Consider the following 53,740-nt stretch of genomic DNA (forward strand, 5'->3'; position numbering starts at 1 on the left):
TGACACCAGAAAGAAATGGACAAGTGGCCAGTCAGCGCTGAAATGGTTTCAACTCGTCAACGTCCGAGTGACAAGCGACTCATTCTGTGGTGACGGGTGAGATATACCGAGGTAAATTTCCATGACCGGAAACTACCCATCTGCCTTGCTACGAAAATCTTCACCCATAAATGCCAAATGGTAAATCAATAAGACAAGGCAAGGCGCTACTTCTATGGAATTTCAATAAAACAAAGAGATGGTAGGGGGTTATGAGAGTTTCCTTTTATTGATAGAACACCGGTGTCACAGTGATAGAAGTCCTAGGGATATAGGTCCCACGTACAATAGCTTCGCTTTGTTATGAGGTTTGGTTTGGGTTAGAAACGGACTTACATCCCTGGGGGACTTGGATCGCTGTCACACCGGGCTTAATTTTGATAAACGATTGTTACCAAATTGATGACAGCTGGACAATGTATCTTATTTTTGCTGGAGCTGGAATTCTTCCCAATTCTTTTCAAAGTGGGTTAACCATTGTTCGATGCTGCAGCAGTAGGCCTACTTTTTTCACATCCAACACACCCACTAAACTATACCAGAAATGAGGTCAATTACTCTTGGTAAAGATGGTCTAGAAGAAACAGTATTCGACATGCATTGCTCACAAATGTTTAGAAATCGCGTGGTGTTCAAGTGACCAAACTTCTGAATCATGTTGACAACATATCCCAATGAATAGATATCGCTTGCAATGGAAAATGTCGCGCTTCCATCAATTATCTCATTTGCGACCCATGGGTATCTTTTTCTGTAACTTTGTCTCTCTTCTATAGATATTACTTTACGTGTTGCCTTGCGTATTAGACAGCTTTTACCGAAGTCAATAATGACAATATTAACTCCCGACCCTTCATATTCGATGAGAATGTTATCTGTTTTTAAGTCATTGTGGAGGTAACCACTGTTATGAATGTCGCCAAGCCCAACACAAATTTGTTTCACAACAACTATCCAGTCAATAGGATTACATCGAATATCAGTTTTTCGCGACATTACCGAATGTAAGGTACTTGACTTGAAGCTTATTCCATGAAATGAAGTTACTAAAACGAATGGAGGATCTTCTACTGATATGCCTATCAGGTATGGTACGTGTTGTGAGGCATTAAGGTTCAATAGAACCTTTGCCTCCTTGACGACCTCATAACGAACACGCCGTTTATGCAGATCAAGATGTTTGAATTGTTTGACGGACACGACCATTCCTCTGAATGTTTGTAGCAGGCATTCACCGAAGGACCCACTTCCGAGTATTCCTCTCGTATGAGGACTGTCTATGAGTTGTTTTTTTTTAATGAACAGTGATGATGGTAATTTTGCAGTATTGCTATACTGCACCTTTTCAAGTTCCGCCATGACACGTTCTTTTTCAAGCCTTTCACGGCGGTACATGTTCAAAGCTGATCGACATTTCTTCTTTGCCTTCTGTAAACACACTGAGACGTTCATTTTGCCGTCTTCCGTCTCCTTAACATCTCCGTCGATTTGGCGTAAACCATAATACCAGGATTTACCATCTCGTCCGGTATTTCTTCTAACACTTCGGCCCGGAAACGCTTTTTTTATAAGTCTACCTAACAGTACCTGGCTTATGCTGCGAACCGCAATTTCGTGCATTTCGTGCATCTGTTGACAGCGTATTTTAGACGTCTCGCATGAAATAAATGTTGTCTTCAGCCTGGAATGTTGAAATATTCTAATCAGTCATGAACATAGACTGTGCAATGCCCGTTTATGCAATTGACAAAGCAAACTGTGCAACGCCCATTTATGAATGCATCATAGTAAACTAGAAAAAAGCTTTAAAAATGGAATGAAGCACAGCGCACATGATTTTTCCAATGCATTGCCAGATATCGAGGGCCTTCCACAAAAACCTTTCCTGTCAGATCACCTTACTCCTTTCCTCTAAAAGGCGGCCATGTCAATCAATTATTTGACCCCCGCCAGAAATAGTTCGTACCTTGTCTATTAATAGAGAACTTGGAAACATATCTTAAAATGGTTCTTCCACGGAATTTGGCGGGAAAGATATTGCTAAGTAGGCCTATACACTTTATTCATGTAGTGGTGTACGCAAGATTAAGGCGTCAAATAATTATTCGTAATGAATAATCTCGTAGTTCAATTTCATGCGAGAACCACTTAAAGAGGATAGCAATTATGCCATGCAAATGATGGGATCTCCTAGTGAGTTTTCTTTGGCGACAAGGGTAGTATCTAAAACTTGAAACCATGAAACCACCTTGAAACCATGAAACTACCTTGAAACCACCCATTATTTTCGTTATAGTCATTGGAAACATGTTTTGTTCCCTATTTTTGTCCGTCTAGATTGTTATAACTGTTATTCTGACTGTTGCAAGAACTTCCGTCCTGGTTTAATTGATTAAAATGCAATTAAACTACCATTAATCGCTCAACACGCCGGACATTCCATATTTTATACCCAACACTGCAACCTCGCATCCAGTTTCCTACCAACAACGACAACATTTTTCTCACGGCCGAAGTGGAAAGGACCAAATGAAATAAAAAACAACGGGCCATGCCGATGAGTGTGCCCATAACCGAGCCTGCTGCCCGGGGGTCACCTGCCTCCCATCCACTACAGCCTGGACTGTGGATTTGGGGTGAATGGGGATAATTTGGGGGGGGGGGGTCCGGAGAGGGATTATAATTAACGGATAGGCAAATTTGGTAGGTGGGGGTTGGAAGTTCCCTCTGGATGGATACTGTATTATAGTGTATACCGGGTACCCAGTCAGGGTCTCTTCGAGGCAATGTTGAACATCTTGGTGACAGAACTACGACTTCACTGGTCATACAGTAACAGTGCTGCTGAACGTGTGTGAGTGTGGGATCACATGGCATGGATGGAGCTAGGTAGGACTGATGACCTGTCTGCTGGGCCAGGGTTTGGTTTAAGTGGAAATGGGAAACGGGGACCATGGCTGAAGGGGTAGGGAAAGGGAAGCCCAATCAACCTTAATGGGAGGGGGGTCGTCCCATCCTGGGCAATGGCATGGGACGGCACAATGTAGTATCAGTTTGTCACTGGGGTGAATGCTAATGGTGGGCCCGGGTGAGGGATATTAAAATTAAGTCAAATCGGGTAATGTGGGGGGAGTACTTGTATGAAAGGTGAGTTCCCAGGGAGTTGTCTCCTCTGGATACTGTATATATAGTGTATACTCAGGGTCTCTTCGGGGCAATGTTGAACATCTTGCAGCCTGCTTGGTGACAGAATTACGACTTGACTGGTCATACACAGTACTGCTGAACGTGTGTGAGTGTGCAAATTTTCACCGGCGAACACATGGCATGGCATGGATGGCATGGCATGGATGGATGGAGCTAGGTAGGACTGATGACCTGTCTGCTGGGCCAGGGTTTGGTTTAAGTGGAAATGGGAAACGGGGACCATGGCTGAAGGGGTAGGGAAAGGGAAGCCCAATCAACCTTAATGGGAGGGGGGTCGTTCCATCCTGGGCAACGGCATGGGACGGCACAATGTAGTATCAGTTTAATTGTCACTGGGGTGAATGCTAATGGTGGGCCCGGGTGAGGGATATTAAAATTAAGTCAAATCGGGTAATGTGGGGGGAGTACTTGTATGAAAGGTGAGTTCCCAGGTGGTGGAAACACTACTTGGTTGAGCCCCCTTACAGGGCAACCACGTTCCCCTCGGAGAGCATGGTTTGCGGGTCCTCGCGGCTCGTGCGCCCTGTCTGGGCAATCCGCGGCTGCTACGGAATTGGTCTGTAGTTCGCTTACCATAAATGTAAAAAAAAAAAGAAAAAAAAAAGCCGTCTATCCATCTGCATGATCTGTCATGGGCTAGGTCCACAATTAAATCTGTAATACATTCTATGTACATTGACTGTACATACGTTTTGTTAAAAAAAAATTAAACTGTACATAGAATTTTCTTAATTTTTTTATATGTTGTTAAACTACTTCTTATCAGATAATTGTGCGAGTTTTATTAAATTCTAATGATTCTGGACCTATTTATTGGGGATTTTGTGACAACATATCAAATTCATATCAAAATGACGCTATGTTAACACCCTCAGAAACTGTAACCATACACCCTTGCCAAGCTTGGCAGATAAGAGATATTGAAATACGGGCCTAATATGTGTTAGATATATCTAACGTGAAAAGAAACAGTCAACTTTCAGAACTTTGCCCCAAACTATTTTCATTAGGCCCTTATCGAAACATCACACGGTCGTCTAAGTACGCACTACCAGCTTGTCCCATGGTCACACTAAACAGTTAATCCTGGACCTAGCACTCATGTCTGTCATGTCTGTCATCAGATATATTCCATGTGCCATCAATTTTCTAATCGTGTAATCACTGGTAATAGGTAGAATAATGTGAGTATCGTGGATGTATCCGTTATCGATGACGATGAATGTAGGCCTACAGTACATGCAGTACACGTCATGTCACCTGCCATGCCTGCCTGTGTGCTGTGCTGTGCTGCTGTGTATAGCCTAAACCCAGCGACGAGGTTGAATGCAGCTGTATCTCTAAAAACTGGAATAGGAAAATGGCCTGACATTTTAAGCAGCAGCAAAGTACTGTTTTCTTCGTGTTACGAAGGCCAAATATTATTCGGCAATGCGAGAAAATACATCAAGATTAATTTAGACTAGTTTATGATGGTTATTTTTGGCTAGTTTCATGGTGGTTTCATGGTTTCAAGGTGGTTTCATGGTTTCAAGTTTTAGATACTACCGGCGACAAGTACTCCGGAGACGTGCCCGGGATGTACTCACTACGTATCCGTAAATAACACGACGAAAGAAAACAAAATGGTCCAGGGACCATGTGCCCACCTCGGGAATGAAATGGCAAGCATTTTTCAAATTTTCAATATAGCTGCTATATATTGGATATCAAATCGGGCAGTAATAGAGAGAACTTAGATAAATGCTCACACAAGCCCTGGACATTTGAAATTTTATCATAAGTATAACTAAAAGGACAAAGTCAAAAATTCAAGATGGCCACCTGGCAGCCATATTGGAAACCCGATTAGGCCAAGACTGAGGGGGAATAGAGGATACTTCATGAGGGCACCACTCGTAGTTTGCGTAGTTTACTGCTAAGTTCTATCTGCACTACCAGTCGTGTTCAGGTGCGGTCAAATGTATTATAATGTAGCTACATGTATGCTGTGTTGGTAAGGATACTGCCACAACTTGCACGCCCTCATGTAGATACATGCTGTCCAGAACTTTAAAGTGAGCTATTGGACAAAGTCAGAAGTTTCAAGATGGCCATCTGGCAGCCATATTTAAGTCAAAATGCGAGAGATTGTCGGCCTAATAGCCCCCCACCCCCACCCCACACAGCTTTTTAAAGACAATGACCCGTATTCTAGAACCCTCCTTTAAATAGACCTAAAGTAAGCCTTAATAAAGGCTACCTTAATCTAGGAGTTCCTTTAATAACGGCTCCCTAAAGAAATGGTATTCAAGAACCACACTTTAACCTCCCTTACGTTAAGGTCGACCTTTACCTCATGGTTTGTAAAGGGTGCCTTTAAATAAGGGACACTTTCCACAAGGCTCGCTTTATCCTATTTAGGTTACAGTGTGCGGTAACAGTGCGTTCCCCAGTGTTTCATACAATGGGAGGGAGTATTTTTTCCCTCTATAATTTGAGATGGGAGAAATCCCCCCCCCCCCCCCATTAAAGTACAGAGTAACTTTTTTAAAAAGGACTTTATTGAAAAATCCCAACAACTTTAGCAGTTAATATAGGGCACTTAGAAGCACAATATGGCATTTTAGAGGCCAGAAAACATTTTAGGATGGGTCAATTAACAATCTTTTGTAGGGGGTTGGGGCCCCTACGGCGAAATCCTGGGGGAAACCCTGGTCCCGTGTAATAATCAATTAGTACACTGCTGTTAATTTCTGCTGCCATTGTTATATTATGCAGTTGTCTTATGAAGTATAGTATGCAGTTCATTGGGTAGAGTGACTGTGGTTTAATGACAAAATACACTGAAGGAAGCGTCATTAGTTAGTGAACCAGACTACATTTATCTGTACCATGAGGTAATTAGGCCCAGTACAGATAGCACCACTAATTACATGCTATGATGCACTATGGGCATCACTTCTCCTGAAGAATAAATTAGAACATCTAAATGCGTTTATCGAGATCTGCAAAAGTGTTCATGAGAAGGCGTTCTCCAGGCGTGGTGTTGAAAGACTTGAAAAGGGCCTAAATATTTCACATCAAGAAATATAACCTAGTCTTTACTTGGATATCTGTACATTGCAACATTATCCCCCCCCCCAAAAAGCAATGTCCGCCATGCGTGGCATTCACCCATCGCTAAGATATCAGAAGATATCCATGCACACTGGCTGCTCAAGGGAGACTAAAGGTTACTCTGGACCAACCTTTATTTCAAAGGCCTCCTTACAGCAAAATGATAAAGGAAGGTTCTTGAAATGGCAAAGGATTCCTTTAGTCAGAGATAAAGGTTGCTTCCTGAAATTAAATTCAGCTAAAGGTTGACTTAAAGTCTATCTCAGTGCTAAAGGAGGGCTCTAGAATACGGGCCATATTATGCGAACCGAATAAATGATCTGTGGCTCTTACGCTGTTGTGTTTTTTTTTTCATGTAGCTGCATAGCTCAGGGCGCGGTATACGGACGAGGCACGTTACCATCATTATCTAGTTTTCGGTCTTCACTATACCGACTAGCACATTTGCAGTATCGCAACAAGAATGCTTTAAAATGTCTCAATATCATACCTGATAATAAGCAAATTATAAAATCGGGGGGGGGGGTCAATCTTCATAATCGACTTACATCACTGGAGAGAGAACTTTCAGCACTTTTACAACATTGCCAAACCTTATCAAAACCAGCATAATGACTGCGGCGAAATCGCCGTGAGTATTAAAGAAATAAAAGTACTTTTAACTTACCATCGAACTGATGCTTTCTGTTGGTCCGAAAGGTATAAATGAGGTCTTGTTTTAATCGAGGGATCCATAATCACAGATGACAGAGAAATCAAGAAAATCCCATGTTATCCAATTCTTTTAGGAAGTTGTGTAGTTCAAATTTAGGTTAATGGGTTTTTGCCGTATGATACGATGTGTTATGATACGCCTAGCATTAACCATTTCGATTTTCTTCGCACATTCCATAGAAACAAAGTAATGTTCGCCGTTTTCAGGGCAAACGGCGCAACGAAGCAAATTTTCACCAACTCAATAGTACAACTACTTGAATAATTTGACTGATTCCCAAACATTAATAACAGCTCACCAATTGTACATATCGACAGGGCTGTCTTCTTCGGATTGAAAGCCAGGACCAGACAATTGCACCAAATTGGTACAAAAACTGGCCCTGCAATGGTGGGTGTTGGTAGAAGGGGGGGGGGGGGGCTTATCTTCTGTGACATGATTTTGTGAGATTCAAATAGCGTTAGTGAATAATGAGAGTTTCTGACAGCTTTCAAATGAGTTTAGCCAATACTTCAATATGTCTCACATCCTAGCATTGCACTGGTAGTGCCACTATCGTCACTAGTCGCACTACCGGTAATTACAGGGTCAACATTTTTGGATTCAGAACAAAGACCAGTTTCAAGTAGAAATGATTTCTTTTTTTGTATCTTTGGCATGTCATTATCAGTAGGCCTACTGTTGAGGCACAACCATTCTCTCGCACCTTGAAAAATGACAAAGCGTGCATTGTTCAAAATGTACCAGCGACATTTTCATCGTGTTGTGTATGCTTTACCCTATATATGTATATCATTTTTTTCTGAACCCGTTTCTGTACAGATTTCCTTCAGGATGAAAATAAAATTGACAAGCCAATCTGCATCTTAGGAACAAGCAGTAGGTATTTGCGGAGGTGTTGGAACCGAAGTACTATACTGAAAAGATAATCTACTCTTGAGTAATGTGCACTAGCTTCATTAAAGGTCGGTCCACACTGGTAAACCTCTGTTTGCAAACATGACCAACACCAAACAGCACTTAACAGGTCTGCGATGTTTTTGACATGTTCATTCTTCATGTATGCTTCATGTATGCTGAAATTTGCCAACAATCAGCCAATCAGAGAATATCTTTAGTAATCATGAGATTTACTAATTGTAATTGGACAAACATCATGCAGCGTAAAAAAAGGAAAGAGTCCGGGGATTTGAAGAGACTGTAAATTTGGAATAAGAGCAGCATGACAATTACGAGAAACATGAGAAACCCACCATATGGTGACATTCAAACCCTATGGCTTGCAGATAACCGGTAAAAAAATCACTGCTTGGCCTCACAACAGTTGAAGACCATTTAAACTTGGTATTTTAAGGCCTATTTTTATTGACAATTGTGGCCCTTCCATAATATTTGGTTGAAACTACTAGGCGAACTCGCATAAGTTTTTGAGGACATTTTGAGGTTAGAATTGCCCTAGTCATGAAACAAGTATATATGCGTGGCTGATTTCTTTATTAGGCCCCATGGAAAGATTATATTTTATCATTCCCGCCTGCATAATCTTTTCTGCTCTCACCAAAAAAATAAATGTAAATTTTCCTGATCAAATTTGTACCTTCATGCACAAAGACATCGCTGTAATTTATGTTACTACTAGCCATGCTCCTGGCACCTTCCATTTTTTAGTGTAGCCTATATATGTAATGACGATCTGAAGTGCAACTTTGGTTAAATTCAGTGTGTTTCGTCTGAAGAGAAAAATACTGAATAACATACTGGAGGTGAAAAGGATGATTAACTAATGTTTTTTATAGGGCTTCAATGTAGAATTATCGCAAATAGGGGAAATGGGTGAACATGTATCGGTCATTGTCAATAAACCTTTTGATTATTCAAAATGTAACTCTGTTACTGGATAGTTATTATTATTAGTTTTTGGTCTGGGGATTGGATGACATGCCCCTTTTTCTGTCAGAGTGTAAAGAGTGCTAGGCCTTGATTTATATCTCAACCCTTCAGATGTAAACTGATGGACCTATAGGCTATAAGCAAGTGTAGGCTATAATGTGGACACATAAAGCGTTGACATTTCACTCATCGATGTGACAGTGATCATAGTCCCCCCTGGAGCTATAGACCGCTTTCTATTGCAACAACAGATAAGGCGCGGCGCTCTTTGGTCAGTGATTATGAGACTATCCCTAACCACGGCCCTTGACAATACACTGGCATTGTTTTGGGACTCGGCCTACTATCCCTAGTAGGACTAATATCTCGACCACATCGGTTTCCCCAGTTCCGTTTATCTATGGTATATATGTATACTTTTTTGCACGGCTGAAAAGGAGGTTGTCCACTTTGTTGACACTTGCAATGTCTCCCTTCTTGATTGTGATGGTTTAGAATGTCTTGGTCCATGCATAATTTTATGGCTTGTGCTGTGATCTTATAGACCTGCGCGGTGAATTGGGGACCCACCCCTGAAAATGGACTGCACTTTTCCCTGCCCTGGTCTGCTCCCTGCCTTGACGCCCTGCTTTGCTCCCTGCCACCGCATTCCCGGTTAAATACGACCCTGTGATTCAGACTACCACTGGGGGTTGCCCTCCAGCTCCCTAATTGTACAACCATAGCTTCTATTTACTGTTCCATGGGAAACGGCTGAGGTGTACAAGTAGGAGTATTATGAGAAAATTTCCCAACAAGGGATGGGATTTCCTTCCTGTGTATAGACTCCGTGACAAAATACGAATATCAGTTGCATGGAAAGCTGGAATCGAGTAGTAGTGATGAGAAACATTAAAACAGAGATGACCTAACTTTAGGTGGACAGTGTTTGACAACACCCAAATTTGAATGCAGACATGACGGCACCATGCAGCTCTCAGATGACAAAACTCTGATATACATTGTATTTTTCAACATAATATTTCGTACTTATCATTGCATCACTAAGAATCAGCGATGGATCCCTTTGAAATATTTACAATCAATATAATACCAAAAATAGATCTATTTTTTATAATACTTAGTGCAAAATTTACTTGAATTTAATGCAAAGAAAGCGAAGTAGGCCTATAAATAGTCCAAAAGTGTGGCGTTTTTTTGGGACACCCAATATGTGATTTACTGGATAAATCTTAGATCGTGTTTGAGCTGTATAAATTTTCCTGGGAGAACCACTTTAAACAAGAATCCCTGCATTTGAAAAGGGGATGACCGAGTCTGTAAAAAATGTTTTCTCGTCGTCTCCTCGGTGCACGTGTTTAGTTAGCCTTGCTTTATAGTCTATTATGATAAAGAACCTATTTTACCGCATATCTCCAGGTCTGGAATGAAACTTAACTTCATTCATTATACTCGACACTGTGCGGACAAGCTCGTCTGGAGTGAAATTTCCCATAATGCAACTTAACCACATGACAACCGTATGACATTATAATACCCGGCACTGTGTGGACGAGCTGAGTGGACACCGAAAGCTAGGGAGGCGATTACTGCAGGCTGATTTGATGAAGCTGGACTGATAGATTTACGTCCAGTCTTGAAGACGTTGGTGTTCCATGAATCTGATGGGAACATGGTAAATCTGAAAGCATGGCAGATCAATGTGGAAGCATGGACCATTTTGCGGGGTTGTGGAGATGTGTGCTGGAGGGGGAGGAGTGATGAGAATTGCGATCGAATAACCGGGTTCCACATTGTTGGTGTAAAGACGAGGTATATACGGTCATTTTAGCATGAAACCAAAGAGCTTTGAACAAGATGGCATACGCAATAATCTTTTATTGTAATATTCTGGACGGAAGGGAAAGAAAAATCAATATGTTTCGGATGAAATTGTGTTCAATAATCCATTACATGACAAACCTATGCAACTTGTAGTGAATGAAGACAGCACTATGGTCGTTATTTCTAACATGAAAGGAGGCATAAAGGTTTCTTCTTTTCAATTGCTGAATGCTCGCGAGAGGGGGTTCACGGCTTTGAAATATGACCCTTTAAATATTTTGTTTACTCGACAAATAATCATAGACCTACATGGTGTTTGCGCTTAGCAAATTTTTTGATTGGCTGAGGTCATGGCTTGGGGTTTAAAAACGGTTGGGTGTGTTGGTGTTCCGCTTTTACCATGGTAACACAATGATTTGTCCACCCTGCAAGATGTTGAATAATTCGTAACACAAGACTTGAGGGAGAGGGAACCCCCACTCCGGTGAATTACCCCTCTTTTATTCCTCATATATATTTGTGAACAATAGTAAACGCCATTGATTGTGAGATGAAGCTTTTCGCCGATGATGCAATCAGTGCCAATTCATACTTTGATCCAACCCACTGATGGTTTTAGAACCCTTAATCTAGACCTCCAAAAACTTGATGCCGGGTCTAAATCATGGAGATTACAATTTAACATTCCGAAAACTGTGTACTCTGTTATCTCAAAACGTAAAACTAGGCAGGCTCATCCTGACCTCTTGTTGAATGAACATGCACTTGAGGAGGTTACCTCTCACTAATAATATCAAATTTTTATGTTCGGTCAATTTCAACTAAGGCTATGAAACGTGTGAGTGCGTTGAAACCTCAACACAAGCTTCCAAGGTCTACACTGGAATGCATTTACTTCAGTTTTATTAGACCGATTCTTGAGTACGGCTCCGTAGTTTTCGATGGTATATATGAGTCAAGCCGCATCTGATCAGCTAGAAAGAGTCCAGAGAGAGGCAGCAATCATCTGTTCTGAGGCATATCGACACACCTCCCACAGTAGGCCCTCTTACAAGAGTTAGGGCGGGACCAATTATTATGTGAAAGACGAAACGTTGCAAAACTGAAAATAATGTACAAAATCGTGAACAATAATGCACCAAATTACCTCACAACACAGGCACTACAACCTTCGCAATAGAAATGATATTGGTGTACCATACACTCGATTGAGGTATTTTCAAAATTCCTTTGTTCCGTCTACCATAAAGGTTTGGAACTCACTTCCACCAGATATTGGAGCCAGCCCCTCTCTTGACTCTTTCTCGGCAAAGACTCAGGCCATTTACAAACGGAATAAACTATTTTCTGCGCCCACTGGCTCCGTAATCGGAGCAAGACTGCTTTCAAGGTTGCGTATGGGCCTAACTCCCATAGGAATAAGTACAACTTCATCAACCATAGTCGTTGTCCAAGGTGTGATTTTTACAATGAAACACTTGAACATTTCTTTTTAACGTGTCCAGCTTATGCTGCCCCCAGAATCAAACTATTCCAGGACATAGCCAAAGTTATCAGTCCAGATGTCCATTTTTCTTTTATAATCCCTACTTCACAAATTGATTAGAAAGGACTTTCTAAACCTAATTTTATACGGTTCAATAGACGAAAAGTTTGAAAAAAATGAATGGTACTCAAAATTATCTCATTAGACTGATTGTCCCCAATGAATTCTCATACACCCTGCACTCTAAAAAATCAGGGGTGAAAGTAGTTATTTTTCCCACTATTTTCAGCAGTAAACCCGGAAATTACTACTAAATGATAATCAAGGCTCTGTTTTACTATTTTACAATTGTTTCAGCATGTTCAATTAACTATTCTGATGTAGTTAACTGATTTGACCAATCAAAGTTGTCTATTTCTAAAATAACTATTTTTTAGTAAGGGTGTCAACCAATCAGAGCCCTCCTCACAGTTAATTAATTCAGAAAAAATTATTGCGAGTCGTCGCCATCTTTTTCTCCGAGTCGGACGCGTTTTCCCCTGTACATCTCACACCAGTAAAGGATGGAAAAGCACCTAAAATCATGGGTATGGATGATTTTTGTTACCGTTTTTTTTTGGTAATACTAGTAGTAGCACCCGCTGCTAATCGAGGACCCCCTGTCCCCCGCTCCCCGCCGCCGCCCAAACCACTAATTAGGAATAGTAACTTTGACAGACAACTATCTAAAAGTAGTAAAAAATTACTATTTATGTGGTTACAGGAGAGGAGGAAGATTCAACGATTACCACGAGGAAATAGTAAACTTTGAAAAACAACTATCAAAAGTAGTGGGTCACTTATACCAATACGCATCATTTCCTGCCAATTTAAGTCACAGAAAGGTGATTTTCTAAAAAATACAACATTCATCAATATTGGATGGGGCATGGAACACAAGGGGTTGACTAGGTTTTGCCCGGCAATTGTGCCGAATAGTGCCGAATGCTGTGTTTTCATCAAATTATCCCATTAATTGATGAATACCAATCAACAAGGTCAGAGATAACCACTTTTCTTCTGTATTCTGGTGTTCATGAAATAGCCCCAATATAGGGTCTGCGGACGTGCCTGTATTTTTTCACACGGTTCCAAACAAATCAATGATTTTGGTCTTTTATAACCTCACGCATCTTTCCTGCCAATTTAAGTCTGGCTCAGTATTCACTGTCGCAGGGCGAGTTCCCAAATTACTGGAGAACAAATTTCTTAACTCCAGTCCATCAAAAGGGGGATGCCCAGGAACCATAATTATAGATAGGGATTATGCTGTTGGCAGCCATCTTGGGAAACTATTCTGTATCTTGCACAAACGCCTGGTAGAATTTTCCAGTAAGCATAACCTCATACCAAATAACCAGATTGGATTCAAAAAGAGATCACGTACTGCAGACCACACATCCTCACCCTCTAAACTCTTATGCTACTCAGTGGGCCAAAAAATATCTTTTCTGCTGTTTTGTGGATTTCAAAGCTGCCTTTGATGTATCAAGAGAGGCTATACATCATCTACAAATATTGTTGACAGCTGATATTGGTGGTAATTTCTTAAATACAATAGAGCCTATATAATAATGTAAATCTGTCTATCAATACTAAAAATAGCCCTTTCAAACAAAAGTGGGTGTAAGGTTGCATATTGAGTCCCCTACTCTTTAACCTCTTTACTAGCGACATCCCAGAAATCTTTGATGACTGATAGTTGTACGCAATAATATAAACCTTGCTTAATTATCTAATCCGCCCTGTCCTACTGTATGGTTCAGAAGTGTGGGGCCCCTACTATACCCAGAAGGAATGAGTGAAGACAACTTTATATCCAAATGTGACTCTCTACCAGCAGAAAAAATACTACGGTAGTGAAATTTTGTAGATATCTCCTTGGTGTCTGCCAGAATTCTTCTACTTTAGCCGTGTGAGGTGAACTTGGTCAGCACGGACTCCTAACTACTGTTTAACCTCACTCTGTGAAATCATGGAAATACTGGTTCTTAATCTGTGATTCTGACCCGTCTTCTCTCGTTAGTCAAGCTTATCAAACTTCTTTAAGACTGCCCAGCATAGGCTGGGCTAGTCACATCAAACATATGAATGTGTTCAACTTTAGTGAAACTTGGGGGAACCAAGGGTCACTTTATAAAACCAGAGATATACTTTTCATGAAGAAAATTACTCAAAAGAAATTCGAAAATAATTGGTGAACACTTATCAATCCCAGAACAAACTAAGGTCTTACAAATTATTTAAACATAATTTTATGATTGAAAATTATCTAATCTACTCCGACATTAATAAAAGAAAATAATTCACTAAATTGAGAACTAGTTCACATAAATTGAAAATTGAGACGGGAGGCACTCCAAGCCCAAGACACGACTAGAAAATAGACTCTATCCCAACTGTAATTTGGGGAAGATTGAAGATGAATACCACTTCCTGCTACACTGTAGGCCTACTTAAAACCATCAACAACGGCTGTCACTATTATCGAAACTTGAAGAATTTACCACATTCAGAAAATGTCTGATGATGTTTGTTTTCCTTATGGGATATAATAAAGGTGACCACAAAATATTTAAATTCATTGATTTTGTGAATGACAGTTTCTTATTACGGGTTAACCGTCTTAGTTTGAGGATCTGATATAGGCCTATTGATTGTCTACCGGTATGTCCTGTAATTATGCCTGTCTCGTTTCATCTTATACAAGTGCTCTTATCTTTTTATTGTTACAATTCCATGCACACATATTGGAAAGCAATAAAATAATTTGAATTTGTTTCTTTGGTGAGGTGAGCCGAGGGTGGCGCTGTTGTGCAGTTCGTACCAAGCCCCGGGTTTAAGGTTGCCGCGCCGTGGTTGACGCGAGACTGCCGATTTAAAAGCTGAAGGTGCCCGCCCCGCCCCCCCCCCCCCCTGGAAAAAGTGTCCGGGCCTATTGTATTCTGACAGATTAAGGCATATGATATAATATATAGTTCTATTGAGGAGGCGATGACCGTCAATTGCACAGCGCATAATATAGAATCCTTTCTTCTCGGACATTTTATTCTAGTTCATTTTAAACATCTACACCGATGAATAGGGAAAAAATGTCCTCCATGATGTCTGTTCAAACATCATAGCCAGGTCATCCAGAGACTCTGATGACGGTGTACAGGGGAAACACTGTCCTCTATGAGCTCTGTCCACAAACGTAACAGCCAGGTCATCCAGAGGCTCGGATGACGGTGCACAGGGGAACCATATCCTATACGAGGCCTGTCCAACGTCACAGCCAAGTCGGCCGCCCAGAGGATGACGGTGTTTAGGGGAATAGTCCTCCATGCACTCTTAGAAATAAAGGTTTTTCAGCTCTTGAAAAACCTTTAATGGTTTTTCAGCCAACACAAATATGGACCCCGTAGAGGTTTTTCAAGGAAGTGAAAAACCCTTAAAGGTTTTTAACGATCTCAAAAACCATTTAGGGTTTTTCATTTTACCAAAAAACCTCTACGGGGTCCATATTTGTGTTGGCCAAAAACCCTTAAATGGTTTTTCAGAAGCTCAACAACCTTTATTTTTAAGAGTGTGCGGCATCCGAATATCATAGCCAATTAGACATCCAGCGATACGGATTTCGGTGTAGAGGGGAAACATTGGGCGATATGAATAAAGACTAGCAAATGCTTTTACTCCGGTTTTGTACAGAAAGGCCTAGTGTAAATGTACATGAAGATTTAGATAAAAGCATTTGCTAGTCTTTATTCATATCACCCATTGTCTTTTATGAATCATGTATGTCAAAAGGTCACAGCTTCGTCATCCAGAGACTTGGACGAGAGTGTATAAAGGAAATATATATTAAATATAAAAAAGGCCGGTTTAAAGTCACAGCCACGATGACGGTGTTTACGCAATGAGGTCTGTCCAAACGTCACAGCCAAGTCAACAAGAGACATGGATACAGTTTATGCGGGAAACATAGTCCTCTATGAGGTTTGTCCAAACGCCACAATGCCAATATAAGTCATTCCGCAGAGACTTGGAGGACGGTGCATAGGGGAAACATGAGTTCTGTCAAATTAACGCCATCAAGAGACTTGGACGAGGGTGTATGAGGAGAAATATGATATTCTATGTGAGGCCGGTCCAAACGTCACAGCTAAGTCGCCCAGGAGCTAGGATGACGTCACTAGTCCAAACGTCACAGCCACGTCATTCGGCAGAGAAATGAATGACTGTTTATAAGGGAAATATTGTCCTCTATGAAGTCATTCTAAACGTCACAGCCTTGCAAGTCCTTCTGCAGCGAGACATGAATGACTGTATCAAGGGGAAACATTGTTCTCTATGAGATCAGTCCAAACGTCACAGCCAAGTCATTGCTGAGACATGAATGACTACATTATTATTTGTCCTCTATGAGGTCTGTCCAAACGTCAAAGCCAATATGCATGGGAGAATTGTCATCTTTGAGGTCAGTCCAAACGTCACAACCAAGTCATTCTGCAAAGACATAAATGACTGTATCAAGGGGAAACATTGTCCTCTATGAGATCAGTCCAAACGTCACAACCAAGTCAATGCTGAGACATAATGACTGCGTATAAAGGGGAAACATTGTCCTCTATGTGATCAGTCAAAACGTCACAACCAAGTCATTGCTGATACATAAATGACTGTGTATAGGGGAAACATTGTCCTCTATGAGGTCAGTCAAACGTCACAACCAAGTCATTGCTGAGACATAATGACTGTAGGGGAAATATTGTCCTCTATGAGGTCCAAACGTCACAACCAAGCCATTATGCAGAGACATAAATGACTGCGTATAGGGGAAACGTTGTCCTCTATGAGATCAGTCCAAACGTCAAGTCATTGCTGACACATAAATTACTGCGTATTGGGGAACATTGTCCTCTATGAGATATCAGTCAAAACGTCACAACCAAGTCAATGCTGAGACATAATGACTGTGTATAGGAGAAACTTTGTCCTCCATGAGGTCAGTCCAAACGCACAACCAAGTCATTCTGCAGAGACATAGTGTATAGGGGAAACATTGTCATCTACGAGGTCAGTCCAAACGTCACAACCAAGTCATTCTGCAGAGACATAAATTACTGTACGTGTATAGGGGAAACATCTCTGTAAAACGTTGCATATAGAAATCAAATATCATAGATCATAGTCTCCTCGGTTAAGTACAACAGTATCCAAAGTTTTCCCATAAATGAGGTTGACTGAATTTTTTCAGGATTTGAGATAGCCCACCTTCAATTATTGTCCTCGATGACGTCTGTCTAAATGCTAAGCGCTATAGCATGACGGGGGGCATCCTGAGGAAATCAGGGGTTGTAATGTTCGCTTCTCCGACCATGCACGGTGGGCCGGAGAAGCGAACATTAACCCCTGATTTCCTCAGGATGGACGGGGGGGAGCTTTGTGGTCCTGCTCTGAGGTCTAGGCCAAGAGCTGAGCACAATGATCAAAGGCACATTGCTGTGTTGCATCATGGAGGTATATAACCTCCATGGTTGCATGTGCCATGTGTAATGTCATGTGTGCGTGACTGCAAGGGGGTGGGAATTTAGAAGCCATCCACACCCCTGTCTGGGCTGCCTGGACACCGGCGACGCACGAACATCGTGAACTCTATGTCGATCTACCAGTTGGATGCGTTCGGCTACGATCGGTAATTTCCGTAACTGACGTCACCTCATTGATCACCCTGATTAGTAAACGCTCGCAGCAACAAGATTTCAAATGCAATAGGCCTACTTTATTATGGCGTCTAGTATCACCCCCGATATTTTGTCCTATTCTGAGCAAAAAGGGCATGATGAGCCCGCTGAAGAATCAGGAGAGAGTAGCCAAGGCAGTGAACATCGTGTTAAAGGAGAGCCCATAAGGCCAATACCACGAAGAGCCTCGGCATGGCGTGCTATGAATGCCGAGGATCTGGGAATTTTCTGGTGTAGAGAAATGTATGGATACGATGAAATATTCGAAAAAGCCCGTGTTCAGCATGTTGATGATGGATGTGGCATTGCTGGTTGGGAAAACCTGGACAAGTTGGTCTCCCTCTACTCAAAATACATGGATAACGTTTTTCGTTGCTCGCCAGCTGAAATTAAGGAAGTAAACTTGATTATGACACGTTCTGAATGCGCGAAAGAAGCTGATCTGATGCTGGTTCGTGATGTTTGTGATAAACTGAAAGAAAATATCAGCCGGCTTACTCTTCCTGAAACTTCGAGGATATGTGCAACACAGATGATGATGGCTCAACCATCGCCTTCGACAGATTTCAATGCCTGTAAACTCTTGGTGGACACTCGCTTGTAAGTTTTTCCACAGGCCAAGGGGGTCATCCTAAAATGCGTCCACCAGCGTCCACCAGGTTTAAAATCAAGTTTAGAGTTATCAAAATAAAATCTAATGGCAATAAATGAAATGAGCAGGACATTTTTCGTGTTTCAAGGAGATTTCGTGACATTTGTGTGTAAAATGAGTAAGTTATTGCCTAAAATGTACCAGCGTCCACCACCCTGTCGGCGGCCATCTTGGATTCAACTTGGAGGCAATGACAGGGCTTCATAGCACTAAAGGAGGCTTGTGATTTTAGATAGTAACTCCTTATCTTACACCCCAATGTCATGAAGTTTTCAAGAAATACGATTTATGGTGTATTTATTTCGTTTATGATTACTAAATTTAATTTTGATGACTTTATATCTGACTTTAAACCTGGTGGACGCAGGTGGACGCTGGTGGACGCAGTTTAGGATGACCGGGCCAAGGCGAGGCCAGCAGAATGAAATTCATACCGCCTAGTGTCCGAATGGTATCTGGTCGTTTCGCTCCATAACTTTTTCGCCCCCAGTCATTTCGCCCCAAATAGCATGCAGTAGGTTTGCCTCTGGTTGGGTAATTTCGCCTCCTGGGACGTGGTTTTGCGTCAGGAAAAAAAAACAATCACGGGCCAAGAGGTGAATTTTATGATGTACATGTAATATTATCGTGTCTTGTCATTTTTGAAACTTCTGAACGCCCTCTGAAGTGCATCTTCATGAATCATGTTCTTTGAACTCAAGAAATGCAAATTGCTATCCCAGGCGCAGCATCAGAACGACACGACGACTGGGGGCGAAAAAGTCATCGAGCGAAATGAAAAATCATTAGGAATTTCATTATTAGGGGCAACGAGGTCTTATGATTTATAAAGGAGACACATCAGGTGGTACTTCAAACATGTCAAAGGTACCGTCTAAATCACCGCGACCCGCTGTCGCCAGCTTTAATCCCTTGATTTTGGCTTGAACAATACCACGTCATGGGTGCCGTTTCATCGGTGATTGGCTTGCCGTCACGTTTTGAGCCTTCCGGAACTTCCTGAAGGCTCCGGCAGTCTGAAGCTCTAAAAATTAGCATACGTAGTTCAGGAAATAGCTTAGCAACCAACAAAAATTATATGCCGCACACAGACATGACAGAATTTTATGAATTTCAAACCAAAAGTGCATCATTGCTCATGCATGCGATCTACTTTAATACCTTGCGAATAAGAACCAGCGGCCATTTTTGTCTGGGCAGATCCACCAATGTCATAATGCATACGACAGCCGCCCTTGCCATTCATATGCATATAGGCGAGACCAGGCCTTGCACCAGTTATTGCGTGACACAATCTGTGGTTTCTTCTGTGGTGCAATGAGACATGTTAGTTACTGAAATGCTGAAATGGTTATGTGGACCAGGATGAGAATAAAAGGAAGGGTAATTCTGGGATTGTCTGTCTGCACTATGGCTGAACATCCTAGAAGACGCAGGCGCTACACTCTGCGCGAAAAAGTAAAGCTTCTCGCTGACTTCCATGCCGGTAATGAAACCGTGGGAGCGTTTGCCATCACAAACCGTTTGCCAAAATCTACAATGATGAAATGGTTAATGAGTGAGGATGACATTCATCATCATAGAGCATCGTCAAAAGCCAAGGGTTCAGAATTAGCGTGGAGAGAACGTGGCACTGGTAAGTCTAGGGAACCATGGCAAAGCCCCCTGAACATTAAGGGTACAGCTAAAGTGAAGGGAAACTGAAGGATGCATTTTTGCATGGAATGTGGCAAAGAACAAATTTAGTGATTTGCTGACAGAGTAAAATGAACTGTTATCTTTTAGGCCTATACGAAGAGATGGAGGCAGACCTAGCTGATTGGCTCGATGAGAGGCGTGCCCTGGGAATGGCGATATCACATCACAACATCAAAGATGCATCGAGGGAACTGTATCAACAGTGGTGGGTTGGATTGGCTATTGCAGAACAGACCCGTATATTGAACGATTACCCACGGAAATCTCACTTTACAGCATCAAATGGCTGGTTATCAGGGTTTAAGAAAAGGTACAGCATCTCCCTTAGAAGGAAGACCAAGGACAGCCGACAGGTGCCAGATAATGCTGACGCCCTAGTAGCTGCATTTAGGGAAAGCGTGCATGAACAGCATGAACATTATGAAGATTATCAAGTGGCAAATGTAGACGAGGTTTTCACCCTTTTTAGCTCACCTCTTAGCAGAGGTGAGCTTATCCCATACCGTGGCGTCCGTCGTCCGTCGTCGTCGTCGTCGTCGTCGTCGTCGTCGTCGTCGTCGTCGTCGTCGTCGTCGTCCGTCGTCCGTTAGCAGGGCACGTTTCGTAACTGTTAGAGCTATTGAGTTGAAACTTGGTACACATGTACCCTTATGTAATGACACCTTGGAGACCAAGTTTCGGTCCAATTCGTTTCATGGTTTGGCCACCAGGGGGCCAAACGTTAAAAGTGAAAATATGCAATATCTCCCTTAATAGTAGTCGGGAAATTTTGAAAAAAATATGGTAGGTACTTCTAGCAAAGGTGCATCATATATCCTCCGGGTTTTTGATTTGACCTCCTTTTCAAGGTCACAGAGGTCAAATGGTGTAAATTGGCCGTTAGGATGAAACGATGGCACGTTTCTAAACTGCAATGACTATTGATACCAAATTTGGTACACATTTACCCCTTAGTCAGGTGATCTCAGGGACCGAAGTTTGGTCCAATATGATTCACCACTTGACCACCAGGGGGCAAAATCCAAAAACCTTAAAAATGTGATTATTCCTTAACTTCTTGCCCGATTGCCACCAATTTGATATCATGGGTATATCTAACCACCATACAGTATATGTCACACAGGTTTTTAATTTGACCTTCTTGTCAAGGTCACAGAGGTCAAATGGCGTAAATTTGCCGTCAGGCCGTAACTATGGCACGTTTCTTAACTGCAATGACTATTGATCACAAATTAAGTACACATGTACCCGTCAGGTGATCTCAGGTACTGAAGTTTGGTGCGATCTGATTTGCCGTTTGGCCTCCAGGGAGGGGGCCAAATCCTAAATTCTTCAAAATGCCATTATTCCTAGTAATGACTTGTCCGATTGGCACCAATTTTATATCATAGGTACATCTAATTCTAACAACCATTCAATGTGTCACCCGGGTCTTCTTTGATTTGACCTACTTTTCAAGGTCACAGAGGTCGAATGTACTGTAAATTGGCCATTTTGGGGAAATTGTAATTGCTTGGACCTACATCAAACCTAACACTACATGACACAATACCATGCTCTTTATCCATCTTTCCTCCACATGAGGTGAGCACAATGGCCCTGGCCATTTCATTGACAACCATGGCAGTTATACCTACAACCGAACAGGGGCAACGCAGATTGATATCAAATCTTCGTGGGGCAATCCTAGGCTGGGATGTACCGTCACTTTAGCAGTCACAATGGCAGGGGGAAAATTACCCCCGCACATCACCTTCAGACGTCCAACTGCAGCCGCATGGCAAGAGCTTCAAGACAATCTGCCTGAAGATGTAGTCGTGGCACAATCACCAACGGGGTGGATGAGAGCAAATGTTATGTTAGATTACCTCGGAGAGGTGTTCATCCCCTTCATGCATCAGGACCAGGACGACCAGGAAGACGGGTATCTACCTTTCCTTCTCATATGGGATCGCTGCCGTGTGCATCTTACAGAAGAAGTTGCCCTTCTCATCATTGAGAATGGCGGTGTTATTGAGTTTATTCCACCAGGTTGTACCCCCATTGCGCAGCCCTTGGATGTTTCTGTCATCCACAGCTTCAAAGTCCGTCTTCGTCTGCTATGGAGATTGTGGAAACAGGAACACACGACGCCGGATGGAAATTGTCCAAGGATTTCAATTTTAGAAGTGACACGCCTTGTCCGAGACGCATGGCAGGAAGTACCCGAACAGGTGGTGCAAAATTCATTTCATGCTGCTGGTATTGGGCATGGGGTTCCACTGGTTGGGGCAGAAGATCTCGAACAACCTGCTGGGGACGTCGATGAGGGACTAGAATTTTTTAACCTGCCAGAGGAAGACCTTGTCGAGGACCCTGATGAATAACAGGACCTGCAGGCTTCTTGAAGCCGTCTCATGCCATTACCTTTTTTGGGCTACCCTCTAGAAGTGTTCATTTTGCCATTAAATGACCACATCAAATCTTGTTTCTTGCAGGCATCCGCAAAACTTGCTTTTTTCTTAGAGGTTAAAATGCATTCAAAATTCCTTCACCGACGTCACCCTGCCGAGCATAAAATTGAAACAGTGTGTAACCATCTTTCCCATTATGGTATACTAAGGGTTAACATGGTGGGATTTGACCACAAGTCAACGACATCGATAAAGAATTCCCCTTTATGTCAATTCCCGAAGCCTATTCATGTAGTCAAATCAAGCACGCCTACTCACATGTCGTGGGCGGGACAAGTTAGGCCTCACTGGTGGCCAGGATCGGTTCTTATTCGCAAGGAATTAAAGTAGTACATTCTGAGTACATGTAGCACGCACTGTCGCAGTCCACTGTCGACATTGAGATATCAAACTTTGAATTTGACTAACTTGGTATTTTAAAAACGGAGTTTGAAAAAAAGAGATAAATGTCAGCAGGGTTACATGTAGGTTCATGTCCATCATGTCCATTCCATGCATGCCATGGTACACGTGTATCTTACAAATCTTACAAATTGTGGGGACTGGTATTAAAAACAAAAGAACATCTTTCCGATGTTGCCATTTTGATGTCAGCTATATTCAGGAAGGTTACAGGAAAATTCGTCCCCGGATAATTCGTCCCCGGAAAATTCGTCCCCGCAAATTTGTCCCCGGATAATTCGTCCCCGAGGATAATTCGTCCCCTAGGAAAATTCGTCCCCGGATAATTTGTCCCCGAGGATAATTCGTCCCCGGATAATTCGTCCCCAAGGAAAATTCGTCCCTGGATAATTCGTCCCCTAGGAAAATTTGTCCCCGAAAATAATTTGTCCCCAGAAAATTTTACAAAGTTAAAAGTTTCTGACTTTACTTTCTAAGACCCTTAAGTCTTGTCGAATGGACTGTAGTAATAACTACTACTTTCGATTTTTCTCATTCAGTGTAATATCTCTCTTTACTACCCTACTAGCTAGTTACCTACCCCACTATTTTTATAACAGGTAGGGTAGGCAGGCAAAATATTTTATGGAAGAATTTAGAGCTTTTCTTTCATTCTGACCAGTAAAAATACTTATTTGAAGAAAAAAAAATGTATTTTGCCTGCCTACCTCTACCTACTATGAAAAAAGTGGAGTAGGTAACTAGCTAGTAGGGTAGTAAATAGAGATATAACACTGAATGAGAAAAGTCGAAAGGAGAAGGTAGTAGTTATTACTAGAAAGTAATGTCGGAAACTTTCAACTTTTGTTAAATTTTCCGGGGACGAATTATCCTCGGGGACGTATATTCCGGGGACGAATTTTCCTCAGGGACGAATTTTCCAGGGACGAATTATCCACCGGGACGAATTATCTGGGGACGAATTTTCCTCGGGGACGAATTTTCCAGGGACGAATTTTCTCGGGGACGAATTTTCCGGGGACGAGTTTTCCGGGGACGAATTATCCGGGGACGAATTTTCCTAGAGCCATTCAGGAATACCCATTCCAGTCCAGTGCATTGTGGTGTATCGTTCTGTACTGTCGCTGTTGTTTGTACAGTAATTCCTGTTTTAGACTGTCAGTGGCAAATCTCTATGGCCTCAGGACTTTTTTTCCAATCCTTGTTGACCGTTTCATTAAAAATATTGTGGATGGTGAAACACTGAAAGGTGATAAAAATCCTTCTTTTTTTCAGAAATCCAGGTACACTTATATTTTTGCAACGATTTGAATCCATCCTGCTGCGCTTCCTCAAGGGCAAGAAACCATCGGAAATAAATTACCAAACACTATTTGCAGAATTTGCTAGTATCTTTATCATAACCTTCTGGTAAGTTACTTGTTTTGGCCTTCCGGCCCTTTTTTCGGATTGTAACCAAATTTAATGTGAATATCTCCATCTCCATTACTAACACCCTTAATTTACCGATCGTTTTGGGGGTTAAAAAATAAAGTGTTCCTAAATTATTTCCAATTTGGAACAATCTACAAAAATATTTTTTAAAATAAGTCTGAGTGACATTGTGTGTCACTCACAGGCTCCACAGCCTGCCAATTGCCAGAAAAAGAATTCAGTCACTGATGAAAGTTGTTACATACGGGTATGTTCTAAACGATAATCTTACGCTACCACTGAGCATACATGTACATAGTAATAATGATGCGCACAGTTAGCTCATCTTCACTGACTTCAGGTTATCATCGGGCCTGCCCTTTTCTAACCTTCACACAACCAGCAAGTATGACACGTTCTACTGGTCGTGTGCCAAATGTATCATTCTTACCGGGAGTTAATTGAACAACCAATTAAATCAGATTGGAGTAATCCGCTTGGAGCAAAAAGCGTCCCGCTAGTCTTGCATCACATGCTTCTGGTGCCGCGTGACCCGAGTTCGGCTAATCAGATTACAAATAAATGGCACGTTTCTATTTGTAACCATTTGTAACCGACTTTCAAAACTAAGTTTCTGATTGGACGTTACGATTTTGCCTCAACCCTTGGACAGCTAAATCCATTGGTTGTTGCAGAGCGTGGGGAGGATATAGCAGACAACGCACGTGAGGCATTATGGAGAATGAGTGAGCTTGATTTTACCTTTTTAACGGAAGATGTCAACGTTCATCATTGTCTGTATTTGTATCATATGAAGTTCTGGCTGTTGTTTTTAAAAAGTAATTCTATTTGAATTTTTTGTAGTCCTGGAGATATGCAGCAAATGGATATATTTGGGAAAAAAGTGACCTCGACACCAGATCTTCGCTATGTTAAATGCAAGGATCAAGATGTTTTAGTGGCGACAATAGCTGAGGTACTAGTAATTCTCAATTTCAACTTCTTTCCTGTCATGCCTGTTACCTCTTGATCACCGCCAACGCCAATAGCCCATTAAAATATCTTCGATGTGCTCAGCTCCGACTCCGCCATACATCGAGCGCATGTGTGAGCTCCAAATAGTGTGGGAATACACGCACCACGCATTTTTAAAGCTTACTGCTATTGGAAAACACCTTCGGTATCTAAAATAGTTTTACGTCACAACCCTAGCTGACCAATCAGGTCATTCTTTGGCAGCCAATCAGTTTCGCTTTGAGCGTCGCATTTGCTAGTGACGAATCCATTGGTCTAAACCCGCAGCTGCAGTAGTCAGTAGCTGTTCTACTTTGGCTACTCTATTCAGCTAGCCATTTCTGTCTGCAGTAGGTTTGTACTACAGGGTGTATAAAAAAAACCCAGAACAATTGCTATTTTTTCCCAATATCAACGAATTCTAAGACAAAGGACATGACACATAATATAAATAATTTTTTCAGTCTATGATGTGTTGCCATCTGGGCAAGACTTACTACCTCCTCTTAATTGAGGGCATTTTTAGTTTACCATGGTTTCGACTTCCCAGTCACTATTCTAAATTCTACTGTGCACGTGATAGTTTCCACCAAGACATTGCCTGTAAAATGGGAAAATTTGTCTGTAAGATTTGATTGAATCATCATTCTTCTCCAAGGCCAGTCCAGACCAACTCAAAAATATGACATGGATGAGGTGTGCTGCAACCTCGTATCATCAAGGATTCTCATGCTCTGAAAAATGAGGTACCTGGTACTCAATTGTACATTTTATTTTTAACCTTGATTTTCTGAGGTTTCTATTGTTGGAACCTTGTTTTTGTGGGGTTGTGTGCCTAGTTGTACCTCAATAAATTGAGGTTTCTTTCAACCTTGAAAAAGTGAGGTTGTCAGTTTTGTGAACCTCAGCCTTCTTGAGGTACAGCCCAAAAAAATCATTTCTAAGGCATGCCGATTTGAAATGGCCCATTACTGCTAGTGCTACCCCAGCAAAGAATTCATCTTCTTTCAAAAAATCAGTTTATTTATCTGCGATTTTCGCAAAATCTTACCATGAAAAGGTGAGGTTTGTGATGAAAAACAACCTCAGATTCAGAAAAGTGAGGTTACATGTACTAGCAAACCTCACTTCTTTTAGTTGCTGGCTCAGACAGGACCGGAGTTTAGCCCTTCACGCTGCAACCATCTTCATGCGGAGCCTTGTCTGGAGCCATGTCGATGCATGATGAGGTCATCATGTATCAATCGATTTCCCCCTCTACTACAACCATTGTACACTTGGGAAATGACGTTGTGTCTTAATTGAGGGGTAACATAAACTTTTGAACTCGGGATGCACTGACAGTGCTTGAATGGGTTTTTGTGCCATGGCTTGCGCTTCCTATTTCTAAAAATATCGAAGAACACGTTTTTCTACAATCTAAAATTGGAAAAGCGTCTTACTTTTAGAAAAATATGTCACCAAAGAAATAAGCAGAGAACTTCATTGAGGGAATTCTTTTGTCACTCTTCCTCCTAGATATTTTTCAAGGTCACATTAGGTCAAAATTCATTAAATCACGGTAAGGTGGCACATTTCTAAACTTGTGTGGACATGTATCTAGTGACCCTCTACTTTACCCCTAAAATTTGGCGTGCTCAAAATTGATTGATTGAATATGGCCGCCAGGTGGCCATATTGAAAATTGAACAAAGTCCTATGACTCGCAAAACGATGATTGGATTTAAACCAAATTTCATGTGGTTATGTAAATGTGTCTATGTAATGTACATGATGTATGTACTCTTTACCTTAGCCCAAATTTTCAGTCTAATAAAGTTTTGTCCAATGACCAAGTTGTTAAGAAATCTTGAAAATCGCTCTGATTTCCAAGATATCTGAACAATTTGGACAAAACCTACCTCAAATGAATCCTCACAGAAAGTCCCAGCATGTTCTTCCATTCCAAAGTGTTTTTAATTGACCACAACCACTCTCAAATTTGGCAAAATGTTGCAGCATAGGAAATTTTTTGTACACAAAAAAAATGTACAGGCTTTGAGACCCAGGACCTAATTACGTTGTACACAGAGGGTCATATCATACATTGTTGATGACGTCGCGTCATTCATGACTCAAGACTGCTGGCAGTGCATTTCATTGCATTTAGCACAGGAAAATGTATGTTGGTGCAAAGTCAACATTTCTGGTGCAGATGAAGTCGGAGCAAAGTTTGGAATGGAAGAACATGCTGGGACTTTCTGGGAGAATTCATTTGAGATTGTTCAGATATCTTGGAAATCAGACTCAGAGCGATTTTCAAGATTTCTTAACAACTTGGACAAAACTATAATATAATATGGCTGCCAGGCGGCCATCTTTAAAATCAATCAAAGTCCTAATTACATTGTACTTTGAAAGTGATAATTGGATTGCAACCAAATATCATTAAGTAATTACATATGTACTCTTTACATTATCCCAAACATTCAATGTAATCTATGACAAATATGGCAGCAAGGCCGCCATCTTGAAAATTCAACGAAACCCTGTTACTCCCTGGCTAAACTGTTGATCAGATGTCAATCCACATCCACTGCAAATGACATGCACTAACATTTTAGCTGAGGTGAGCACATGGTCCCTGGATCATTCATTCATCTCCCATTCCACAATGGTGGCACGTTTGCTCACCATTCACCATTGATGCTAGATACATGAAGTTGAAACTTGGTATGTGAATGTCTTACATTGTCTTAAATGACAACATGACGTGACATGAATGACTGACATACATTAATACAAAAACATCCCAATTCAATGCAAATTGAACTCGTACTTTCTGGGCTTAAGACAGTGACCTACATGTACCTTTTGAAGCCATATTCAAACTGGTCACAAGGCTCAAATTGCAATAATCTGTTCATTCTGCTATAAATTTCTGTTTTAAATCTAGTGAATTTTTAATTATTATTTGTCCAAGATCAATCTGGTGAGCACAATTCCCCTGGCTGCTTTTTATATTGCCTCTTGCGCTAATATATCCAAAATTTCATTCCTGACTCTAAGCATTTTATTATCATTTTTTTATTAGGTTAAAAAAATGCCAAAAATAGCAGGTGGCCCTCCAGAGAAGCGTCGGCGCTTAATTGATGAGGACATCAGTGATGATAGTGATGATGATGATGAGGAGGAGGATTCTTTCTTGAGTGATAAACTGCGTGGGCAGCATGCAGCTGAGCTCCTACTTGAAGTATCGGAATCAATCCTCCCCATACATGAGAAAAAAAGGCATGTCCTGGGATTGATTATACAAGGAACAAATGTAAGTACAGAACAGAACTTTTCTGACTCAGCTTATTATTTCAAGATCAGTAACAGTTCTTATTAAACTGGCACTTCTGGACTGGATGTTATCCAGGCTGATTGATTTTCTTACATGTATGTGGCTCTGGAATTCACCACTATCTTTGGTCGAATACTCTATCTAAAGGCCCATCTCCATCAGAGCATTTTTCTCGTCGTTCGACGTTGCATTTTAAAAACGTTTTGACGCGGCACTCCCGGAAGCGACTTATAAAAACCGTGCTGTAACATAAATTGTCTGCACATTTCACTGACAACCTTATTGTCGGTGAAATGGTGCAGACAATATACGTCTTAAAAGACGCTGTCGCTGCCGCGTCTTAACTTTTAACGCAACGTCGAACGACGAGCAGAAACACTATGATGGAGACGGGCCTTAACTCACAAGAATTCACATCTTTGAACTGAAGGGTACGCTGTTCGTATTAAAATAGTGGATCAGGAAAATAGAAATGCAGTTACTGATTCAATGCTGTAGTGCTTATTATGCATGCACATTTGAAACTTGGTAGCTGTAGTATACAGTGGATCCGGGTTTTCGATTAGACCTACTTTTCAAGGTCAGTAACAAAGGTCAAAATTCATCAAGTCGCCAATAGCTGTGGCATGTTTTGTTTCAATTTGAGCTAGTAGAAGATGCGTGTAGCAACCCTCTATTCTACCCTAAAATTTGGCTTGTTCGTCCTATACTCTGAAACTGGTTATTGTTTTGCATTTGCAACCAAAATTCATGTATCTCTTTATTTCTACATGGACGTATGTCATCGTCTCTGATTTTCATGCGATAACCAATACGGCTGCAAGGGGGCCATCTTGAAAGTTAAACCAAGTCTTACTAACTCTGATAAGTGAAACTATTGATGGAATTGCCTCTGTGATTATCCCAGATTTCAACGAATTTCCATGTGACATGTACATTCAGGGCAAATGACATGCATTATCATCATTATCCGAGGTGAGCACATGGTCCTGGACCAAGTGTAAAATGTGAAACAGTGAGCAGTAAAATTATACTTTTGTGCTTCAGGTCTGTTTGACGGGTTTGGAAATAGATGAGGACCATTTCAAGCAACTGCAGGAGCCTGTTTACAAAGAGCTTAAAGATGAAAAGGCAATGATATACCACACACGATCCTATGACATGTTCATCAAGGAAGATCGTCATCACCTTATCAAAATCTTGTTAACTTTGGTCAAATTAGCCGACAATAGGTATTTGATGCATCTCCTTTACCCACAGGATAAGCTATGAATAAAAATTTCGATGCTTGTTTTAGTTTTCTCTATAAAGTGCAAAGGTGGGAACAGTGCTGTATCGATTTTGAGTCTGATCCAGAACCCAATACGGCTGCCAGATGGCAATCTCGCTTTTAAATTTTTCTTTACTTACTATGAACATGTTAGTCTTGTTATGATCTAAACCTCTTCTTATAATGAACTGAAAATTTACACTGTTATAAATTTGTCTCTGAATTTGGTATTTTTACTAATCAATTATGTTTGATGTAATGAATGAGTCTGAATGAACTAACATAGTGGAAGGTGTATTTCAAGCCACACTTACTCTACATGTATTTCTTGGAGAACCAGCATTACAGTCTTTGTTGCAATCAATAATGATGTGGGAGAGGAGCAATTAGGATACCAAAACCTATTTCAGAAGGGGGGTCTTTGAGCCAAATTATTGGGACATGAATTTGTACAAACACAAACTATAAGGAAAACGTTTTGGTGAAAACGTGGCACAACAGTACAAAATCTTTTCGATTTTTTTCGATGGGAGTCTGACGAAAAGTTCGCTACTCTGAAATTAATGATGGCATTGCAACCAAATTTAATGTATCTATGTACTCGTAACAGTATCCCCAGTTTTCAATGTAATCCGGTGACAAATATGGCCACTGCCATCTTGAATATTACACTCCCTAGACTGTTGAACATACTGCATTGACATTTATTACGCGAGGTGAGCACAAGGTCCCTGGACCATTCATTTTTCCAGAACAGGTCACATTTTCTGGTGCGGTTTTTTTTGTTAATACAGAATGACACAAAATAATTACAATCAAGGATGCCTATAATTGCATCAATACTTATAGAGGAAACTATTTTTCTCTTTTAACGTTTAACTTGCATTGTAGTATCGCTTTTTTGGTGACAGGGTATATCTACTGCATATGTATGTATATTGCCATGCCTTTTTGCTTCATTCCTATGATCATTTTATCTTTCACTCACTCCCTGGTGTCTGTGTTAACTGTATGTAATGTCTCTTTCAAGTTTAGTCTGTATTTCATTATGTGCTTGGTACACCTTTTTGGACGCTGACGATGAGCTAGTTGTCATTTCTAGAACATGGTACTGGGTATTAAAAATATGGCCACTTTTTTGTTTCTGTTTGAAAATGGTTTAAAAAGAGACCCAACATTTTTCCCATACAATACATGTATCTTCCCTTTTTAATGAAAATGCCTTAAGATTATTTTAGCATTTGTTTTCTCAGTTTTGATACTTTTTGTTCACAAATTAGCATAAAGATTGTGTCTATCTAATGGCAGATTTTTTTGGGTTTTGAACCAGAATGATGCTAACATCAAAAGCTTCAGAAAGTGGCCAGAGAAAAGAGGATACAGTTAAGTTGATGAGCTGCCTAAGTTTACTTTGACAAAAAATGTTTGTAGAATTCAGAAGATGATTCAAGAAACCATGTCTAAATGTGCAACTGTTGTTACAAAGACATTCACTGATCACTTTCTATCATAACTTGACTTGAAATAAACCCCATGACTCTAGCAAAGGTACACAAGTCTTTTTAACCAAAGATGGATGATCATGTTAAAGGAGTTTGCCCGGCTTTATGGCCCTGTTCAGTATGTCTCACTGATAGTGGCTCTGAGATGGAGAATGATTATGGATTTTTAGATTCGTTCAATTTAAAGCCAGTCCCCAGAATGCAGTATGGTATGAGAATGTGCAAACTCCAGCTTTTTTGTATGACCAGCTCATGATACAAGTCAGACCTTATCTACTTTATCTACATGTATGTATAGAAATTTTAAAAAGAAACTGAAAAAAGTACCAAACAAATTAAGTGATTTGCGAATGAAATATTCACATTATGCTGACAACTGCATTGAATTTGGTGTATTAGCTTGTGAGTGATCATACATGTTTGAATAGGTGTTGATAATTCACACAAGCTGGTACATTTTAATTTTTTTAGACATTGATATTACTATAATGCACATCAAACATAAGATTTTATTGTCTTATGCTACCAGGTGATTTGACATTGTTGTTGTTGAAAACATTTTGTGTATCGATCTCGTACTTTTTCACAGTTTAGGAGATCATTAATATGTTTTGTGTATTTTGTTTATTTTTACTTGCATGCATAAAAGTTACATTCACAGGCAGCAAAAAAGGAAATGATTGAAATTAGGCCTATTGGTACAGGATTGTCGAAGTGCTAATGCAATTTCTTGAACTAAAATGACTGCAAATATTTATGGGTTTATAGCACAATGTTAACACGAAGTTGTTTAGGCGAAAGGACTGTGCCATTTCGCAATGGAATCATGGGATTGCCCTCTCCCAATACCATGGCTGGTCGATCAAGTTAATTTTCAGTTCGCAATCCCTTGATTCAAATCATCATATAACACACTACAGTTCATTTTAAGAACACTGACGTTCATATTTTGAATACAATGCAACTGAATTGCGTTCTACATGTAGGTCACTTTTAGTTTTTGATTGCATTATTAAGTATGTATGTACATTTTATGTGCTTTTTTACAAGGAAACTGAATTATATGCCAAAATGTTTAGCTGCCTGGTACGCAATGGGCCATCTACCGATAATGCTAATTGCTGAATGGACTTGAGTATATTAAAGTATACCCGTGTTAATTCTTGAGGAGAGACCAAGCTAATATTCTGTTGTGTTCAGAAAGTGTCATTTGGCTGTTAAATACTAGTATTCAATTGTAAGAAATAAATTATGGTACTGATTCAAATATTTGTTTTCGTAATTAATTTGTTTTTGCTCCGGAGCAGTGATCTCTTAAGCTAAGGTTAATTGACTGTTAACTTGCAGACTTTTTTGGGATGTGACCTAGCAAAAGCATTCCTTTTATTCCAAGTCAAAAGGGTCCATGTCCATGATCTGTGGTGCACAAGAGGAAAAGTCTGCACAGTATAGCCTGAGGAAATGCCCACTTAGCCAAACAAAGGGTTGTTTAACAACCTAGTCCTCGGGCCCTTAACACAGGAGTCAAGCATCTTAATCGATTTAGAATGGTCTGCCATGTAAACAGGCACGATGACTCTGGTTTGGTTCGATGTGGCCTGAGTGAAAAGTGCGTGGACCCTTTCTGCTTTGGTTTTCCTTCTCCATATATCACAGTTTCATATCCTGGTTGTGACTCTGTCCTCAAAATACCAATTTAGGATAATAGAACAGTACGGAATCATAATTCGGTTGTCTACATAACTCGTTAGTGAGTGTAATGACGTATAATAGATCGAGCCCAAATAATGATGAAGAATCAGATTGGTGACTGTCAGATGATTAATCATTGCAGCCTAAGGAAGTTACATATACAGAGCACAACCAGAGTCTCTGGTCTTTGGCACAACCAAATGTAAGGTTAATTTTCAATATGCGTATATAGAACCAGAGTCTTTCTACACAAAGGCTCTGATAGAACCTTGGCGGTAATAATACTCGGTACTGTTTTCAAGGTAGTCAAATTGTTCTGGCTGAGTGGTGAACAAAAGAACAATTTAAAATAAATTGCCTTGGGCAAAAAATCCATTGGAGTCATGTAGTATAGAGACGTCAATATTCCCAATTCATTAAAAATGTAGGCCCACCGAACTCACGTCCGATTTGCATTCATATTTCCCGCGCTTTCAACTTTTTCTTGACGTCACTTTATTAGCCGGCCACAGAACGCAGTTTCTGACATTCATTGAACATGCAATCACATCGCTGAACAAAACCAACATGGCGTCTATAGATGGAATGGTGGTGGAACTTGCTGAAGATGGGGGAAATTCGCCGTCTTCATGGGGTTCCCAAGGCTCTGAGGCGAGTTCAATACAATCTCCAGCAGTCCGGGCGTCACCTCTAAGGAAGGAATTAGCGAACGGTAGCAACTGGACCGAGCAAGATCTCAATAAATTCGGTATACAGTACAGCCGGAAAAAACCAGAGGATATTTTCGAGATTATCAAGCCTTATATTCCTTCTACACTTCGTCAGCCCAGCGAAAACCTTTGGGATAAAAAACTCAACGATGGTCTCCCTAACCATTCCACACATATCGAACTACTGCAAGATGGTTACCGATTGGCACTGGATTTCGACGTTGACTCTTTCGAGCTCCTGAAACTGATCGAACTTAGCCAGAATGCTTGCCAGGCTGAACGCAGTGAGTGAAGCCTTTTTGATCAGCCAGAGGCTGATGAATCAGATTTCAGATCACTGAAGCAGAAAGTGTTCTTCAGAGAAAGAGAACTGCAGCTGTTAATTCTCTGAAGATAGCGTGGTGAGTATTCATTTGACTGATAGACAAAAATCATCATGAAAATTGGGCCAAATCGGCAAGTTTACCCAGGACCAACCTGGGTAAAGACTACCACGCAGTTTGAAATTCCATGAATTTGCGCACTTTTCCAACCAGCGGTCGAGGTTCCTGAAAATGGTACGTGACTTGTGTTACTGCACAGGGTCTAGCGTTATTTGAACTCGGTCCCATCATTTCGAGATGGTCATTTCACATCTAAAGGTAGGGAAATAAAAAAGGAAACTATAATAGTGGAGATCGTGGATGGAAAAAACTCTGTGAGGGGCAAAACTGGACCCGAAAGTGGAGCGGCGAGCCAGGAATGAGTTTCATGAACCTCGAACGCAGGTTGGAAAAGTGCACGCAATTCAAACTGTGTGGTCTAAAAGTAAAGTTTACCCAGGAACCCTGGGTAACTTTTAGTCTTCTGACCCAGGTTGGTCCTGGGTAAACTTTAGTCTTACCAAGGACGACATCTACCGATTCGAAATAGGAATGGGGTCAGTTCACGCCATGTAATCTGCTTTTTACCCTATGTCATGTCTGTCCAGCTGTGGCGTTTACATGTATTTCTTTTTTTCAGGATTCCAACGTATGAACGACTAAAGACCTTCCTTAAAACCCTCAAGTCTGTCCTGAAAAAAGCTGTCAACTCGCAAATAAATGAAGGTACATTTGTGGACCTGTTCCAAGTTTTTGCTGGAATGTTTCTAGTACAATTTAAGTAAGTGTTCACCTTTTTCTTTTCCTTCATGCATCTTCAAACATGTCACAGGGCATGGGTTTACTCTGTACATGTGGTACATCAATACTTTGTGAGAAAGAGGTTTGCTGATAATGCTGTGAATCAGACCTGGCAGATGCATAGTTGCAGTACATTGGAGCAACGTAGAAAAGCATTGCATGAAGTTTCTATTGTTTGCCACTTGGTGGTGATTCTGCTGAGAGAGAAGTTTCATACCAGAGTTTTTAAAAAAACATTATTGTATCTATCTAAAAGGATAATCGAATACTGGGAACAGTCAAGTTTGCAAGGCTAGCTCTCCTACATTTTTTAAAAAAGTTCTGCATGTATGTAGTTCTCACCTTTTTGGCTCACTGTAGGGGAGTCTATACCGCAGTGTCCGTCGTCGTCGTCCGTCGTCGTCGTCGTCGTCTCCTGTGGCACGTTTCTAAACCGCTCGGGCTATAACTTGAAACTTTGTACACATGACCCCCTAGGTCATGTGAACCCTGACACTGAATTTCGGTCCAATCTGATTCTCAACTTGCCCACCACCAGGGGGCCAAATGTGGATATCTAAAAAGTGTGATATCTCGCTTATTGATGACTGGTTTTCGATTAAACTTTTGTGGTAGGTACTCATAGCAAGGATATATGTGCATCATATATCTTACGGGTTTTTAATTTGACCTACTTTTCAATTCAAGGTCACAGAGGTCAAATGGCATAAATCGCCATTTCAGTGTAAGTATGGCACGTTTCTCAATCCGTCACATCTATGAACTTGAAACTTGGTACATATAACCCCCTCAATCAGATAATCTCTGGTGCCGAATTTCTGTCCGATCTAATTCTCAACTTGGTCACCAGGGGGCCAAATGTGGATACCTAAAAAGTGTGTTATCTCGCTTATCAATGACTTGTTTTCGATAAAACTTTTGCGGTAGGTACTCATAGCAAGGATACATCATATTTTTTCATACAGGTTTTTAGCTCACCTCTTAGCAGAGGTGAGCTTATCCCATACCGTGGCGTCCGTCGTCCGTCGTCGTCGTCGTCGTCGTCGTCGTCGTCGTCGTCGTCGTCGTCGTCGTCCGTCGTCCGTTAGCAGGGCACGTTTCGTAACTGTTAGAGCTATTGAGTTGAAACTTGGTACACATGTACCCCTATGTAATGACACCTGGGAGACCAAGTTTCGGTCCGATTCGTTTCATGGTTTGGCCACCAGGGGGCCAAACGTTAAAAGTGAAAATATGCAATATCTCCCTTAATAGTAGTCGGGAAATTTTGAAAAAAATATGGTAGGTACTTCTAGCAAAGGTGCATCATATATCCTCCGGGTTTTTGATTTGACCTCCTTTTCAAGGTCACAGAGGTCAAATGGTGTAAATTAGCTGTTGGGATGTAACGGTGGCACGTTTCTAAACTGCAATGACTATTGATACCAAATTTGGTACACATTTACCCCTTAGTCAGGTGATCTCAGGGACCAAAGTTTGGTCCAATATGATTCACCACTTGACCACCAGGGGGCAAAATCCAAAAACCTTAAAAATGTGATTATTCCTTAACTTCTTGCCCGATTGCCACCAATTTGATATCATGGGTACATCTAACCACCATACAGTATATGTCACACAGGTTTTTAATTTGACCTTCTTGTCAAGGTCACAGAGGTCAAATGGCGTAAATTCGCCGTCAGGCCGTAACTATGGCATGTTTCTTAACTGCAATGACTATTGATCACAAATTAAGTACACATGTACCCCTTGGTCAGGTGATCTCAGGTACCGAAGTTTGGTGCGATCTGATTTGCCGTTTGGCCTCCAGGGAGGGGGCCAAATCCTAAATTCTTTAAAATGCCATTATTCCTAGTAATGACTTGCCCGATTGGCACCAATTTTATATCATAGGTACATCTAATTCTAACATCCATTCAATGTGTCACCCGGGTCTTCTTTGATTTGACCTACTTTTCAAGGTCACAGAGGTCGAATGTACTGTAAATTTGCCATTTTGGGGAAATTGTAATTGCTTGGACCTACATCAAACCTAACACTACATGACACAAGACCATGCTCTTTATCCATCTTTCCTCCACATGAGGTGAGCACAATGGCCCTGGCCATTTCATTTATTTGACCTACTTTTCAAGGTCACAGAGGTCAAACGGTAAAAATTGTCTGTTGGAGTGTACATACATGTTACTTCGGCACGTTTCTTAACGACTGAAGTTATGAACCTGAAACTGGGTATACATGGCGGAATAGGTCAGATATAACCTCAGACAAAATGTCAGATAACACATTCCAGTCCAATCTGATTCTCAACTTGGCCACCTTGGGGGGGGGGCAAATCTGAAAGGTTAAAGAGTTGTGATTATTGCTTTACTTGCCCAATTGCCACCAGTCTCAGTGACTGCCTTTTGAGGCGCGCGATCGCGCCCGCGCACCATCGCGCGCCTCAATTTTTTTTAGGTGAATGAAACATCGCGCGCCTGCCCTTTAAAATGCATTAAAAAATTGCGCGCCTAAAAAATGATTGCGACGCAGTGGAAAGTGATGCTAATTACACAGGGGTCAGTAAGTCAGACATTTCAATTATCGAACTATTTTTGTGCTAAAGACTAGGCCATGATAGACAGAAATTATAGAAACCGGACGCGACTGCCGCAGGTGCACGAGCCGAGATGCAATATTCCCGCCGAAATTATATACTCAAGAGAAGACATACTATACCGGTACTCCGACGTAAATCTCGCAGTTCTGGAAATATCTTTGCGGTAGTCTCGCGCGTACCGGATATATCCCATCAAGCTTTTCTCCTTCAGAGAAATACTGCGTTGCGCTCAAGTGCCTTATAAGGCTGTGAACAAAGTTAACGTTCGACCAATGAGAAAGCCACATTACCCTGCATACGAGGTTGGACGCGTGATCACTTAGTGACAAGTAAAAATAGAATCAGACCACATGTTTAGCTCACCTCTTAGCAGAGGTGAGCTTATCCCATACTGTGGCGTCCGTCGTCCGTCGTCGTCGTCGTCGTCGTCGTCCGTCGTCGTCCGTCGTCCGTTAGCAGGGCACGTTTCGTAACTGTTAGAGCTATTGAGTTAAAACCTGGTGCACATGTACCCTTATGTAATGACACCTTGGAGACCAAGTTTCGGTCCGATTCGTTTCATGGTTTCATGGTTTGGCCACCAGGGGGCCAAACGTTAAAAGTGAACATATGCAATATCTCCCTTAATAGTAGTCGGGAAATTTTGAAAAAAATATGGTAGGTACTTCTAGCAAAGGTGCATCATATATCCTCCGGGTTTTTGATTTGACCTCCTTTTCAAGGTCACAGAGGTCAAATGGTGTATATTGGCCGTTAGGATGTAACGATGGCACGTTTCTAAACTGCAATGACTATTGATACCAAATTTGGTACACATTTACCCCTTAGTCAGGTGATCTCAGGGACCGAAGTTTGGTCCAATATGATTCACCACTTGACCACCAGGGGGCAAAATCCAAAAACCTTAAAAATGTGATTTTCCTTAACTTCTTGCCCGATTGCCACCAATTTGATATCATGGGTACATCTAACCACCATACAGTATATGTCACACAGGTTTTTAATTTGACCTTCTTGTCAAGGTCACAAAGGTCAAATGGCGTAAGTTCGCTGTAAGGCCGTAACTATGGCACGTTTCTTAACTGCAATGACTATTGATCAAAAATTAAGTACACATGTACCCCTTGGTCAGGTGATCTCAGGTACCGAAGTTTGGTGCGATCTGATTTGCCGTTTGGCCTCCAGGGAGGGGGCCAAATCCTAAATTCTTCAAAATGCCATTATTCCTAGTAATGACTTGCCCGATTGGCACCAATTTTATATCATAGGTACATCTAATTCTAACAACCATTCAATGTGTCACCCGGGTCTTCTTTGATTTGACCTACTTTTCAAGGTCACAGAGGTCGAATGTTATGTAAATTGGCCATTTTGGGGAAATTATAATTGCTCGGACCTACATCAAACCTAACACTACATGTCAAAATACCATGCTCTTTTAGTCTTTATCCATCTTTCCTCCACATGAGGTGAGCACAATGGCCCTGGCCATTTCATTCTATATGTCGGAATGCTGCCGTTTGCGCTGTAGTACACGTGTGTTGTCCAAATTTTCGATTTCAAGCAAGTTTAAGGCCAACCTCGTGTCCACCAGACTAACGTTGTCGATGGATACCAGAAGAAAAGTTGGTTGGTGGTAAAAAAAACAGTGCACCTAGGATTTTATGGTGCACTGAAAACCATGCACCTGGCTTTTTCAAAAGGCAGTCACTGCAGTCTGATGAACATGGGACCACCTAACCCACCATACTTGCACATGCGGTTTTTGGTTCCATTTGGCTACATGCTGTAGCACTTTCTTTAAATACCATGAATTAATTGTCTACTAAATATACTTACGGTGAGCACAATGGCCCCTGGCCGTTTCATTTTTAATTTGAAACTACTCAAAATGTCTTTTGTATTATCAGCACACTCCATAGTCAGATTGTTTAAAAAATGTGCTGGTTGCTGTTGAATTTATTTACCATGTACTTCAGATCATGTGCAATGTGATCATGTTTTCTTTCAGAGTGATTGGAGAGAAAAGGAGTTTTAAGATGGGTGGAATGAATGTGCTTTCCATAAATGACCTCCGCTACGATTATGAAGATGAAGTGTTTCACAAACCGACAGTAGTAGTTACTGTTGCAGAGGTAAGTAAGATATGGGTTGGGTGGGGTGGGGTGGGGTGCGGGGTGGAGGGAGGCAGAGTCCACTTTATTTTGGATGCTTCTGATACACTTCTTGCAGTGAAACTAGTATAAAGTATCAGTTTGGAGGTAGATACTATCTATCGTTTCAAAACGTCATTGTTTGAAGAATTTTCTGTTATTCATGACTTAACATGACGAAAGAATCACTCTTTCACAATACGGTAATTGTGTTTTTAAAAAACTATGTTCCTTTGCCTTTGGCACTTGGCAGGTGAAGAAAACAGCCCAAAAATCTAAGAAGAGAAAAAAGGTACCCAAACGAGAGTTTGATCAGTGTGTTAAGATACGAAAAATGGACGGAGGAGATGAGGTAGCCACTACTGACATAGGTGACTTGCATGTCGATGCTGGTGATGATTTTCATGATGAAGGTGATGATGACATGGACGATGATGTTGAATTTGGCAGTAAACTGCGTGGACAGCTCGGTATAGAACTTCTAGCCGACATTGAACGTTCATGTCTGATTAAGGTTGATAACAAGCCCATGATTCTGGGATTGACTGTTGAAGCCACACTGGTATGTATTCTTCATGCATTTGTTTTGTTCACTGCATCTCTGATGAAAATTGCTATTTAGCTTTCAAGGAACTAAAATTCCTGGCTCTTCAAGGTCTCAAGCCGTCAAGGTCTAAAGGACAAAAAGTAAGAGAGTCTGTCGGATGAGACTCTAAAAAGCCGTGGTCCCTTGTACCTGAGTGTCTATGCCAGGGCAAGTTTAGATCCCAAATAGGTGGACAGTAGCCTATAGTGGACTCCATACCTCCGACAAAACCCCAATAGGGGTTATGACGCCGGTAAAATGATTGATTTATTGATTAACTTTTCAACTGTTGAAAATTGCTATTTTAAAACTTTTCAACTGTTTTTAGCTCACCTCTCAGAAGAGTTGAGCTTATCCTTTGGCGTGGCATCCATCGTCTGTCAAATGGGATAACCAATTTGGCCGCCAGGGGGCCATCTTAAAAAACAAGCAAAGTCCTACGTGTACTTTGAAACTCGTGATCAGATTGCAACCTAATATCGTGACACTCCATTACAATCAATTTACACGTGACTTGTGGACTACCATGGTTGTATATCCACTGCAAATTACTTGCATAAGCGTTACCTACAAAGTGAGCACAGGGTCCCTGGACTTTTCATTGAACTTGCCTTGCTTTATAAAGGACATGGTTTGTTGACTTTTTAAAAACATCCCTTGAACAAAATTGTAGCAGTTGGAGAAACAAAATAGATTGCAAGCTGCTGGGTTGTGTTGATGATTTCCACCAACCAAGTGGTAACCGTCGACAAGGTTAGGTACCTCCTTCTCTTTTTCTGTCCCCGGTTAACGTCCTGGAGAGAATCCTTTTGAGTAATAGGACCATTCATGAAGACATTGGTATTTTTTGCACATTGTATTGTTGAAGGGAGTGGTTATTTCCACGACTGACTTGTACCGAACAGCGAAAATTGAGCTGCGTCCATGACAATTTTCAGCCGATGAAACCAATTGAGTACTTTGCTTGGACTATCCTCGGCGAGTTTTCTTTCACTTAGTCTTAGGGTAAAAAACATGGGCATAAAGTACCATGCTGCATTCACCGTCTTTTAGATCAACTACTATGTTTTCGAAATGGGATAATTGGCGAAATTCTGTAGAGATTCTTTGGGCAATTACATACTTCAGTGTGTTGACTTGTTGAACTTGCTTTGTCCCTCCATTCAGAGTGGTGCCGTGACCTTACATGCCTTATGGTACACCTTTGATTGTCCATCACGCCAGCGACCCGAGTTCGAGTTCCACTCTGTCGTCTTTTCTTCTTTTTCTCTCTGCAACTTTTTGGCTCACCGTAGGGGAGTCTATACAATACCGCAGTGTCCGTCGTCGTCCGTCGTCGTCGTCGTCGTCGTTGTCCGTCCGTCGTATCCTAGTTCAAAAACAGTGGCACGTTTCTTAACCGCTAGGTCCATGAACTTAAAACTTTGTACACATGACCCCCTAGGTCAGATGACCCGTGACACTAAATTTCTGTCCGATCTGATTCTCTACTTGGCCACCAGGGGGCCAAATGTGGATATCTAAAAAGTGTGATATCTCGCTTATTAGTGACTTGTTTTCGATGAAACTTTTGTTGTAGGTACTCATAGCAAATATAAATCTTATATCATACGGGTTTTTAATTTGACCTACTTTTCAAGGTCACAGAGGTCATATGGCGTAAATTGGCCGTTAGAGTGTAAACTATGGCATGTTTCTTAACCACTAAAGCTATGAACTTGAAACTTGGTACATATAACCCCCTATATCACATAACCTCTGGTGCTGAATTTCAGTTTGATCTGATTCTCAACTTTGCCACCAGGGGGCCAAAAGTGGAAATCTAAAAAGTGTGATATCTCGCTTATAAGTGACTTGTTTTCGATAAATTTTTTATGGTAGGTACCCTTAGGAAGAATACATCACATATCTTACGGGTTTTCAATTTGACCTACTTTTCAAGGTCACAGAGGTCATATGGCGTAAATTGGCCGTTAGAGTGTAAACTATGGCACGTTTCTTAACCACTAAAGCTATGAACTTGAAACTTGGTACATATAACCCCCTATATCACATAGCCTCTGGTGCTGAATTTCAGTTTGATCTGATTCTCAACTTTGCCACCAGGGGGCCAAAAGTGGAAATCTAAAAAGTGTGATTCTTGCTTATAAGTGACTTGTTTTCGATAAAATTTTTATGGTAGGTACCCTTAGGAAGAATACATCACATATCTTACGGGTTTTCAATTTGACCTACTTTTCAAGGTCACAGAGGTCATATGGCGTAAATTGGCCGTTAGAGTGTAAACTATGGCACGTTTCTTAACCAGTAAAGCTATGAACTTGAAACTTGGTGCATATAACCCCCTACATCAGATAACCTCTGATGCCAAATTTTGGCTCGATCTGATTCTTTATTTGGCCACCAGGGGGCCATAATGGAAAAAGTAAGAAGTGCAATATCTTGCTTATTTTTAGTGATTCGTTTTCAATAACATTTTTATGGTAGGTTCTCCTAGCAAGGATACATCACATATCATATGAGTTTTTGATCTGACCTGCTTTTCAAGGTCACAGAGGTCAAATGGCGTAAATTTGTCGTTTGATTGTAACTATGGCACGTTTCTTAACCACTAAAGCTTTGAACTTGAAATTTGATACACATGACTCCCTACGTCATGTAACCTCGGACACCGAATTTCGATCTGATCTGGTACTCAACTCGGCCACCAGGAGGCCAAAACTAAAATAGGTAAAAAGTGCAATATCTCGTTTATTATTGACTTGTTTTTGATGATATTCTTATGGTACTTACTCCAAGCAACGATACATCACATGTCATACCGACTTTGGTTTGATCTATATACTATACATGTACAATGTTTCTTAATCTGGATGAATTACAAAGCACCAAATATCTATACGGTGAGCACAATGGCCCCTGGCCGTTTCATCTTAGGTAGGCCTACTATTAATTTAAAAAGAGCCCTCTGTTGTCTATTTCCTGGCAACGGTTCCTTGGTTCCTTCTCATAATGCTACATTTTACAATTCTCCCATCTGGCCTCTGCATGCAAATTGGTAGACATTTCAACTTTACCATCCCATAATATGCTGTTGGGAGAATTGAGTGATCAGAACTTGAAATAACCCTTATTCATGTTATTGTGACCCCTTGATGTCGAGATCTTGCACAATTTCTTCACTGAGAAGCTACATTTTGTAGTGTACTGTAACTCACAGGCTCTATGTTGGTACATGGAGTGTCACAGCCTATGCATGGTCAGTCTCCAGAGTGTGCCCAAGAAATGGTCTCTCTTGTAAGTTGTACATGTAATAAAAAAGCTGACTTTGATGGTAATCATTCGTTGAGTGAGATGTAAAATATACTGTGGACACTTTCACAAAAAAATCTAACCCCGCTGCTGACAAGGATTTACATCCTTGCCGACATGCATCTCTTTTTATCTAAAAATTGTCATAGACACTAAGTCAGTTTCGTCATTCAGTACACGGACAGTCGTGCACGCAACCCGATTTTCACTGATTCCGTAAACGGCACAAGTGGAAATAACCTCTGCCATTGTTGAAAATTATTTATTCATAGGCGAAAGCTCCTGCCTACATTGTATGCCTTTATCCTATAAAGATAAAAAGATAATACTTTTTTTGTAGATTAAATGGAGTTTGTGTGGTGACAGGGTACAGCCCAAATAGAGTCCCACATTGATGGGCCACGCCCACCATCCATTTTCAATCATTTCCCCTCAAAAAGACCATTAATTCATTCAGTGAGAGCAATGTACAATAGAAGTGTCACAATTAATTTAAAAGGTTTTAGCTCACCTCTCAGCAGAGGTGAGCTTATCCTACATGTCCTATAGTGTCCGTCGTTGCCCGTCGTCGGCGTCCGTTAGCAGGGCAATGTTCTGTAACTGTTGGAGCTATTGTGTTGAAACTTGGTACACATGTACCCTTACATGCCTTACAATGTATGTAGTGGCACTTTGGAGACCAAGTTTCGGTCCGGTTCGATGCATGGTTTGGCCACCAGGGGGCCAAACGTTAAAAGTGAAATTATGCAATATCTCCCTTAATACTGGTCAGAAAATTTAGAAAAAAATGTGGTAGTACTTAAGCAAAGGTACATCCCTCCGGGTTTTCAATTTGACCTAGTTTTCAAGGTCACAGAGGCGGAACTTCATTTAAAACTAATAATTTTACAGTAAGGTGGTTTGTTTTGTTTCTTTTTGAGCTATAAAATAAGCTTCTGAAGTTGTGTGGCGTGTATCTAGTTACCCTCTGATCTACCTCTAAAATTTGGCATCCTTGGACTTCAAATATGGATGCCAGGCGGCCATCTTGAAATTGAACTAAGTCATATTACTCTAAAACTGATGATTGGATTTCAAGCCAATTTCTCGTGTTTATGACTATGTATATAGGTACCCTTTACATTCTCCTGAATTTTTAGTCAAATCTTTCACCTACATTTAATATGGCTGCCAGGTGGCCATCTTGAAAATCATTCAAAGTCCTATTACTCTGAAACTGATGATTGGATTGCAACACTTTAGTTTATGTTATCCCAAATTTTTAATGTAATCTGATGACGAATATGGCTGCTAGGCTGCCATCTTGAAAATTCAACGAAACCTTGTTACTTCCTAACCTAAATCTAATCAGCAGGTTAGGGAGTAACAAAGTTTCGTTGAATTTTAAATGTCAACCAATTTCCTAGAGACATGCAAATGATATGCACTAACATGAACTGAGGTGAGCACATGGTCCCTGGACCATTCATTGTTTTTTAGGCTGCCACAGGAAAATAACTCTTTTTAAAAAACGTCCTGTGTCAGGTGTTCTGTGTTTCGATAGGGAATCTGGTCTCTCAAGTGAAGGCACCTCAAACGTAAAAGTCGCTGGCTTATTCCATTTGACAGTGGCCAATACGAAAAGGCTGAAAATCGACAGTGGCCCAGAAGCTTACGTGTAGTTTTCGGGACTGTATCTTCACTAATGATAGTTGTATTTTTCAGGTCCGACTAACATGCTTGGAGATGGACCTCGATGACTTGAAGAAAATGCAAGGCAAACCTCCCGAGGAAAATCCGACTCATGTAGCAACCATCTTCTATACAAAAGCATATGACATGCTGAAGAGGGATGAACGTGCACAGTTGATATACATTATGCGGCACCTGTTGTTCCTCTCAAATGACAATGATGCAAATCTTTTACCCACTGTTCTCTGAGCAAATGTTGTGACCATTTAATACTAGGGCAATCATTTGTCACTTTCTCTTGTCTTCTTCTTCCTTTTGCGATCTCTACTTTCTCTTTTTATTGCAATGGACAGAGTGCAGAACGTAGAAAGTTTGATACAGCTGTGACATGCAAACAATAATGGTGTAAGTTACGAAGAATGATGATGCTTGGCAACGTGAGCACACTAAATGGTTTGGTGTTTCATTGAATTGGTAAAAGATCAATAAATCAGGTTGACTAATCCAATATGGAATTATATGGATGGATTTTTCCCATTGAGTCTGTCAACTAGCAAACACGCTGGCAGTTCTTACGTAATGATGAATAATGAGCCATTAATTTGCATGTTAAAGTGACATGATGATTGAAAGAGGTAAGACATGTAAGAGGAGACAGGTGTGTGGTACATTGGTATTACTAAACATTTACATTCTACATGTATTCATGGCTTATGGAATACCAAAAGGCGTGATGGCTCAAGAACTTGTACATGTATCTTGTCCAAATTTTTTCCGGTTTAGGGGCCAAATAATGCCCCAATTCTCAGTAGATGGAGGGAGTGTTACATTGTATGTCGAGGCCTTTATTTTTTTGCTGTTGCTGTTTAAAATTACTGTTAACAATTTATCAGTTACCTGACGAGTACCTCTTAGTCTAACACATAGCAATGGTCAAGCAGTTCTATCAGATATCAGTAGCTAAAAATACTTTTTTCTCTCCAACATTGGGATTTTCCCACTTTTACATTTATGTGCCTGGTGCCCATGGCCAGAAGTAATAACAAAGGTAAAGTGCGTTCCAGTCTTCTTTTCGGGGGTCGCCCAATATCGTATGTAATTCAATAATCTACCATTTATTTATTATATTTTGTTGTCAGCCTCTTTCCATTTTGGTATTCCTTTGTAATGACATTCCACAATATCTGCCGAGAAACCATGATCCTGGTGCCTGGCAATCTTTTTTTCTGTTTGCTTCACAACTTGATTCTTTACATTTACAGTAACAAAGTGTTTGATGGTTTTTCATCATTGTGCCATGTCTGTATATATTAGTAGCAGTGTTTCTTTGAGTATTTCTATTTCTTTATTGAATAATGAGTAAGTGGCAAAACTAATCGCCGAAGTGGGCCGAACACACAACTCGGTCCGTCGTTGAAAGCAAGGCCAATGTAAATTTTCTTTTATTTTGGAAAATATAACCTGACTTACCTGACAAATACATTAGAACATCCTTGTTGAATTTGAAAGTTTCGATATCTAGCATGGAAAATAGTAGTGAATTAACAGATCCTAAAACATTTGAAATTAACATTCTGTCAGGAACATACTTGATATAGTGACGTTTTGCTCTACCGTTCCGAGAACCAATTCACCAGACTGACTGTTATCATGGTGTCTCGACTTTTCCTAATACCGTATACTTTATCTGGTCAATCGAATGTGAAAAAAAGAGGTCATTTACCACTAAAATGTTCCAAAAATTAACCCTCATTTATTCGCGATGGAGCCACCGGGTTCGTTGGCCTGATTCTTGGTATCGGCTTTCGAGAACTGAAAAACCTGCCCTCTTGATGACGTCATACACAAAAACTTGTCTTCCTCGGTGAATTCGTTCTTAAAAAAGGATTGCGAAAGCTCACTATAAATTTGAATGATAAACTTCATTATATTTACCTCTAGAACAGAGTGAATGGTGATGCTGTGCATTGTGAATGTCGTGTCTAAGATCAGATGACGATGCACGACGTCAGTCATTATTTCAAGCTGGCTGTGGGTCAGCGCTTCTGTTGTAGGGGTGAATATCGTAAAGGTTGTCAATCAAATCAAGTATATGAGATGTTTTAGAATCTGTTTATTCACTACGATTCTCCATGCTAGATATTTAAACTAGATATTCATGCTAGATATTCTACAAGGAGGTTCTAATGTATTGGTCGGAGAAGTTGGGTTATATTTTCCAAAATGAATGAAAATTAATGTTAGCCTCACTTTCGATGACGTCGTCGAGACTGAGTTGTGAATCAGGGCCATGTCGCAGTTAGATTCCGCACCGGTTCCTCATAGAGATACTTGAGGGATATTATATGTAATATGGTGATCTCTTTTGAATAGAAGGGTGAATCGCTCTGTTATTGTGCTTTTTCCATTTAAAAATGTAGAAAAAATTCATATACTCTCTCAATGTGACCTCCATGATGAACTGTTAGTGCATTGTTTTTCAAAGCCTTGTCTAAATCTTGCTCTCATTATTTAGTGACTATATGTTTTTTTTAGTGTCTTGATATCCTTGATTCTGATGAACTCGCTGCATTTTTGGAGGATTTCCAATTGTTATTTATATTTAACCCTTTAGATCCTGGGGATTTTTTATCGAAATGTCCGTATTTCCCTGGAAGATTTTTGTCTGACGACCTCGCCTCCAACCTCTTTGCAAAATTTTCCATCATTTTGTACGGCAACATATGAAAATCTACCGTGCATTCAATGCCACTGGTCTTCTAGAACCTGGATCCGGGGTATTAGTTCCACTCTCTATTCGCAGATGGAATTGCGAACGCTCTGAACTACTTGACCTGACCGGGCGGGTGCGGCCGTTCAGGGAAATGTTGACGAAACACGGCGGCCGTCCAGGATCTAAAGGGTTAACTACAATATTATATAAGGATCTGGAGTGCTTTAAATTTGAAGATTTCCTTGCTCCTACCCTAAGTCACAGAACCACAACCCTCCCAATCCATACAGCTGCATTGTTACAATAATGTTATCAGTCTGTTTTCATCGCTGGTTTGAGACTGTAAACTGTATCCGTCATGGTCAGTTCTTCCGTCATGTCAAGTCAAAACACACCACACACATTTTTTCCCTTGATGATTTCATTTCAGAATAGAGCTTGTGCTACATCTGATTGAGCCTTGAAGGCATGAAAGGTAACACTGTATCCACACTGTATATACCTCTTGTCAAAAAAAAACATTTTAGGGAAGGCCATTTTTCAAAAAGACTCATATAATGTACTTCGTTTTCCCGTTTGCTGTAGTATGGCAGTGGCAATATCTTGATTGTCATTTTGATCAATTTCTTTTGCATTTTATTTTGTTTGTGATTCCTTGTGACAGGCACATGTTTTTAGCTCACCTCTTAGCAGAGGTGAGCTTATCCCATACCGTGGCGTCTGTCGTCCGTCGTCGTCGTCGTCGTCGTCCGTCGTCCGTTAGCAGGGCACGTTTCGTAACTGTTAGAGCTATTGAGTTGAAACTTGGTGGCGCAATGGCAGAGAGCCGGTCACATAACCGGAAGGTCGTGGGTATGATTCCCGGCTGAGTCGCCACTTAGAAACTTCCTACTGGTCGAGTTCAATCGAGCGCTCAGTAGCTGCTCATTGAAACCCCAGATTGATTTCTGTGGAGACCGGGATGATAATAATGTAGTCCCAAAAGCGCATTGAGCAGGGAACCTGGAAATGCGCTATATAAGAACTCAATTATTATTATTATTATTATTATTATTATTATTATTATTATTATTATTATTATTATTATTATTATATTATTATTATTATTATATTATTATTATTATATATTATTATTATTATGTACCCTTATGTAATGACACCTTGGAGACCAAGTTTCGGTCCGATTCGTTTCATGGTTTGGCCACCAGGGGGCCAAACGTTAAAAGTGAACATATGCAATATCTCCCTTAATAGTAGTCGGGAAATTTTGAAAAAAATATGGTAGGTACTTCTAGCAAAGGTGCATCATATATCCTCCAGGTTTTTGATTTGACCTCCTTTTCAAGGTCACAGAGGTCAAATGGTGTAAATTGGGCGTTAGGATGTAACGATGGCACGTTTCTAAACTGCAATGACTATTGATACCAAATTTGGTACACATTTACCCCTTAGTCAGGTGATCTCAGGGACCAAAGTTTGGTCCAATATGATTCACCACTTGACCACCAGGGGGCAAAATCCAAAAACCTTAAAAATGTGATTATTCCTTAACCTCTTGCCCGATTGCCACCAATTTGATATCATGGGTACATCTAACCACCATACAGTATATGTCACACAGGTTTTTAATTTGACCTTCTTGTCAAGGTCACAGAGGTCAAATGGCATAAATTCGCCGTCAGGCCGTAACTATGGCACGTTTCTTAACTGCAATGACTATTGATCACAAATTAAGTACACATGGACCCCTTGGTCAGGTGATCTCAGGTACCGAAGTTTGGTCCGATCTGATTTGCCGTTTGGCCTCCAGGGAGGGGGCCAAATCCTAAATTCTTCAAAATGCCATTATTCCTAGTAATGACTTGCCCGATTGGCACCAATTTTATATCATAGGTACATCTAATTCTAACAACCATTCAATGTGTCACCCGGGTCTTCTTTGATTTGACCTACTTTTCAAGGTCACAGAGGTCGAATGTACTGTAAATTGGCCATTTTGGGGAAATTGTAATTGCTTGGACCTACATCAAACCTAACACTACATGACACAATACCATGCTCTTTATCCATCTTTCCTCCACATGAGGTGAGCACAATGGCCCTGGCCATTTCATTTATCCAAATCAGGAAGAAGACTGAAGTCAATAGAGAGGTTAAGAGTTTGATACGAAAACGAGGTGATTTTTAGCTCAGCTGACTAAGTCAGCCGAGCTTGTCAAATAAGTTGTTCAGTGGCGTCCGTCTGTCCATCCATCCATCCATCCATCCATCCATCCATCCATCCATCCATCCATCCATCCATCCGTCCGTTAAACCCATGGTGCACATTTTGTAACCGTAAGACCTAGAGACTTCAATTTTGCATTTCTGGATACTTCTGGTCAAACTCTACTTTCAAAACAAAATTTGTCGCCATTCGACCTACTTCCTGCGAGCGAGAGTGCATTAAGGAAACTGGCCTATATCGGCCGAGGAGCAGCAGAATTAGTCGAAATATGCTCTAATATTAAGATAAAATTCTTGAAAATCTATTTTATTGAGAAAAAGTTCAAAATTTTAACAGGAGAGGGCGCTACCTGCCTTTTAATTATTTCTGCCGATTCAAATTGCCGCCCGATGACGTCAGCCATCAATGAAGTCTCCTATTTGCCAGTTCTCAAAACATGGCAGCTACACAACAAAAGCAGTAGCTCCAGGAATAAATCACTGTTCACTTCAGCTTCGTAATCGATTGTACCCCCACTTTATTGTGTTTTGTGTGGTGTTCCTATTCAATCAACGATGTAAGGCCTTATTATGTTGGTTTTAATTGAGAAGGTGCATTATAAGCGGCGTACGAAATACCGAAGCGGAGACAAAATGGCGGCATGTTGTTTACGCTATGTGCAATAATCTTGGAGCTCAATGACACTCAAGTACCCAATTTTCTGCTTAAAAAGTAGTCTGGTAGGCGATATTATCACTAGTTCGTTTCAGTGGTAGTCATAAGGTCTTTAGGGACTAAATTCAGAAATTAGTTCTTGAATATTTGGCGACATTTCTGTGAAAACGATATCGGAAGTGCATGCTCTGTTCGCGATGACATCGCCGATGTATTTTGAAGTGGAGAATTCCCACAGTATGTGCAGTGAATCGGCATGATTCTGTTCGCCTATTATGTTTTAGTTCTACGATTCTTTCATGAGTAAAAAGTAGACATTCTGAGCAATACAATAATGTCACTCCCATAAAAATTGATTGGAAATTGAGGGAGCTACGGCATTCTCTTCGGCAACTGGCAGCGCTGAAAAAATACATTGCATACTGTACAATACCAAATGGCACATTTTAAAAAGCGCTCATTGGACAACGTAGGGCATCACCAGAAATGACGTCATCGCTGGTCTAAATAGAAAACTACGGTGGCGCAGTAGAGCACAAGAAAAGGTTTAGCATTAACTTCGTCATGCAAGCTTCAGCAACAAAACGATTTCTCATGAATGATTTATTTGATCATCATCAGCTTGTTTCCCCTGATAGATAAAAAAATGATTTACAATTTCCATCAAAGTTTTCTATTTTGTGTATAGTCACATGTTATTTAACTGGCAAGGAGCCAAGCAGTTTTGAATATTCGCGGGAAAATACTTCGTACTTGTAAACGAGGCTATGACAATGAGTATCCTCATTCATGGCATAAACTTCATGTTTCGGTAAATATTTTCATACGATGATTTCACCCGAATTATGGTCAGGATTGAGGAATGAACAGTGGCATAATTATGTCAACCAAAAACATTGGTACCGTAGTGAACGCAAAAGGATATCAAATACCATGGAGCATGCCATTTTCATGCATAATGAACTAAACACCGGGAAGATATTAATGATATTAACTCAGCTGAGCGCCAGGCCCTTGGGCCTCTTGTTTTTCTTCTGGTTGAAGTCATCGAGTCAAGTTGATTGTTTTGTATGGTCGTTTTTAGGCGTACCACAGATCAACGACACACTGTTGCATTTCTGACAGTAGGCGACGTGATATAGGTCATCAAAATGCCACCTCGTTCTCTTTCTAAGATCAAAATCTTAACCTCTCTCTCTAATGTCATGGGAAATCTGCATTACTCTGTGTGGTCTGGAGGGGGTCACCAAGAGTGTGGCGTGTGTAATGATGGCATGTGGTCTTCTCAAAATGGCCTCTGAAATTATGAAAATATCAAATTATTGTAAAGTGAAAAGGACTTTTCAATGTGAATTTCACCGAAATAGTACATTGTACTTAATCTGATATGTGATTGGTTGATTTGAGTTCCTGCTTTGTTGGGAGAGAAAAGCCTTTGGCTAATCAGTGGTTAAAAGCCATGAATATCAATTGCTGCCCCAGGCCTACTGCATTCTTTTTGGGGTTCTTTACAGCATCATTTCTGAACAGGGTGGTTATAAGTTGGATCTGAACACTGAATGCTGAGGAAACTGAATTTTGAAGAGGTTGGCATTTTCACAGGATGTAGAGAGGGGGAAGGTAAAAGAAATGCATTACAAAAACTTGTTTTTCAACAGGGTGGCAAAAAATGTGTAGGCTGTAAAACAGAGGATTTTTTTCTCTCAAAGGGGTGGACCGCCTTGTTAGAATGGCGTGTGGAGTAATTGTTATTTGTACTTGCCTCCTCAAAATGTACATGAGCCTGTTTCATTTCGGTTCATTTCAGGAATTTTAGACATCTATTGTAAAGTAACCCCTAAATTTTTAGAATCAAAATGGACTGAAATGTATTGCTTCAATAAATTCATAATTATCTGATTTATGTACTTAATAGCTGTGTTTGTTGGCTTCCTGATAATTTATGCAGGGTGAAAATAAGGCAGTGACCTGTCAAGTACCGTACTTTGTAGTGGGCAACGTCACAGTTTTCAAAAATGTTAAGAGATGTACGCAAGTATTTGCATGACGACCACTCATTTATGAAGACTTGGGGACCTTTTTGCCAATCATATAGTTCATATTTCACTTTATCATCTGAGAAAAAAATGCCTACAATGTATGTCTCAATGATAAAGGGTCCAAATCGACCGAGAAAGAATCTGTATGTAAAAATGTACAGGGAAATTTCTCCCCAAAACGAAATGTTTCCCAAGGTCGAAGTCTGGTGTGACGTAGCCGACTTAGTTACATACCACTTGGTGTCCTGTACACTCTTAGAAATAAAGGTTTTTCAGCTCTTGAAAACCTTTAATGGTTTTTCAGCCAGCACAAATATGCACCCGGTAGAGGTTTTTCAGCAAAGTGAAAACCCTTAAAGGTTTTTCACGATCTCGAAAACCATTTGGGGTTTTTCATTTTACCAAAAAACCTCTACGGGGTGCATATTTGTTTTGGCCAAAAACCCTCAAAAACCTTTATTTTTAAG

At 40.7% G+C, this 53,740-nt stretch overlaps 3 protein-coding genes across 5 annotated transcripts; 2 read left to right on the forward strand and 1 right to left on the reverse strand.

The window, feature by feature from the left end:
• Positions 1–264: 264 nt before the first annotated feature.
• LOC135489644 (cyclin-dependent kinase 12-like) lies at positions 265–7,082 on the reverse strand. The gene is made up of 2 exons (XM_064775084.1): positions 7,013–7,082; positions 265–1,720 (listed from the first exon to the last, which is right to left on the reverse strand). Exons 1-2 carry the CDS (start codon positions 7,078–7,080, stop codon positions 568–570), a joined length of 1,221 nt encoding a protein of 406 aa, XP_064631154.1. The 5' UTR covers positions 7,081–7,082; the 3' UTR covers positions 265–567.
• Positions 7,083–18,032: 10,950 nt separating this feature from the next.
• On the forward strand, positions 18,033–33,021 carry LOC135489081 (uncharacterized). Of its 2 annotated transcripts, XR_010447096.1 has the most exons (6): positions 18,033–18,625; positions 20,463–20,580; positions 24,506–24,640; positions 25,508–25,619; positions 28,731–28,961; positions 30,030–33,021. XR_010447096.1 is itself a non-coding variant. In XM_064774233.1 (5 exons), the coding sequence occupies exons 1-5, from the start codon at positions 18,069–18,071 to the stop codon at positions 30,252–30,254; spliced, it is 1,260 nt and encodes a 419-aa protein (XP_064630303.1). In that variant the 5' UTR covers positions 18,033–18,068; the 3' UTR covers positions 30,255–33,021. The 2 variants fall into 2 exon arrangements, 1 of the variants encoding a protein (XP_064630303.1); XM_064774233.1 differs by lacking the exon at positions 20,463–20,580.
• A 993-nt stretch (positions 33,022–34,014) lies between these two features.
• Positions 34,015–53,126, forward strand: LOC135489164 (uncharacterized). 2 transcript variants are annotated; one of them, XM_064774379.1, is made up of 6 exons: positions 34,015–34,557; positions 35,159–35,299; positions 36,007–36,043; positions 39,930–40,053; positions 40,325–40,633; positions 45,674–53,126. In XM_064774379.1, exons 4-6 carry the CDS (start codon positions 39,958–39,960, stop codon positions 45,887–45,889), a joined length of 621 nt encoding a protein of 206 aa, XP_064630449.1. In that variant the 5' UTR covers positions 34,015–34,557; positions 35,159–35,299; positions 36,007–36,043; positions 39,930–39,957; the 3' UTR covers positions 45,890–53,126. The 2 variants fall into 2 exon arrangements, with proteins under 2 accessions (XP_064630449.1, XP_064630448.1); XM_064774378.1 differs by lacking the exon at positions 36,007–36,043 and having other exon boundaries at positions 45,674–53,125.
• The last annotated feature ends 614 nt before the right edge of the window (positions 53,127–53,740 follow it).

Source organism: Lineus longissimus, chromosome 6 (assembly GCF_910592395.1).
Source record: "Lineus longissimus chromosome 6, tnLinLong1.2, whole genome shotgun sequence".
NCBI classification, from domain to species: Eukaryota; Metazoa; Nemertea; class Pilidiophora; order Heteronemertea; family Lineidae; genus Lineus; species Lineus longissimus.

Bases quoted from the DNA above. Each gene is read 5' to 3' on its own strand.
- LOC135489644 (XM_064775084.1), bottom strand. From the start codon at position 7,080: ATGGATCCCTCGATTAAAACAAGACCTCATTTATACCTTTCGGACCAA. The intron at 1,721-7,012 runs GTAAGTTAAAAG...TCAACATTCCAG, and splicing joins CAGAAAGCATCAGTTCGATG to GCTGAAGACAACATTTATTT.
- LOC135489081 (XM_064774233.1), top strand. From the start codon at position 18,069: ATGGCGTCTAGTATCACCCCCGATATTTTGTCCTATTCTGAGCAAAAA. The intron at 24,641-25,507 runs GTAAGTTACTTG...AATTTTTTGTAG, and splicing joins ATCTTTATCATAACCTTCTG to TCCTGGAGATATGCAGCAAA. The intron at 25,620-28,730 runs GTACTAGTAATT...TTTTTTTATTAG, and splicing joins TAGTGGCGACAATAGCTGAG to GTTAAAAAAATGCCAAAAAT.
- LOC135489164 (XM_064774378.1), top strand. From the start codon at position 35,280: ATGTTTCTAGTACAATTTAA. The intron at 35,300-39,929 runs GTAAGTGTTCAC...GTTTTCTTTCAG, and splicing joins ATGTTTCTAGTACAATTTAA to AGTGATTGGAGAGAAAAGGA. The intron at 40,054-40,324 runs GTAAGTAAGATA...GGCACTTGGCAG, and splicing joins TAGTAGTTACTGTTGCAGAG to GTGAAGAAAACAGCCCAAAA.